Below are 71,312 nucleotides of genomic sequence, written 5' to 3'. Positions count from 1 at the left end.
GCAGAGAACAGATATCAAATTTGACCTGTACTCTATAACAAAGGAAATGGAGACACAGGTAACTTATCAGATTGTTAACATACCTTGTTAAGACTTCTTTGGTCCAAGTTACAAGAACATCATCTATGTGTGTGTGTTTTCAAGATTGGTTATGAATTTGACTTCAAAAGAGAGGCTAATGCAATGGAAAGAATTCGACATTTTCTACATGAGAACAACAAGAAGTCTCCTGTTATAGTTCCAAGGGTTCTGCGAGATACGGTGACTAAGTAAGTGTTCTTACTTTCACAAATCATATACGTTATTGGTTATCTTGATAAAGCCATTTTCAAGAATTCATGGGTTTCTAGCAGACTCGATATCATTCTAAGATTTTGTAAAAAAAAAAATGTTTGATTTGGATGATTAGCAAACGTTTAACATATGAACTACCGTGATTCTCTCAGGAAGGTTCTGGTGATGGAATACATTAATGGGATTCCGATCCTGAGCCTTGGAGATGAGATGGCTAGAAGAGGGATAAATCCTCATGGTAAGGTTGCAGAGGCAGCAAAGCAGTAAGCTCCTTCATCATCTTTAGAGACTATGGTGTCTTGATGATAGCTATTATGTTCTACAAACCTCATTTCCTTTTTTTCTTGCTATATTGGCTTGCATTTTGAAATATAATGACACTAGAATTTATATCTCCTCTTGCCAGGAATATACTTAACAGTTTATCCCGTGCATATGGCCAAATGATACTGAAAAGTGGTTTCTTTCATGCCGATCCACATCCTGGAAACATCTTGATTTGTAATGGTCCAGAGGCAAGTCATATCTGGCTTGTAGTTCCTTGATCTGCTTCGTGTGTCTATTGACAGAGCTTTCCTGTCTCTCTATTACATGAGTTGTAAATATTGTTTCCCGTGATCAGGTTGCACTGCTAGACTATGGGCAAGTGAAGGAACTCCCTGACAACTTGAGACTTGGTTATGCGAATTTGGTCATTGACATTGCTGATAACAATGCTTCACGAGTAGCACAGAGCTTTAGGTAACTCAAAACTCAATAAAACCTTCCCTGAGCTACTGGTAACTTTGTGATTCTTGATTGTTGGCTTTCTTCAAACATATCATCAGTTTCGATAAGAACTAGTGCACAAATGGTGAAACCATTTGATACCACTTAGGTATTGTAATTGGATACTTTTGGGACGTTAGAACTGTTTCGGAGCTAGGATGTGATAACCAAAATTTAATGTGAAAGATTGCGATCGACTAAGTCCTTGTCCCTGCAAAATTGTTAGGCTCAAACAGTCACAATCATCGAACTCATTAGTTATTGTGGATGTTCAGGGAACTTGGTTTGCATACGGTAGCCAAGTGTGAGAACGAGCAGCAAGAACTTCTACGTTTAGCACAAACACTTTTTGATACAAAGATGCCAGCTGGTCAGACAGTATTGCAACCTTTCGCAGATGACTCCTCGATTAAAAAGATAGCTGTTGAGGTTAGTACATCAACGTTGATGGTCACAAAGTAAAAAGTACCACACTAACTTGATAATGTGCTTTGGTGATAGGCATTTCCGGAGGAACTGTTCTCTGTTCTACGTACTGTAGTACTGTTAAGAGGACTCAGTGTTGGGATGGGAGTTAACTATTCTTGTGCAGAACAGTGGAGATCGATGGCTGAAGAAGCTTTACTTGCATCTGGAAGATTGACAAGAGGTATGTGATTGATTACTACAGTTGTTGCATGAAACATGTGCCTGCAGATGTATGATAACACTTGAGAGTTGTGCAGATGTAAAAGGAACATCTCGGAGACGGGCCTCTCTTCGAAGCCTGCGTGCAGGACGCTAGTAGCCGGGCTTGAGTTTTTCTTTTCTTCATCTTTCTTTTAGTTCTCTCTATAATTTGTTTATTTTAATTGACATTAAGGATGCATTACATAAGCGTCAGTAGAGGATATAAGATATGGTCTCTTCAACGTTTATAAACTCACAATACGTGCCTTAGAAGTTAGAACCTTTATTCGAGTCGCTATACGTCCAGCGCAGTCGGCCTATCGAATTATTTGTTGACCGGTCAAGGGAGAGAGGTGATTAAATATTTAGGTTAATTGGTTTTTATCTAATCACATTTTGGGCTGAACAAATATGCATATGCAATTGTGAATTCGGGGCAGGATCTATTTAAACCGATTAATCGGCTAGGCGGTTTAATTATTACGCGGCTGCGTTTTTTAATTCTACGCATTCTACTGCTATTCAACAATTTATTCTACTGAATTATATGTATACAATTCACCTCTTGCATAGTGATTATTTGTTAAATTAACCGGCTATGCAGACGAGTTTAAAAACAAATCTTAGAACATTGTGAATCTTACAAAAAGGAAAATAGATTTTTAGCTGACATTATTTTTCTGTCTATATAATAACAAGGTTGATTGATATGCAAAATGATGTGGATAAGTTCAGTGACTTCAGTCCTCAGTTATGTCAATGTAGTAATTGAGGGTTAATCAAATTCTAAGGATTCTGAGAAAGGAGAATTCAAATGAATGTTTAGTCTGAGTGCAATCAAGTAGTAACAAAGTAGCAAGATAAGATTTAAATGCAAATGTACAAGAAACTAACCAAGTATTCAATCAAGGATTTAATAAGAACGTATGGGCAAGAACATTGGCGATCATATCTAGAGTGCTTATACAATCAAAATCATTTATGTTCTATAAGTCTAGACTCAAGGAAATAAATTATTTTACTTTCAAGGAAAAAATCCAAACACTAATCAAGTATCAATTATTAACTTTCATTGGTTCAATTCAAGCAAAGAATGCATGATTAACAAGTATAATAACTTTCCAAGATATTCTAACATTATTCTCAATTGGTTAAGCAAGAAAAGAGAAATATCTAGATGCTCAATCATTTCATAAAATACTTTTCGGACATGAAATGTTTGAGATCTAAATTTAGGAGATCAAGCCTAAACTACCATTAAGATCACAAGATACACATATAATAAAAAGAATCTAAAATTGCACACTCTAGATCATTACTCAATCATCCTAATCTACCAAAACTATAGACTCAAAATGAGTATACTCACTAATCACCATGAAAAACTTATAAATAACCCATACAAAAGTGAAGACTAATCATGATTAGAAAGCAAGAATAACTCAATAGAAACAAGAATAAAAAATGAAAATAGATTAGATGTTGAATCTTCCTCAAAAGTGTTGTGTTTATAGAAAAAATAAGATAGAGAGTCTTTAGGCTCTGAACTCTGAAAGCAGATGATAATGGACAAAACAGTCTTGTGGCCTAGAAGCCTGGTCGAGAACTAGACTCACCATTGGTCAATAGATGGGCTTGCAGAGTTTGTGGTGTAGCAGTTTGGTGGTCAATGGTTAGATATGGACTTTAGGACTCAAGATAACATGACAACAATGCGAATTAAGATGAAACTATGAGATAACTATGGATGATCAATAGGTTAGAGATGAAGATGATTGATGGTGGATATGAAAATGGTTGGTGGTTGATGGGTAACTCTCAACTGGCTGTACGGATCTCTTTGAGGGAATCGATGGATGACGGTGAACAACTAACCAGTTGATTGATAGGCGCAACACAAATGATGAAGAACTCTGAAATAAGTACAAAAATCTAAGGCTCGAGAGCTTCTCACACAAGTGGTGTTGGAGCATCATTAGCGGTTAATTTCTTAAGTGAGTTATCTTACTGTTATTATATTAGTTTCTTAAATAAATTAATTATATGATCAAAATTTAAATAGAAGTATATCAACAAGATAAAGACATATGTACTTCTAGTCTCTCAAACTGTTAAGAGCGGTTCTTTATAAAGAGACAATTTTTCCAATATTGTTTTCTTTTCTCCCACTATCTATTATTATATTAATTTTATACATGAGAGATTTATGAAAACAAAAGTTGCACATGCTCTTTTTCTTTACTCAAACATCAACTTTCATTAACCAACCATGAAAACATGGTTACAACCACACAAGTTTAAACCCAACATACAAACGACGAGATTTAGTAAAAACTAGGAACACTAAATTAGATCCTACGGTACCTAATACAAACGTCGCTGTATTTTCACCACACCGAGACGACACCAACTAACGACTCGAGATGGCTGCCTCTTAGGCCCTATAATTTGACCAAAGTACGAAAATGGTAATTAACACAAGAGAAACATGAGATGTTACAATTTTCAATTTTTATCCGCCTATCAGTCTTTATTGGTAAGCTTTCAGCACGAAACTAACATGACCATAACCGATCGAGCTCCATCCCTCTGGAAATCACCATCCCGACCTGAAGCCATAAACCGAACAGGATTGTATGGACTGAAAAGCGGGTTTGACGTAGAGAACGAGCAAGGATCACCAAATCACGGCTTCAAAGGTTGCAGAGCTCGTACCGCCGGAAATGCCACAGCTGCCACCGACGCTGGGAAGTACGACTCCGCCGTGCCTCAGAGACAGTGGCCTCCACTCCGGTTGACATGTCCATCGTCAAAAGTCCATGCCGCACGTCGTCTCCGGGAACCACGAAAAAGCCCCTTTCCACCTCCTGTCGCAGCACTCCAGCAGTCTCACCGTTGCAGATGAAGGTAGGTCTGTGGTGGAGGAGACGTCGTGAATCTTCCACCGATGTTCTCGAAAAGGGAAAACCGGATCTGGTGAAATCTTCAAACCTAAACGCCGACTCGCATCTCCGTCGTTCCGCCTTGTATCTCGCTGCCGCCAGCACAATAGGGCTCCTAGAGAGATCTTCAACAATACAGAATGGCGAGCTTATCGACCAAGGGATAACGGGGAGGATGAGATCAAAAAACAGACAAGAAAGGGAGGGGGAAAGAATCAAGAGGAAACAACACACACAATTTCTGAATGGATAAAAATGATCTTATCTTCCTCCTTTTATTCTCGCCTCTGCTTCTCCTCTTTTTCTCCATAACAAACTTCTTAACAACTTGGGTAACTGCTCGTTAAACGCCTAACACGTGTCCTCTTCGACTACTAACACTCTCCACAGCTCCGATTACACGTGCCCATCCATTTCCTATAGCAAATCCTCCCCTCCAAGAGAACCTTGACCACAAGGTTCAAAAGTTGGAAACTCCTTCAGCAAATCATAGAGAAACTCCCACGTAGCCTCTCCTTTTCCTTGATTTACCCACTTCACCAAGCCCTTAATCGCAGCTCTGTTCTGCCTCTTCACCATCTTGCAAGCTAAAATCTTCTTCGGTGACTTAGTCAACACGTCAGTCATCACTGTTGGAAGATGCTGAGTAGTATGAACATTACCCACCAACACTTCTAACTAGGACACAAGAAACACCGGATGAATGAGAGAAGAAGCCGGTAACTCGAGTTTATAAGCAACATACCCACATCGATCAATGATCTTGTATGGACCAAAGAACTTAGTGCCAATTTGTTGTTGGATCTCATCACCATTGACTATTGTCGATACGGTTGAAGCTTCACATAGACATAATCTCCAATCTCAAAGCTCCTCTCTGTCCAATGTAAATCTTCATTTTGCCTCATCCTATGCTGAGCTCTTAACAAATGAAACTCCAGCAACAATATCAAATTCTCTCTATCCTGTAAAGAACGAGCGACAAATTCAACCTTTGACTTGCCAGGAAGATAAGGGAGATGAATAAGAGGTGATCATCCATATACAGCCTCAAATGAAGTGACTTGAGTTGCAGTATGAAATGTTGTGTTATACCAAAACTCAGCCAATGGAAGCCATTTACTCCATAGATGAGGTCTTTCACTAGTCATACAACGAAGGTAAGTCTCCAAGCATTTGTTGACAATCTCAGTCTGACCATCACTCTGAGGATGATAGGCTGTGGAGTAATTCAACGCGACGCCCTGTAAGGTAAAGAGTTCACGCCAAAAATCACTGAGAAAGATATTATGTCTGTCACTCACAATCAACTGAGGAAGAGCATAAAGCTTAAAGACTATATCAAGAAAGGCTTGAGCAACAGTAGTGTTAGTGTAAGGATGAGTTAGTGCCATAACATGAGCTGCTTTGCTCAGCCAGTATACTATCACAAGAATCACCGATTTTCCAAATGATTTAGGAAGATCGTCAATGAAATCCAAGGAAATATCAGACCAAATATCTGTTGGTATTGGCAAAGGTTGAATCAATCCTGGAGATGCTACTTTCTCATGCTTGCATTGTTGACAAGTAGAACAGCTCCTAATGAATTGTTGAATATCCTTGCCAATTCCTTTCCAATAAAACAAGCTCTTGACTCGCTGATGTGTAGCATCACGACCATAATGACCACCACTACTAGATTTGTGTAACCACTCCAATATCGTTCCTCTCAATTGTAAATCAGCTGGTATAACCAATTTACTGTTTCTTCTCAAAGTATCAAGTTTCCACGTAAATGCTTTTTGAAATCAGGTTTCTTCTTCAACTCTTCTATCAACACCTTAGTCTGTAGATCAGTCTCATAAAAACTCTGTATTTGCTTCATCAAATGACACTCCATCCCAAAAACTGCCATGCTCAACAATTAAGAACCGTCTACTCTTGATAAAGCATCAGTGGCCAAGTTATCCTTCCCTTGTGATGCGCCTCAGTACACGGATCAGTACATGGAACCAGCTCAGGATGGAGATCAGGATGATCAGATCATTTCAACTGAGGTTTGCTCATCCGATCGTACCGGACAGACTGACTGAATCGTGTACCAGATCGACCCACGTACGTCCGGAAAGGAGCTCAGGCTGGAACCACGACCAGACGACCGAAATGACCGTACCGCAAACGTTCTTCCCTGGCCAACTCGCCAAGCTAATACTGATGGTCGAGCCAGAATCAAATTCGAACGAGAGGAATCCGAATCAGACCGAAGCTTCTCTCTTTTGGCCTGTTTGGTCCGTACCGCATGCACGGACGAACGTACTGATGGACTGACCGGTGAATTCGATCAGTACATGAACTTTGATCATCTAAATTTCTCTAAGGCAAGGATTCTCAAGCTTTCAGATGACTTAGCCCGCATTTGGACACATTCCGTTCGTGAAGGACATCCTGCTGATCGTACCGCTCGACCCACGTGCGTCCTTCTCCTTACCGCCATGCACACATCAGGTTTGGATGAACCTGGACAGTAGCCGAAGGATCATCTTGACTGGTAGCCGAAAGATCATCTTGACTGGTATTCATCAGATTCTGCGCCTTTGACTCATTTACCATTCTTAGTTAAGATTTTCATTTTATACGTCCTATTTTCTACAAATTTCTTTATCAGTCTTTGACTACAAAACACTATAAATAGGTAGTTCCATCAGTTGTGTAAGACAATCGATTTTTCCTTCTTATTTTGAGTTCATCTCTTTTTCCTTTGCTTAGAACACTTTTCGTTTCTTGGTGAGGTTATCTCCGAGTAAGCAAATCGTTCTTTTGTTGGACTTGTGCGTCACATCAAGCAACAATCGAAATCTGGTAGTATCAAGAGACTTTCCGCACCTCTTGTATCACCCTTCAAACCATCAGTTCTCATTCAAATCGTCTGAGTTCACATCCTTTACCAATCCGGACGAGTGATTCAATTTAGGGTGTATTAAAGTGGTATCAAAGCCATTTTTCCGGTATTGTCTATCCATCTTCTCATCTTTCATATTTTCTTTAAACACTTCTTCTTCTACCTTTCTCCTCTCCCAGAAGGATTTTTTTGATAGCCTTGGAGTGGTTAATATGGATTCCAAAACAAAAAAATCTCTTAATCTGTCTTGTCCTTTCCCTTGTTTACTTGGATTGCCCATTGGGATTACTTGATTTATTCTCGTAGAACCTTGAGAGGAGACTCTATGAGTGATCACTAAAATCTGAGAGAAACACGTGTGTGGGTGAGATCAAACACTTCAGAATGTGAGGTTTTTTTTTATCTAATCTTTTGTGTTTAAACCTTTTCAGAAAAACATGAGTAGTGAAGAAGAAAGAAACTGACCCGGAAATTATATTGCTGGTTTATCTAACTTGCAAATGCGTGCTTTGAATGATTCCATGGCTAACCTTATGAATGCAGGTCTAGACCATATCCATCAGAGGCTTGATGAGCTCCAGGCCAGCCAACAGACGCGTTCTCGAACCAGAACAAGGAGAGATCGCCCAAGGAAGTACAACCGATCCGATGATGAGATCCATGAGGAGAAATTCCAAGAGGACGATGACAGATCCATCAACCGACCTAGGAGAGGTCATAGAAACCGAGATCAAGGTGATGTCAATCCATTTGCTAGAAATGAAAGAGTTGATGATAGCTTAAGAGGATTGAAATTGAAAATTCCAAGCTTTGTTGGTAAAAATAATCCTGATGCTTTCCTTAAATGGGAAATAAAACTTGAGCTTGTTTTTGATTGTCAACATTTTTCTGATCTTTAGAAAGTTAGATTGGCTGCTACTGAGTTTTCTGGAATGCTATTATTTGGTATGATCAAGTTGTGACTCACAGGAAGAGAGCAGGTGAAAGGCTGATAGCTACATGGAACGAGCTTACCATGTTGATGAGTAAACAGTTTGTTCCTACCCACCATCACCGAGACCTCCACCAGAAACTCATACGTTTACTTCAAGGCACCAAATCTGTGGAGGGCTACTACCAAAAGATGGAGATCTTGATGATCAAGGCAGAGGTTGATGAGCCTCTGGACGCCGCTATGGCGAGATTCCTTTCAGGTCTCAACCGAGACATCCAAGATCGCTGATACCACTTAAATTACCCTAAGGAGTGAATTACTCTCTCAAATAAGAGGTTCAGTTGCAGTACTTAGGGATCGAATCCACAAGGAGCTAGGGAACCTATTTAATATAGTAAGGTTATTAATTCTAGGTGTTTGTTGTTTTATGGGTTTAAAAGTAAATAGCAATCCTAATTGAGCAAGTCTATTACTCGACTAACAAGATGATTGGGGGTGTAACTTATTGGAAGATATTAGATGCAGGGTTTCTATTCAGGTGTTGGAGATTATAATCCTATAGATGCCTAACAATTGCATGCCTGATATATTAGAGCTCAACTCCTTAATCACACTGATCAGCGATGGTAATGTTTCACTGGTTAACTAACTAGATCTTGGATCTCAACTGTCGTCTTTTGATTACAAGAAAGTGTCGATCGATGATCCTATAGGGATATCGATCAATACACCTTTCGCAAATATCGATCGATTGTCAGAAGACAATATCGATCGATGCTTCTAGCTAAGCCCTAGGCATGGGTTGATAATGCTCACTAGTCTCCTAGATCAGCGGTTAGCTCTCTCTAGCAGTTCTAGCTTGACAAATTAGATTCAGGACATGATGATCAAGGATGCTTGACACATGCTAATTCCTAGGTTCATGTTCTAGTAAGCAAGGATAAAACAAGCAATAAGAACAATCAATCAATGAATATCACAACTTAGCAAATCTATAGTTGGGGCTAATCTCTCTAACCTATTAAACCCTGAATCTAACAAGTAAACTACTCAGACATAGCTAAGAAATTCATAACACAAAATATAGATAAAAACGGCATAGAATAGAATAGATGAATCAGTGGAGTTCCAATCACAAATCTCTCTATGATCTTCTCTCCTCTGAAAGTAAGAATACAATGGTGGCTGAAACTCTCTAAAAAAAACTCTCCTTTCCTCCTAACACTTACGCAAGTATATAACTATTAGGTTAAAAACTCGTCAGGGATAATCTTGTAATTTGGTGAAGCCTTGGGTTTAAAGTCGGCTGGAACCAAGTCGCGCGTTCCGCGTCTCGACATCGATCGATGGTACAGGATGTATATCGATCGATTTCTTCTTCTTCGTATCGACCTCTAATGGTCAGCTCGGATGAAATCTCTTCTAAGCTCCTAAATGCTCCATAATCATCATTTTACTCCAAGATACTTCTGAACCTGAAAACATACCTAATAGGATAGAATATATAGTATATAGATAGTGAAACACTTATATACCATTGATGAAAATGGATCAAATCCATGGTATATCAACTCTTCCAGACTCACCCTTTTGCTTGTCCTCAAGCAAATGGCTTTAGACTACCATCCAATGATAGTTCTCTCCTTGAAGCTGAAACATTTGAGGACCAATACCTTTTTGAACAGAGCGGTCAACTTTTCCACCAAGAGATGTAAATGAAAAAACCATGTTGATAACTCTAATATTTTCACGAAAATATCTACTCATTTCATCATCCTCTGTCAATAATCTTTTCAATATGACCGGGGATTCTTTTAACAGTGGTAGCTGAACCTGACCGTGCCCACAACACATTGAAAATTTAGGTTTACGGGCATATATTTTCCTGTTTATGCACTCACCATACCACATGATAGCCCCACAATGATCACATTTATGTGTTGCATCACCTTCGTCGATGTATCCTATCAAAAATTTTTTCCCAATTTATTGTTAAATTACAGAAAATAACACATGAAATATGTAGATATAAATATGTATATATACATTTAGCCTACGGGTTTTCCCCTTCGAAGAAGTTACAGCGGTTGAGGGTCCAACCGTCTCTGGTACTTTAGACTTTTTGTCAAAATTCACTCTTGATCAGACTGAGAATTCTCTACACTGTCTGATTCAGTGAAAACAATCCTTCTGTCTTTGTAGATTTTCCCAACCTTGTAAATTTCAGATCCACACAAAACATGTTCCTTCTCCACAGAAATTCCAAATGTGAAAGTCTTTCCAGCAACAGCAAGGATAGCGTCAGGCAAATCTGTAGGATCCTCAAGCTTCATCGCAAAAGATCAATGAACTATATTAGTAATAAGTGAAGTCAAAATACAAAAAGTTGAAAATACACGTTTTTTAATTAATACCTCATCAAATGATCCATTTAACAGAGCTGAAGCCGATTCAACAATGAGACCCTTGGCAACCAGGTCAAGTAGCATCAATTTTGTTTCTCCTGTGTCATCCTTAACCATCAAATGGATCTTAAACCTACGAACGAAACCATGAGGCGCGAGTTAATAATTGAAAGTCTCATGGCAGCCGCTTTGAAATATTAAGAATTTTTTAAAATATACATACGGTTTGAAATAAAGAATGTATTAGAAATTCTCACCTTGGTGACACACATGAAACATTCTCTTTGCACACCTCACACCACCAGATATGGGTAGTGACCTCCTGTCCATTAAGAGTCTTAACTAAAGTTCCCACCTTTACAACCTTTTTGTTGCATATGCAACAACCAAAGTAGTACCATCCCCAATCTGAGTCAATAGCATAGACATTGCAGTCGACCAAACACTTCTCCACCTTGTCAATAATATGGGGCGGGTCAGTATAATTGAATCACTTTATGATATAAACAACCACAATAATAAAGGCATTGTTAACCTAAGTTGATTCAAGAAGTTCACAGATGGTTCTTTTGGGAAAGAGTGACCATTTGGCACACTTGTCTTGGATACCTTTCACCTCTTCCAAATCAAGTCTTTCATCACGAGACTCCCAAATGGCGAGGGGCTTATCCTCATCAACAAACCTAACAAATGCATATAACCACGACATATAAGATAGTAGGCAAACAATACAGTTATAGGAAGTAATTATAATATGAATAGAGATAGAAACATTTGTTTGAAAGCATCAGCCTCTGTTATGTTAGGATTAATCAAGAGCTGTGATGCCTCAAATGCATTTGTGATTTGGAGTCACCTGCAGATTTTATAAAAGTAAATATATTATTACACTTTACATGAGGGATAAATTTGTTTATATAAGTTCATTAATAGATTGAAGTAAGTTTACTGTTCTCGTTTTGTGTTCTGATTGCTTGGCGTGTGGTATTAGCAGATATCCGGGACCTCTGGGAAACTAGGATTCTCCTACTTTCCTAATTTAAACGGAAATCGACAGTGCAAATTTTGGTTCCCACAATAAGCAAATCAGGAAACCCAAAAAATTTACAGATAGCCATAGCATCTAATACATATTCTTCATGTATCTTGCTCCTCCTGTGAATGATGCTGGTAGCACAAATCGACTTCCTTGCTCTTGCATATCGGTTTTGCCTGCGTTTTCAGCTTGTTTGATAGAGTCATAGCTATCCGATCTGAGGCTTTTTTGGTTCATTTTTAGATAAAACAACCGGTTGGCCTCAATAGTAGTATAACCATCAACCAAGAATTGCTGAAGCAATCTTCTCGAATGCTGATTGTCTGCCTCTTTAGCTTTGCTGTTGCGTCCGTTGCCCACTTTTTAATCCCAAGTCTGAACCCATCTTCACCATATGTAAAGATAAGAGGATATTGAAGAGCCAGATAAGCAGGGTGAATTTCACTAATCCTCTTAAGCCATCCGGTTTGTTTCTCTTCCAACACAATATCTCTTTTATCCATGTCTAAATTGAAATCTCCAGGAATTAGTGCAGCTACTTCAGATGCAGTCGGAGTATCATATGTCCTTCCATCTTTCTCTCGACTACTAATGATACGCATATAAAATGTCTGATCAGGATTAGTGTTAAACTGATCACGTGCTGATCTAAATTGATGGACATATGGGTTGCACTCGTCTAGCATAGCCATTAACGCATGTATAACTTTTTTTTAAGTTCCTCTTTTCTTGCCTTCTTAGTTGATTTCTTGTATTTCCTGGAAAAAAATACAAACATGAGGTCGTTCAGATTAGTTCTCCACGTTCATAATTTAAAATCATAACTCAAACTGGTTTAAATATTTAACAAAAAATTACCCGACAATACCAGCTCGGTTGACAATCTCATTTTCTGTGTCGACAATATAAAGTTAACCAAACATAGGTTCACCGTCTGGTGGCTTTAGACTACCCATCAAATGATAGTTCTCTCCTTGAAGCTGAAACATTTGAGGACCAATACCTTTTTGAACAGAGCGGTCAACTTTTCCACCAAGAAATGTAAATGAAAAAACCATATTGATAACTCTAATATTTTCACGAAAATATCTACTCATTTCATCATCCTCTGTCAATAATCTTTTCAATATGACCGGGGATTCTTTTAACAGTGGTAGCTGAACCTGACCGTGCCCACAACACATTGAAAATTTAGGTTTACGACTTTACGGGTATATCTTTTCCTGTTTATGCACTCACCATACCACATGATAGCCCCACAATGATCACATTTATGTGTTGCATCACCTTCGTCGATGTATCATATCAAAACTTTTTTCCCAATTTATTGTTAAATTACAGAAAATAACACATGAAATATGTAGATATAAATATGTATATATATATATTTAGCTTACGGGTTTTCCCCTTCGAAGAAGTTACAGCGGTTGAGGGTCCAACCGTCTCTGGTACTTTAGACCTTTTGTCAAAATTCACTCTTGATTCAGACTTAGAGTCACTTTTTTCACTACTGCAATCATAATGTTGCTTTCCATACACATCGGATGTACCTTTTAGTTATAAAATTTCTTGTTAAGTTCTTCATTTTTCTCTATAGTTTTAACATTGAAGAACCTTAAACTATCGAAGGCTTCACCACTATAAATTACCCTCGTAATCATGATATATAGACTCATCATTTTCTTCACTCGAGTATCCATCACCATGAAGCCCAACTACTCCTGTTTCTGTTGATAAAGCGCAGATAGATCTGTTAGATATGATGTATATCCTGAACGAAAAAGGCTATTAACATAATCACTGAATTCTATTTTTATAACAAACAGAACATACCATGATTTGTTTTTGCTATTTTTCCAGATGCAACAGCTTTTCCTTTTCCTTTTTTCGGAAAACAGACAGATTTAATAAAATATGCAGACATAATGTTAAAATCATGTTAACTTCCAAAAAAAGGTACAAAAGATCGCAAAACTCTGTCATAATAATCACCTTTTTGTGTTAATCTGGACATAGATGAATCAAAGGTAGGAGTTAGAACAGATTGGTGTGCCTGTGTCCTTACAGAAGGCCAAACATTGCTCGTATCAGATAGAGGTATCGATCTTTTAGGAAGAGAACTTGCAGGTGTCTTAACGTTAGAACGGGCTGGAAATGATATAAAAACTACAATTTTTGAACAGAAAAGTAGAAAAGAGCAACTCTTTGATGACAGAGACACTAATTGAAAAACACGAGACTTACAGGTAAAAGAATCATTCTTTCTTAGCCTCTTAGCAGGTGCACACGGGTTTACAAACACTTGGTCATCCGTTCGAGGAGGCATATTGGTTGAATGAATTCTTGTATTCGGTGTAGTTCTATCCAAGTTAGGAGTCAGATGAGATTGTTGTGTCTGCGTCCTTGCAGTAGGAATTACATTGGTAATATCAGATAACATTATTGGTTCTTCTTCATTGTCATTGGTTGGTCTCTTCCTCTTATAATTAGGACCTTTTGCTATTGAGTGTGAAGGAAATGAAATGGGTGGTATCTGAATGTTAGCTTGGGCTTTGAAATGACAAAAAATAGAAAAAATATAATTAAAGATTATTAATTATTTTAATTAACTGATTATATAGTTTAATTGACTAACTTATGTATGATATTACTATTAAAGGGAAAAATACTATGGAACGATAACAAGGTTCATATATTTCTTGAAATATATGAAAATGAAATGGAAAAAATAAATTGGCGTACCGGTCCTTTGAAAAAAGAGGGTAAAACGAGAATTAGAAACGAATTTCAAGAAGCAACAGGTCAAAATCCAGGATGGCTTCCATTGAAAAATAAATTTTGTTCTATAAAAAATTGTATGGCATTTATTGCCGATTGGACCGTATGACTGGGGTTTCATTTCTTTGCAGCTACAATGGCTCTACATAATTTTATCAGGCTATCAAATTTAGGAGATGTTGATTTTGATTCGGACTATCCAACTGGTAATGTACCAACTGAAGACTGATTCAGATGAAGACGAAGAACATAATAACACTCATGTGCACTATATGGAAGGCATTCGATATCAAATTTCTGCATCTTTATGGGATACAAGATAATTTTTATTTTATATTTAATTTATTTTTTTTAAAATATTTTTTAAAAAAAATTATGTATGCTTTGATGATAGTGTTTTATTTTTTTATTTTTCAATAATATATATTTTACTATTCATAATATTTGAAATTTCTTTTCTTTTAAAAGCAAAAACCTGAAAGTAAAAACCAAAATCAAAAACCACCAATCAAGTTTTTCAAAAAACCAAAATCTACTGCAAAAACTAAAAACCAAAAACTAAAATCCAAAACCCAAAATCTAGAATCTAACAAAACAATCATCACCTAAATCTCCCGATCTTTGCAAACCTAATTAGACATATGGGATTTCCTTCTTCGTCTTTACTGCAACCCTCGTAGAGGATCTTAGCAAATTTACCCCACAGGCAGCAGGGAACACGAGAATCACTACTAAAAATATAGATAAGTTTCACCACCATTACATTAACTTTATATCACCATAAAAAAAGGTAGTTCAAGAATACAAACTTGATGTTGGGGAGGGTAAACTCCACTTTCATTCTTGGTTTGCCTGAGCACTGAATGGTTTCAAGATCTCCCAAGTCCACAACTTGACCAATCACATCTGAAAATACAATAAATGAGTAGTTTAACATATGCCATGCTATTACATTAGATAAGAACATTTTATCAAAAATTACCAATGAGAAAACATGTTTTGAGTGATCCACCCAACCACAGACTGGAAGTCCACCAAGCTTAGGAACATGTCTTCATTCACAAGAGGAGACCTTGTCATTGTGGTATTCTGAACGATACTCATTTTGTAGGGATGATCGGTTACTCGGTACATTCCAGTTGAAGGACTGAGAGTGAAGTTCTGAATGTGCCTCCATGCTCCAACAGGAAGAACGCGTCCTTTACTCTCCGTGTAAGTTTTCTTGAAAGAGGCATGTATCTTACATCCCTAGTACATGATGAAGAAAATAGTAAGAGAATCTCCTAAAATATATCGTATACGCTACACACTAAGAACAAAGTACTTTTGATAAGAAAACTCACATTTTCATCGGATAGCACCATCTCAAGTGTGTCTCCGTGTACTGCATTGAACTGCTTCCAAGTGTGCAGCACCTTCACATGTACTTGCAACCACTCTTGAAGCGTTTCACATCTTTCAAAGGAGTCACTTGCATTGAAGACATTATAGTTTTTTTTTGCTAATGTAGCTGTGAGTAGTTGTGAGAAAACTTAGGCACGCTTAGGGTGTTTTTAAATAGCAGTAGGTTAATCGATGTAAACTTATATGCCGGTTAACTAAATATCTAGCATATTCCTTTATGGTTTTGGAAACCCCTAGAGTAGTGTTCAAGTAAAAATATTTAGTTGTTGATATTGTTAGTGTATATATTGGTATCTTAGCAATATTTACATTTCTGTTGGTAAATATATCTATATAATATCAATACATTAAATGGAACGAAATATCTAAAGTAGTCATGAAAATATGCTTCATGGCCAAGCTAAAAGATTTTGCTTTTAACCCGAATTTAAAAGGATGTATTGAACAGATAATATCTAAATTTTCCCTACAGGATTGAAACATTTATTGTTTTTTTTTTTTTTTTTTTTTTTTTTTTTGACGTCGAAAGGCTATTCTATTACTCAAACTTGAGGTGGTCTGGGTAACCAAACCGGAATAGAACAACCAATAAAACATAACTCCCTATGGAAGGATCTAGCAGTCTTAGCCAAAAAATCAGCCGTCTGGTTGCGTGCCCGTGGGACGTGAGCGATTTTAAAATCCGGAAAGCATATCTGTAGCGTCTTTATCCTCTCCAATTCCGTCGCAAAGCTTGGCCACGCCTGAGGTTCCTTCACCATTGCTATCAGTTCCTTACAATCTGTCCCGAATCTCTGGCAGCTCGAATGTTGCAGCATATTCTCCATCGCCCATCGCAGTGCCTCTACTTCCGAGTGCAAAGCTGATTCCCGCCGAGTGAAATTCCTTGTCCCCATAAGCTGCACATTCCCAGACCCATCCATCCACACCCATCCGCATCCACTAAAGTTAGCAGAAGATGTCCAAGATCCATCTAGCAAGCAGATATTTCCCAAGCTTATGGCTTGGGGCTCCTCATCTGTATTAGCTTGTGTTACAGGTTGTACCACTTCCTTAGCATCAAACCATGCTTGACATTCGCTCTCCGCATGTCGGACTAACTCCAAAGGATCTCGATCTATGTCGGATTGAAACATTTATTGTTATCATCGATATTTACATATCTATACATATTTACAGTTATGTTGAGAAAATATTTTCATAATATCTAAGATGTAAAGAGAAAACGTATATTTTTAGTTGATACATGTATTTGATGGTCTTTTTTTTTCTTTTTTGACAATGAAAGACTATTCGATTACTCAAACTTGAGGTGGTCTAGGTAACCAAACCGGAATAGAACAACCAACAAAATGAAGCTCTTTATGGAACGATTTTGCCGTCTTAGCTAAAAAATCAGAAGTCCGATTTTGCTCTAGTGGGATATGAGTAATCTTGAAATCCAGAAAGCATATCTGCAGAGTTTTTATCCTCTCCAATTCTGTTGCAAAACTTGGCCAATCTCGTAGCTCCTTAATCATGGCAATCAAATCTTTGCAGTCCATTCCAAAGCTCTGGCATGTCTAGTATTGCAGCCTGCTCTCCATCGCCCATCTTAGTGCTTCTAGTTCTGAATGCAGAGGAGATTCTCGTCGAATGAAGTTTCGTGTTCCCATAAGTTGAACCTCCCGCAAGCTGTCCATCCAAGCCCATCCACACCCGCTGAACTGTGATGTAGATGTCCAAGATCCATCAATCATACTGATATCTTGCATAATTCTATTGTTTTATCCATTCACCCATGTGCATTTTGATCATATAGATTAGGACTTAGCCATGTTTAGGTTGCATTTTGCATACATGAGTCTTTATCAGGTATTGGAGTACCACATGGAGTTCTTGGAGACATTTGGGTGCATTTGGAGCTCAAAAGAAGTGTTTAGAGTGGTCATTGGGCGAGCAAGGCATGGGAGCGACTAGTCCGGAGCGACACCACCAAGTCGCTCTGATCTCCCTATCAGAGCGACCTTACCAGAGCGACAGGGAGAAGTCGCTCGCGTTTTCATCACTCGGAGACGCGAGAACGAGCCCGGAGCGACCTCTCGCAGCGACACAGCGAGGTCGCTCCCGAAGCCTGGAGCGACCTTACCAGAGCGATAGGGAGAAGTCGCTCGCGTTTTCATCACTCGGAGACGCGAGAACGAGCCCGGAGCGACCTCTCGCAGCGACACAGCGAGGTCGCTCCCGAAGCCTGGAGCGACTTATCGGAGCGACGGGCTGAGGTCGCTGCGCGTTTTATTTTTGCTCGAACTTGTGATTTCTCAAGGGCCTTTTGGTCATTTCATTATGCACGTTTTTATTTTCTAAACCTATGTTTTAATACTCTAAGAGCCACCAAGAGGAGGATCATCTTTGTTCTTAGAAAAAACCACCAAAAACCTTTGGAAAGTCATCTCTTTGAATCAATTGATCAGTTTATTATTGAAATTCTGTGTTCTTATCTATTTTCTGTTTTTCTCTACATGATTAATCTGAAATCCAACATGGGTTTAAGAGGAATCATGGAGATTAGTGAGTAATCACCTTTTGAATTTATGGGTTAGGGAGATTAAGGGTGTTTAGGTTAGAACTAGGATGTTTTAGTGTAGATCATTCATATTTCCTTGCTAGTAGAGTGAACATAGTGCATCTTCTGAGTTGGCCACTCAGTAGTTGATCCTTAGGCATTTCCCACCCGAAAGGTGTTCGAGAAAATGCCCGAGACAACTCTTCTAAGCTTTTAGCATACTTTACCAAAGACATTTGTTGTTAGAGGTGCTAAGATAGCCATTGGACTTGCTAGTTATGATTGCTTTCATACTATTCAGCCAAAGACATTTGATGTTTTAATTGTGTTAGTAAATGAACATTCATCTAGACATAGAGTTTGTTTAGGATTGTGTCCAAGCTTAAGGTTATTTAGATTGATTGATCGTTTGCCATCCTTAGTTCGAAACTTGATCACCCGAGGTCTAATCCCTATATCCATGAGTTCTCTTTTCCAATAGTTAAGAAAGTATCATTTAGTTATTTCTTTTAATTAGTCATAGTTTAAAAACCCATCTAAATCATTGGTTGCACTTAGATTAAGTGATTACTTGCATTCTCGGTGCTTTGATATCTCTTAGAACTGGTTCGACAATCATTTATACTACAACATTTGTCTTAGGAGCCTTGAAAACTCCTAACATCAAATTGGCGCCGTTGCCAAATTCTGAGTAGATTTAACATTGAGATTTAGTCAATTGCTTGAGACTAAGTCATTTTTATTTTCTTTTATTACTGACTCTTCTTCACCTCCCTTTAATCTACAGGTGTATGAACTTGCAGAGCAGGGGTCCATCAAACCTAGTTCCAAGAGCAGCAGACATCAGAGCTTTAGAGAGAGAGTGTGCTAGAAAGAGAAGAGAAGAAGAACATCAGGCTCAATTACAGAGACTGAACACTGACATGGGAGACTTTCATCAGCATGATGCAGGCGTCAATGGCGCTAACAACAATGGTCCACCTAACCAACAGCGAGCAGCTCGACCCATTGGCACTTACGACCGACCAAACATTCATGGTCATAGATTGGGAATCCGAGCACCCGCTGTGGCAGCCAACAACTTTAAGATCAAGTCTGGACTCCTCAACGTGATCGAGAACAACAAGTATCATGGCTTGGCTCTAGAGGATCCATTTGATCACTTGGACAGGTTCGACAGCTACTGTGGGTTGTCAAAAACCAATGGTGTGTCCGAAGATGCCTTAAAGCTCAAGCTATTCCCTTTCTCTTTGGGGGATAAGGCACACCAGTGGGAGAAGTCTCTACCCAGCGACTCCATCACCACTTGGGATGACTGCAAGAAAGCATTCTTGGAGAAGTTCTTCTCTACTTCAAGAACTGCTAAGCTGAGAAACGAGATTTCCAGCTTTCAACAGAAGGGCTTGGAAGGTTTCAGTGAAGCCTGGGAGAGATTCAAGGGCTACCAAGCTCAATGCCCACACCATGGCTTCTCTAAGGAGAGCTTGCTGAGCACATTCTACCGTGGTGCTCTTCCTAAGTACAGGGCCAGACTGGATACAGCTAGTAATGGGTTCTTCTTGGGGAGAACTGAGGAGGATGCAGAGGAGCTGGTTGACAACATGGTTAAGAGTGATGCAGTCTACAGTGGAGACCACGACAGAGGCAGTAGAACTGATGATAAGCAGACGAGGAAGGAGTTGAAAGCTCTACAGGATAAGATAGACATCCTCATTGCTGATAAAGCTACCCAAGAGCAGCTGCACTTTGTTGGCAACCCAAGCCAAGAGACACCAGTTGTTGTCCATGAAGTTGAGGGTTTGGAAGGTCAGGAAGAGCTGTGTTTCATCAACAACAATGGTAGCTGGTACAAGAAAGAGCCCAACTTTCAGTACAACAACTACCAACAGAAATCCTATTCCAACAACCAACAGAGTGGTTACCAGCCTCGAAACAATCAGCAAGGCAGCTATCAACCTCAGCAAAACCCTCCTCCTGGTTTCAACAACAAGGGCAACCATTCTTCCCAACAACAATCTAATCCCTCTACCTCCACTCCTCAAATCAGCAGCACTGATGCTCTACTGAAACAAATCCTGGAGTCTCAAACAAGAAGTGAGAAGCATGTTGGCTAAGAGTTGAAGAATCTTCACTCAAAGATTGATGGGAGCTACAATGAACTCAACAACAAGTTCAGAGCTTTGGAGAACCAGTTTGCTGCCATGAAATCTGAGCAAAACCCCAAGGAAACCATGAAAGCTATCACTCTCAGGAGTGGTAAGGAGTTACCTCAGAGAACTCTCACCAAGGATGCTGAGAAACAAAGTGAGGGGGTTGCCATCACCATTGATGAGGAAGTGGTGATTGTTGATGAGAAGATCAATGACGAGATCTTGGAAAAGATAGTGGAAGCAAAAGGAAAAGGAAAGGTTGGAGAAGAGAAGAAAACAGTTAAGGATGGTGAAGTTGTCACTCCTGCAAGCGAAAACTCTTTTGTTCCTCCTGCCTATGAACCCAAGCTTCCATTCCCAGGTCGATTCAAGAGGCAGCTGCTAGAGAAGTACAAAGCTTTGTTTGACAAGCAAATGAGTGAAGTCCAGGTCACAATGCCCATTATTGATGCTTTCATGCTGATTCCTCAATACAGCAAGTTCTTGAAAGATGCTGTAGCTGCAAAGAAGAAAGAGATTGAGGGCATGGTGATTCTCACTCATGAGTGCAGTGCTATCATTCAGAGACTAGTCATTCCAAAGAAGCTAGAAGATCCAGGATGCTTCACATTACCTTGTGCTCTTGGACCTATGGTATTTGATAGATGTCTCTGCGATTTGGGAGCTAGTCTCAGCTTGATGCCCCTATCTGTTGCTAAGAAGCTCGGCTTCACTCAGTACAAGAAGTGTAGACTTTCTCTGGTATTGGCTGATCGTTCAGTGAAGTACCCTGTGGGTATCTTAGAGGACCTCCCAGTGATGGTTGGAAATTATGAGATCCCTACAGACTTTGTGGTGCTTGAAATGGGTGAAGAAGCTCAAGACCCTTTAATCCTTGGAAGGCCTTTCTTAGCCACAGCAGGAGCTATTGTTAATGTGAAAGAAGGCAAGATTGATCTCCATCTGGGTAAAGGGCACGTTCTCCATTTCGACATCAAGGAAGTAATGAGGAGGCCAACAGTTCAAGGGCAAGTGTTCTACATTGAAGAGATGGACGCCCTTGCTGATGAACTCCTTGAAGAGTTGTCACTAGAGGACCCTCTACAGCATGCTTTGACTGTAGAGAAAGAGGCTGAGGTAATTGAGAACCTGGAGAGTGCTGCCTATGGGCTGATGCTGGATTCACACCAGGGGTTTTTCAGTAAGGATCAGTACGAGGAGCTTCCACAGATGGTTCACCAAGAAGTCTCAGTCACTCAACAAGAGGACACCCAGCAAGATGACTGGAGTGAGCTTAAGGCACCTAAAGTGGAGCTTAAACCTCTCCCCCATGGTGTAAGGTATGCATTCCTTGGTCCTAATGAAACTTATCCTGTCATTGTGAGTAGTGAACTTACTGAAACTGAGCTATCTGAACTTTTGAAAACGCTTAAAAGATTTAGAAAGGCAATAGGTTACTCACTGGATGACATCAAGGGAATATCACCCTCTTTGTGCATGCACAGGATACATCTTGAGGATGAATCAATGACTTCTATCGAGCATCAAAGAAGGTTAAATCCTAACCTGAAGGATGTTGTAAAGAAAGAGATTCTTAAACTCCTAGATGCTGGTGTTATTTACCCTATCTCAGATTCTAAATGGGTATCACCTGTGCATGTTGTACCAAAGAAAGGTGGTATCACTGTGATTAAAAATGACAAGGATGAATTGATACCAACAAGAACCATCACAGGTCATAGAATGTGCATTGATTACCGAAAACTAAACTCTGCATCTAGAAAGGATCATTTCCCATTACCATTTATTGATCAGATGCTTGAGAGACTTGCAAATCACCCATTCTATTGCTTTCTTGATGGGTACTCAGGATTTTTCCAAATCCCCATACATCCCAATGATCAAGAAAAAACGACATTCACATGTCCCTATGGTACCTTTGCATATCGAAGGATGCCATTTGGTCTATGTAATGCTCCAGCCACCTTTCAAAGGTGCATGATGTCAATTTTCTCTGATCTGATTGAGGATGTTGTGGAGGTATTTATGGATGATTTCTCTGTCGACGGATCTTTGTTTTCTGCTTGTTTGTCAAATTTGTGCAGGGTCCTACAGAGATGTGAAGACACCAACCTTGTGCTGAATTGGGAGAAGTGTCACTTCATGGTCAAGGAAGGGATTGTGCTGGGACACAAGATTTCAGAGAAGGGGATTGAGGTGGATAAAGCCAAAATCGATGTTATGGTTGGTCTGCCTCCACCAAAGACAGTGAAAGACATCCGGAGTTTTCTTGGTCATGCTGGATTCTACAGGAGGTTCATCAAGGATTTCTCCATGATCACTAGACCTTTGACCAGGCTGCTGTGCAAGGAAGCTACTTTCAGTTTTGATGTGAAATGTCTACAAGCTTTCAAGAAGCTGAAAGGTGAACTCGTTAGTGCCCCAATTGTCCAGCCACCTGATTGGAATCTCCCTTTTGAGATCATGTGTGACGCCAGTGACTATGCTGTGGGAGCTGTTCTGGGGCAGAAGAAAGATGGAAAAACCCATGTGATCTACTATGCCAGCCAAACCCTCAATGATGCTCATATGAGGTATGCCACAACAGAGAAAGAGATGCTGGCAATTGTTTTTGCCTTTGAGAAGTTCAGGAGCTACTTGGTTGGGTCTAAAGTCATTGTCTACACAGATCATGCTGCCTTGAGACACCTTTTGGCCAAGAAGGATGCAAAACCTAGGCTTTTGAGGTGGATCCTTTTGCTCCAAGAGTTTGATATGGAGATCAAAGACAAACCCGGAGTTGAGAATGGAGTAGCTGATCATTTGTCCAGGTTGAGGGTAGAGTCTGGTATCCTTATTGACGAAGGACTTCCTGAGGAGCAGATCATGGCTATCGAAGCAGTGATAGCAGTTTGTGAGACTGGTAGGAAACTGGAAGAAGTCAAAGCAACAGAGGAGAAAGAACCTTGATATGCTGATTTGGTGAACTACCTAGCCACAGGAAGAGAACCTCTGAATCTTGTGGGCTATGCCAAGAAGAAGTTCTACAAGGATGTGAAAAGATACTACTGGGATGAGCCCTACCTCTACATTCTCTGCAAGGATCAGCTTTATAGGAGAGTGGTTGCAAATGAGGAGATTGATGGGATCCTTGCACAGTGTCATAGATCATCCTATGGAGGCCATTTTGCCACCTTCAAGACAGTTGCAAAAGTATTACAAGCTGGATTCTGGTGGCCACATATGTTCAAGGATACACAAGACTTTGTTTCGAAGTGTGATTCTTGCCAAAGAAGAGGAAACATCACCAAGAGGAATGAGATGCCTTAAAATCCAATCCTTGAAGTTAAAGTGTTTGATGTGTGGGGTATTGACTTCATGGGACCATTTCCATCATCTTTTGGCAACAAATACATCCTTGTGGCTGTTGATTATGTCTCCAAATGGGTGGAAGCCATTGCAAGCCCCACCAATGACGCTAGAGTTGTAACCAAGATGTTCAAGAGCATCATCTTTCCAAGGTTTGGAGTTCCAAGAGTTGTAATCAGTGATGGAGGTTCCCACTTCATTAACAAACTGCTTGAGGGACTTCTCAAGAAGAACGGTGTGAAGCACAAGGTGGCAACTCCTTATCATCCCCAAACAAGTGGTCAAGTTGAGATTTCTAACAGGGAGATCAAATCTATTCTGGAGAAGATTGTGGGGATTACAAGGAAGGATTGGTCCAATAAGCTTGACGATGCACTTTGGGCTTATAGGACAGCGTACAAGACACCACTGGGCACCACACCTTTCAACCTAGTGTATGGGAAAGCTTGCCATTTGCCAGTGGAACTTGAGTACAAGGCACTATGGGCAATAAAGTTGCTGAACTTTGACATCAAGAGTGCCAAGGAGAAAAGGCTTTTTCAGCTACATGAGCTTGATGAGATAAGAATGGATGCTTTTGAGAACTCAAGAATCTACAAGGAGAAGACTAAAGCTTTCCATGACAAGAATATCCTGAAGAGAGAGTTCAAAGAAGGAGATCAAGTTCTTCTCTACAACTCTAGGCTGAAGTTGTTTCCAGGAAAGCTTAAGTCAAGATGGTCCGGTCCTTTCAAAGTCAAGGAGGTTAGGCCATATGGAGCAATAGTTTTGTGGAGCACTGATGGAAGAGACTTCACAGTCAATGGACAAAGGGTTAAGCTCTACATGGCTACTGCACCAGAGGAAGATGGGGTTTCAACTCCACTGTCTGATCCTACCCCGACCTAATCCAAAAAGTGGCAAAGTCAAGCTCAGGACTTAAAACAAGCTCACTTGGGAAGAAGTCACATGCGTATCCTTGTATATATTGCATTGGTATTTTCATTTTCTTCTTATTGCAATAAAAAAAAAAAAAAGAAGGTAGAGAGAAGTCGTGTGCAGGTTTGAGCGAAAATCGTGCATGGGAGCGAGGTCTCGGAGCGAGGTTGAAAGGTCGCTCCAGCTGGGAGCGACGTAGCCACATCGACCAATCGAGGTCGCTCGCGTTAGCGACGTTTTGTGCTTCAAAAACACCCTCGGAGCGACCTCTCGGAGCGAGTACATGAAGTCGCTCCAGCTGGGAGCGACGTTATGGGAGCGACACCTCGGAGTCGCTCGCGTTTTCGACGAAACGGAGCCCAAAAAAACTGATCTGGAGCGATGTCCTAGAGCGACACCTTGAAGTCGCTCCAGCTCAGAGCGAGGTTTCTAGAGCGACACTCCAAGGTCGCTCGCGGTTTCGTCGAATCACGACGCGAGAAAACGACTCGGGAGCGACCTCTCCGAGCGACACCCTCACGTCGCTCCCGAACCGGTCCAGGTAAGTTTCCTAACTCTAAACCCCGGTTTAATTCAAGTAAACCGACCCTAACCACCCTAGACCGAACCGGACGACCCTAAACCTACCCCAACCCCCGCGACTCCATCTCTATCACTCTCCCCTCCTCTCACAAACTCACAAACTCTCTCAAACTCACCCACACCAAAAATCCCAAAACCTTCTCAATTCTCACCTAAATCAACTAGTTCTTGTTTCTAAATCCAAGCTTTCGCCCCTGTAGTCTATTCCTCACCACCCATTCACCATTTTCTTTCATCCAGAGCAAGGTATTGAGTTTTTAAATTCAAATTCGTAGGTCCATGAACCCTAGAATTTGAAAGTCGAAATTTGGTCATTTTCTTGCTAGATTGTGGTGAAATAGACTAGGGAAAGCTTATCTATCAAGTTGGGTTGTTGAATTAATGGTGAAATTGAGTTTAATTTGCACTTTGGCAAAATTAGGGTTCATGGATTTGGGGGTTTTCGAATTTGATCTTAATTGGGTGTGTTTGTGGGTGAACTAGATGCGTTAAGATGTTACAAGAATGAGAATTGTTGCATTGTGTTGAACTTGAGTTGAAACTGACAATTCATTTGTTAAGTTCACTTTTGCAAATTTTCACTTGCAAAGTCTCGCTTTTCTTTACTTCCATCTACTTATCCCTTTTCAAGTTTGTAATTTTTCAGGTGAAAATGGTTAAGAAGACAAAGGGAAGGTTGGAAGCTGAGAAGCAAGAAGCTGAAAGTCAAGAGTTTGCACTAAGAGGAAAAGCTTTAGCCAGCGAGCCAACTGGCTCAGGGACGCAGAGGACTGTTCGACAGCAAACGTTGGCTGCAAGGAAATCGAAAGAACACGAGAAGAGGGCAGGGAAAAGTGTAGCAGTTCCCACCCATGAGGAAAGTGAAACTGAGAGTGGAGATGAGCCGGCACCTACGAAGAAAGCCAAGATGTCAAAAGGCAAAGGGGTTGCTGTTGTTGATCGAGACAGGGCGAAAACTCCATCTGTGGAGGAGCTATATGATCATTTGAAGAATGGGGTCACTTGGGCTCCAACCAGGTTTGCCGACCTCGATTTGCTGAAGGAGTTGGGTCTAGAGTCTGATATTGAGGCGATGCTGGGACATTTGAAGATGCCAAAACTCCTCACCATGGCTTATCCTTTCTACAAGGATGTCACTTGTCAGTTCCTCTCCTCTCTTGTGGTCACTTACCACGACACGGCGCATGTGAGGCAAGGATGGGGAAAAATCAGGTTCAAGGTCAATGGAAGGGAATACAACATGAACTTCAAGGACATTGGGAGGGTCATGGGGTTCCAAGACCTAGAAGACCACTCCCTTCCCAAGTGTGAGAACCTCCCCACAGAGCTTTGGAAGTTGATCACTGGAAACAGACACTCTACCGGGGCTGACAAGAACTCACACATCCGACACCCGTCTGTACGCTACCTCCACAGGATGCTAGTCCATGCTTTCTACCCACGGAAGCAAGCTGGTACGGTTACTGAGGAAGACATGCTACTGCTCTGTCCAGCTATCCGTCCCTACGCTCAACCTGGAGTGTTACCCCTTCCCAGCACTGACATCTATGCTACCTTTGGGATGGTCAGTTTCTTTGTGGGCCGTCTCCAGCACTACAGAGACTGGGCGTGGTACACCACTGATTCGCGCCCAAAGATGGGGATAGGCGGAATGATCACACCACTGCTCCAATTTCTGAATGTTCCCTTGGGAAAGGACGCAGCGGGGCCTAGGTTCATTGATGGCACCTACTTGAGGATTGCCACCTATTTCAGTGGGATGTATGGGAAGGACTACGTCTACCACTACTACTTGCAGGGCAAGCCAGTCGAGGTGGTTCTTCCAAACCGGAACCTGACGAGTTTAGAGATACCTGGAGCTATCAGCTTCAACATTCCCCAGGAGTACTTTCTCGGAGAACACGGGCCTCTCGATCCAATTCAAGCAGCTCCATCAAGGAGAAGGAGTGTCCCTACACAACCTGACTCGCCTGTTGCAGACACATCTGAGCATATCTATGGACCTCCGCGCTACTACTTCAAGCCCCATGACGGAGTCCTTCCCCCTGGAGCTCTCCGTGATGCTCATGACCACATTGGTCGTCTCCAGAGGTGGAACAAAGCTCAGGACAGAACGATAGAAAAGCTGAAGGATAAGTGTAAGGCGCTCAGCAAGACTGTAAAGAAGCAGGCAAAGACTTCAGCCAAGTTCATGAAGAAAGTAGCTGATGTCTTAACTAGGGGAGGAATGGCTGGATGTAGCTCAGCCGATTTCGCTTTCGCGAACACCTCAAACCCCCAGCCTCCACCCCCGCCTGATGCTCTTGGCTTCCCCCTCACTGCTTCGCAGCTTCAGCGTAAGTGGAGGAACCCACCCACTCAACCTTCCACTTCCGGCAACAAATCCCCATCCCTCGCTTCTTCTGACAGTGAGGACGAGATTGACGAGGTTGAGAGCCAGCCATGGTATGGAGGCTTCGGTTCAGCATCCGGTGGTTACTACACCACCTTCCCTCCTGACGACGACGATGCTGGGGCATCTGCCCCCACCTACTATCCATAGGAGGTACTTCTTTCTCTCCCTTGTATATACCATTTCATTTTTACATATTAGTTTTCTTCTCGGTATCTCTCTCTTTCCTTGACAACACAGAGACTGTGTAACTCAAGTTTGGGGGAGGTACCAAGCATTTGATCATGTTTGCTTTGATTGTGTTTCATGGAGTCATGCATTGCACACCTATTTGCATTAAAAAAAAAACACTACGTTGCACCTGAGTAGCCATGCACCTCTCGAAAAGACTTGTATGTTTCGAGCCTTGAAAACTCTTTTTGAAACTTGTTGATTGTTGAAACTCAGTCTTTGAAGCCAACTACAACCTTATTTGAACTGAATGAACTTAATGCTTCTTGCTTAGGGTCTATTGTGTACTGAGTCATGGCTATACACACTTGAGTTGTCACATCTTTTATGCCATTCTTTTTGACAAACTCTAGTGGTAGACCACTCCCAAAACCTTTCCTTCCTTTTAAGCTGTCATTGTTTGATGAGTGAGGCCTTCTTTGGAAAGTCTTACATGTGCATAATGTTGAGAGTATCGGGAACGACAATGCTTGATCTTTATTTTCGCTAGATTGGACACTCTATTGTCTAGCTATAGGTGGGAGGGTGAGTGTTGTGATCATGATTTGGGAGAAATAAAAAGGATAGACTCTTTGTGCTTAAGTGAATTGATTTATTGGGATAAGTAGAGAACCTCCAGCTCTAGTTTTGAAAAGTCTTGGCCCCCAACCTAAAAAAAAAAAAAAGAAATCGAAAAAGAAAAAAAAAAAAAAAAAAAAAGGGGCTAGCAAAGTTGTTAGGAGCTAAGAGACATTTTGAGGTTGTGAAAAATCCCTTATAGATTTCAAGGAAAAAGAGCTGATGTTTTTAGAATCTTTTGGTGAGAGGTGTGAGTTGGGTTTGACATTGGAGAGTGAATGTGTAACTTATATGTTTGGGAAAAGGGTAGAACAATGGAGATTGAGCATTGTATGCATGAGTTGGTCCCTTTCTTAGATATATTATGTGCAATGTCAAGGCTACTTGTTTTGAGAGTAAACCACTTTTAAAAAAAGATCATGGATTTTGAACCTTTTGACTCACTAGACTAAAAGCCTTCCCTTTACTCAACCAAATGATTCGGACCAATTGACCATTTGCAAGAATTCACTTGATATCTTATGCTTAATGAATGTGAGAGTTGGTTGATTTGAATGTGTGGATGCTTGATGATGAGTGTAGGGACAAAAGGAGTTGAGATAGGCCTAGAGAAGCTAGAGTGTAATAAGAGACTGTGCTAATTGTGTTTGCTAGTTGTGTTTCTTTTGGCTATGAGCTCCCACCTTCAACCTCTCTCCCTATGAGTTCTAGAAAGTTCACTTGTGGACAAGTAAAGAACAAGTTTGGGGGAGTTGATATCTTGCATAATTCTATTGTTTTATCCATTCACCCATGTGCATTTTGATCATATAGATTAGGACTTAGCCATGTTTAGGTTACATTTTGCATACATGAGTCTTTATCAGGTATTGGAGTACCACATGGAGTTCTTGGAGACATTTGGGTGCATTTGGAGCTCAAAAGAAGTGTTTAGAGTGGTCATTGGGCGAGCAAGGCATGGGAGCGACCAGTCCAGAGCGACACCACCAAGTCGCTCTGATCTCCCTATCAGAGCGACCTTACCAGAGCGACAGGGAGAAGTCGCTCGCGTTTTCATCACTCGGAGACGCGAGAACGAGCCCGGAACGACCTCTCGCAGCGACCTCTCGCAGCGACACAGCGAGGTCGCTCCCGAAGCCTGGAGCGACCTTACCAGAGCGACAGGGAGAAGTCGCTCGCATTTTCATCACTCGGAGACGCGAGAACGAGCCCGGAGCGACCTCTCGCAGCGACACAGCGAGGTCGCTCCCGAAGCCTGGAGCGACTTATCGGAGCGACGGGCTGAGGTCGCTGCGCGTTTTATTTTTGCTCGAACTTGTGATTTCTCAAGGGCCTTTTGGTCATTTCATTATGCACGTTTTTATTTTCTAAACCTATGTTTTAATACTCTAAGAGCCACCAAGAGGAGGATCATCTTTGTTCTTAGAAAAAACCACCAAAAACCTTTGGAAAGTCATCTCTTTGAATCAATTGATCAGTTTATTATTGAAATTCTGTGTTCTTATCTATTTTCTGTTTTTCTCTACATGATTAATCTGAAATCCAACATGGGTTTAAGAGGAATCATGGAGATTAGTGAGTAATCACCTTTTGAATTCATGGGTTAGGGAGATTAAGGGTGTTTAGGTTAGAACTAGGATGTTTTAGTGTAGATCATTCATATTTCCTTGCTAGTAGAGTGAACATAGTGCATCTTTTGAGTTGGCCACTCAGTAGTTGATCCTTAGGCATTTCCCACCCGAAAGGTGTTCGAGGAAATGCCCGAGACAACTCTTCTAAGCTTTTAGCATACTTTACCAAAGACATTTGTTGTTAGAGGTGCTAAGATAGCCATTGGACTTGCTAGTTATGATTGCTTTCATACTATTCAACCAAAGACATTTGATGTTTGGATTGTGTTAGTAAATGAACATTCATCTAGACATAGAGTTTGTTTAGGATTGTGTCCAAGCTTAAGGTTATTTAGATTGATTGATCGTTTGCCATCCTTAGTTCGAAACTTGATCACCCGAGGTCTAATCCCTATATCCATGAGTTCTCTTTTCCAATAGTTAAGAAAGTATCATTTAGTTATTTCTTTTAATTAGTCATTGTTTAAAAACCCATCTAAATCATTGGTTGCACTTAGATTAAGTGATTACTTGCATTCTCGGTGCTTTGATATCTCTCAGAACTGGTTCGATAATCATTTATACTACAACATTTGTCTTAGGAGCCTTGAAAACTCCTAACATCACATACATATATTACCCAAGCTTAAGACTTGAGGTTGAACATTACTAAGTTCTTGTTGAGGTGATGGCACCATATCATTTGCATTGAACCAGGCTTGACACTCGCTCTCTGCGTATCGAACTAGCTCCAAAGGATCTCGATCAATTCCCCTAAAAAGTGTATCATTCCTGGGTTTTCAAATATACCAGATTATCCAGGGATAAGGGTCCCTATCAGAGTCTGGATGAACAATGTTGTCCTTTCTCCAGAAGAGATAGTCCATATTAGCATAGACACTTGATACTGGGAAGATAGTTGTACTTGTTAGCGTCGAGGATATGGTCCAAACTTGTAGGGCTGGTGGGCAATCAAAGATTGCATAAATGACAGATTCTTCTTGTTCCCCACATCTTGGACAGTAATTGTCGCATCTCATGTTTCGCCTTGTCAAGTTTTTCGTTACTGCCACATGGCATGTTATCAATTGCCATATGAGATGTCGAATTTTTTGTGGAGCTTTTATCTTCCAACCAAAAGCATGTAGCTTTGTTATACTGGGTTCTAGTATCTCTTTCTCTTCCTCAGGTTGCATCAAATTGCTAGCTACCCAATATCCTGATTTAACCGTGTAGATACCACTCTTCGTGTAGCTCCAACAGAATGTGTCGCAGCGATGAGCCGAGCTTATGGCCATACTCCTTATGAGATGTATGTCTTCAGGGTGCACATAATTTTGCAGTAGGCCAACATCCCATTCCTTTGTATCCTGGTTTATAAAATCGCTGACTATCATGTTCGGGTTAAGAACTGGTGCTAAGGGGCGAGCATGTCTGGCTGGTGTCGTAGGGATCCAAAGATCCTCCCAGACCTTAACTTCATATCCTGAATGTATCTTTTTTCTAATACCCAAAAGCAATATTTCTCTAGCTGCTGAGATACTGATCCACACATACGAGGGACTATTTACATAAAGAGAAAGCAAAGGCGAGTTCATCCTATAGTATCTTCCCTTCAATACTCTAGCCACCAGTGAATCCGGATATCGGACTAACCTCCATAGTTGTTTTGCTAATAGAGCTAGGTTGAACTCATGGATCATACGAAAGCCAATCTCACCCTCCTCTCGTGGTAATATATCTTTTCCCGTTTTGTCCAATGAATTCCTCTCTTCGATGGATTCGAACTCCACAAAAATTGTGCAATGGCACTTTCTAGGTTTTCGCATATTTCCAAAAGAAACAAAAATGTGGACATAACATAAGTCGGAAAAACTAACAAAATAGATTTGATCAGCACTTCCTTTCCTCCGTTCGAAAGCCATCTCGCCGTCCATCCATCCATACTTGATGGTCAAGCTATACGATATAGTTAATTACATACATATGCCTATTCCACACTACTAAGCATATCTCGATTACATTGTTTTTTTTCATAAAAATTAGGAAATCATTTTATAACGATTTGTCAAACGAATAACAAATAATGGAATATACTTAGGAATCCACAAAATCCACATTTATTTTACAATATAAAATCGTGATTATTGGAATTGTAAAACAGATTGGAGTGTAAAACAGATTCTATAAAATGAAGAATATACCATTGAATATTATTGTAAGACAGATTGTATCTAATTCACAATATACCATTGAATATTTCATTTTTAAAATATCCCGGATTTGTAACACCACATTTTTTCGCTATTAACAAAATAAAACACTATATAGTAAATGAAATAAAATGAGTTTAGGGATTTGATCAAAAAAAAATGAGTTTAGGGGTTATGTATTGTATTTCAGGGTTTAGGATATAATAAACAAACCGTAAAGTATAAGTAGCCATATGTATATGGTTCAGTTAATGTATTTTGGGGTTTAGTTTCAACTTTTGCGGATTGACACTGACTCGCTTATATTTTTTTTTTTGTGCAACTACTCACTTATATTATAGTTCACTTAATATATAGTATATAATATTTAGTATAGAAGTAATAATAATATAAAGTTTGATGGGTTAACGTACTTTAGAAGGTATATTTAGACAGATTGTACTTTTGTGGACTTCTGACTGGTGGGGGCCGATTGGGCTTTTATGAATTATTCAGATACTCTTAAAAATACATAAGACCCAACTGATCGGTAGTTAAAAATCGTGGTGTTTAATACATGTATTGCCCTTAATGAAGCTGGTCATTTCCTTTGTAAAGCAGTGGCATATTCATTAAATAAAAGGGTAAGTTATGGGTTAAAAATAGATAGGATTCTGCTTTAATAGTATAGATTATTATATGCAATCTTTAAAGAAATATTCTAATAAAAGTATATTGGTCAAAACTTCAATATATACATTCTAACACAATGATCCAATTATTTGATTTGAGTTAATATGGTATTCACTTACTTTTCAAAAAATAACATGGGACTCACTTTTTTTTGTTATTTCGACGGAAAGTGCACAAAAAAAGAAAAAAAAAGTTATCCCAACAGAAAATAAAAATAATGCCGAAAAACAAAAGCAAACAGAAAGTCATAGAGTAAAATGATGAGGGGGTAAAGTTCTCTTTCTTTTCAGCCTCCTTGGAATTTTCAATATTGGCCAGTTGTAAATATGCCAAAATCAGGTCCACCAAGTTCCCTAAAATTGTAAACTATTGCGCCGGAGAAGAATGTGGATTTGGAGTTTATGTAACTCTTAAAAAATAGTAAACATTAGAATACTAATTTCCCTTTGGAAGAAAAAGAATACTAATATCTTATGTGCACCACTAATTAAGACTAGTACCTAATGACTAGAACAAAAGCAAACTTATGGATTTGGTCCAAGGATGAACACTAGGATAAATTCAACTGATTCAGACGTTGTCTTCGAAAACGATGGGAATGCGGCTACATTCGTTGATCTTTCTTTAGATTAAGGATAAAACTTTGTAAGAAAATGAATCAACAAGAAAAAGATACAAGTAGATTTTATTCACTAGATATGTTTAGAAAAGGGTGACAACCCGCCCCGTGGGAACTATCTGCCCCGTGGGCCTCAGATTCACAGCACGGCAGCGCATCGACCCTAACCCCTCACTGTGGGAGGAACTGCCTTCACATCCACCGGTAAGTTATTGATACGCTTGACTTTACTCGAATCCAAACCTCACCCTTTAACAACTCTCGAGACCAGCGTGTTACCAATCAACAACTTACATCATAAAATCCGTAAAAAAGTTTGAAAGTCGACTTTCATATAAATAGCAAAATAAATCCAGAAATCTCATAGTCGAAATAACTGAAATAATCGTCGAATTAATAAATATAAGTCTGAGAAATAAAATAAAGGAAAACGCCTAAAAACACCAGCTGTCTGATCAATCTCCTACTCGTCAGTCTCACCTGCAAGGGGGCAAATGAGGGGTGAGTAACGGGGAAGTTACCCAGTGAAGTATGAATACTAAACCCGAAGTTCATGGATCCGGACGGAGCACTCCGAATAAATATAATTTAATTCTAACACGTTACCAAAACGGTACCTAAAGTACCCAGAGATAAACCAATAGTCCTAGCAAGGTGCACACTCGCTGCCCACTAACATGCCAAAAACACCACCAAAAATGTGCTCGGTTCATACACACACCGAACAAGTGCTCGGTAACACACACCCGTAGATGATTTATCAACCTCATGGGTTACGCATCAACCGGTCGACTATAGCTGAACGTAACCTCCATACAATCCGGCATACAGAAATCCGTCTCTGTATCTATCTCAAACAATCACATAACTCCTAATAAAACTTATCCATTGATTGTCAACAATGATCTTGATGAGAATGAATCGTCTGAGCTTTTAACTGAACTGAAAAAGTATAGAAAGACAATTGGGTATTCTTTAGATGACATTAAAGGAATATATCCTTCCTTGTGCATGCATCGGATACATCTTGAGGATGAATCAATGACTTCTGTCGAGCATCAAAGACGGTTGAACCCCAACCTGAAAGATGTAGTCAAGAAAGAGATTCTTAAGCTCTTAGATGCTGGGGTGATCTATCCTATCTCTGATAGTTCTTGGGTGTCTCCTGTCCATGTTGTGCCCAAAAAAAGGAGGTATCACTGTTGTTAAAAATGACAAAGATGAACTGATTCCTACTAGAACAATCACAGGACATAGGATGTGCATTGACTATAGAAAGTTGAACTCTGCATCTAGGAAAGACCATTTTCCTTTACCATTTATAGATCAAATGCTTAAGCTCCTTGCAAATCATCCATTATATTGCTTCCTTGATGGATACTCAGGATTTTTCCAAATCCCCATACATCCTAATGACCAAGAGAAAACAACATTCACTTGCCCATATGGTACCTTCGCATATCGAAGGATGCCATTCGGGCTGTGCAATGCACCAGCAACATTTCAACGAGCAATGATGTCGATTTTCTCTGGCCTGATTGAGGATGTAGTGGAGGTCTTTATGGACGATTTTTCTGTGTATGGTTCTTCGTTTGCCTCGTGTTTGTCCAATCTATGCAGGATTTTACAGAGATGCGAAGATGTCAACCTCGTGCTCAACTGGGAGAAGTGCCATTTTATGGTGAATGAAGAAATTTTTTTGGGACACAAGATTTCCGAGAAGGACATAGAGGTTCATCAAGCTAAGATCAATGCCATGGTTGGGTTACAGCCGCCTACTTCAGTGAAAGGGATAAGGAGTTTTCTCGGTCATGCCAGTTTCTACAGAAGATTCGTCAAAGACTCTTTAAAGATAGCCCGTCCATTGACTAAGTTGATGTGCAAAGAAATTGCCTTTGTCTTTGATGAAGAATGCTTGAGGGCATTTGAAAGGCTGAAGAATGAACTGATCAGTGCTCCTCCCATTGTACAACCACCTGACTGGGATCTACCTTTTGAGATCATGTGCGATGCGAGCGACTATGCAGTAGGAGCAGTGTTAGGGCATAAGAAGGATAAAAAGACTCAAGTAATCTACTACGCAAGTAGGATGCTGGATGATACTCAGATGAAGTATGCCACCACTGAAAAAGAGCTCCTAGCGATAGTCTTCGCTTTTGAGAAGTGTAGAAGATATCTGGTTGGCTCTAAAGTGATCGTCTACACTGACTAGGCAGCACTAAGACATCTCTTGGCCAAGAAATATGCCAAACCAAGACTTCTAAGGTGGATTTTATTGCTACAAGAATTTGATATGGAGATTAAGGACAAACCAGGGGTTGAAAATGGAGTGGCTGACCATTTATCTCGATTAAGAATCGAGGATGAGCTCCCTATTGATGAGGGACTCCTTGAGGAACAGATCATGGCAATAATAGCGATGGTTGATGTCTGTGGGACTGGTAGGAAACTTGAGGAGGTAAAGGCTACTGATGAGAGAGAGCCTTGGTACGCAGACTTGGTAAACTATTTGGCTTGCGGGAAGGAACCGCTGAAGCTTGTTGGGTATGCAAGAACGAAATTCTTCAAAGATGTGAAGAGGTTTTTCTGGGATGAGCCCTACCTGTACACTTTATGTAAGGATCAACTCTACAGAAGAGTTGTAGCCGAGGAAGAGGTTGAAGGGATCCTTACTCTTTGTCACAGTTCGTCCTATGGTGGTCATTTTACCACATTCAAAACAGTGGCAAAGGTTCTTCAGGCGGGTTTATGGTGGCCTCACATGTTCAAAGACACTCAGTAGTTTGTCTCCCGATGTGACACATGTCAGAGAAGAGGCAATATCACCAAGAGGAACAAGATGCCTCAGAACCCAATTTTGGAAGTTGAGACATTTGATGTCTGGGGTATTGATTTTATGGGGCAATTTCCTTCATCTTACAAAAACAAGTACATCCTGGTGGTTGTTGGCTATGTTTCCAAATGGGTAGAAGACATTGCAAGCCCAACCAATGATGCTAAGGTCGTCATTAAGCTATTCAAAAGCATCATCTTCACGATTTGGAGTTCCAAGGGTGATCATCGGTGATGGAGGCTCTCACTTCATCAACAAAGTCTTTGAGAGCTTACTGAAGAAGAACGGGGTCAATCATAAGGTAGCAACAGCTTACCACCCCCAGACCAGCAGACAAGTTGAGATCTCTAACAGAGAGATCAAAGCCATCCTTGAGAAGATAGTGGGGAGGAAAAAGAAAGACTGGTCTCTAAAACTCAACGATGCACTATGGGCATACAAAAGTGCCTTCAAGACACCTTTAGGAACAACTCCCTTTAACTTTGTCTATGGAAAGTCATGTCATCTCCCAGTTGAGCTTGAATACAAGGCCTTATGGGCAATTAAGCTCCTGAACTTTGATATCAAAACTGCTAAGGAGAAGAGACTGATCCAGCTGAATGAGCTAGATGAAACCAGGCTTGATGCTTTTTAGAGCTCTCAGATCTACAAAGAAAAGACTAAAGCCTTCCATGACAAGAAGATCCTAAAGAAGGAGTTCAGTGCTGGTGATCAGGTGTTGCTATTCAACTCTCGGTTTAAGGTTTTTCTCGAGAAGCTCAAATCAAGATGGTTTGGACCCTTTCAAATCAATGAAGTAAGGCCCTACGGAGCTGTTGTGTTGTGGAACAAGACCGGTGGCGATTTCACATTGAATGTGCATAGACTAAAGCCCTACATGGCAACAACAACAGAGAGTGAGGGAACCTCAGTTCTTCTCTCTGATCCAACCCCAGCCTAGAACGAGAAAAGGAAGTCAAGCTTAGAGACTTAAAACAAGCGCACTTGGGAGGCAATCTCATGTTATCTTTTGTATATATATATCTATCTATGTTTTACTAATATTTTTGTGATTAGGGTTTATTGAATAGATGGAAGAGGTCAACCAACAAGTTTGGGGGATTTCTACATCTAATCCAGAGGGTCAATCGCCACAAGTCAAAAAGAAGATCCCTCCCTATCCTCCATCCCATGCATCCAACAAAAGCTTCAGGTATGTGTTTCCCCACCTCTGTGCAGATTTAGTTTTCCTTATATTTTTCCTTTGAGTCTTTTCTTCATCTTTACTATCACACAAGGGACTGTGTGAAGTAAGTTTGGAGGAGAGAACTGTTATCTCACATTCTGTTTTCTTTTGTGTAAGTCTCATGCATTGCATTGTTAATATTTATTGCATAGAAAAATCCATAAAATTTTACAAATTCTAAAAAACAAAAACAAGCATCTAGATTCATTTTGCTGCATTTTCATTGTTAGGATCGAGTCTAGAAGCATATAGGTTGCATTCATCTGCATTAAATGCCATGCAAAGAACTCATGCTAAGAACTCAGTATGACACCCGTTTTAATCATAGCTAGTAGCGTGACCATCTCTTAAGACTTGCAAGTTTCGAGCCTTGAAAACTCCACGTGAACTCATTGCTTTGTTTGAAACTGCTTGTCCTTGATTCCAACTCCAATCTACTTGAGTCTAATGAACTTAATTCCTCTTTCTTATGGGCTCTTAATAATTGATCATGGATACCTTATACACACTTGGATTGTCTTTTCTCCACTTCCACCAACCTCTGTCAATCCAAGTGGTCATCTTCATCTTTGAGATGGTTTCCACTCCTTAAACACTACCCTTTGTTTCAAACCACCATTTAACTGCTTGAGTAAGGCCTGTTTTGATAGCTTTGACATGTGCAAAAACTTGAAAGTACTGGGAACGACATCTGTTGATTCTCATTTTGGCTAGCTATTAGGATCTCATTTGAAGCTAGCACTTAGGTTGGGTAGTGGGTTTAAGTGATGGCTAAGGTCTGAGCTGATTGGTATTTGGGTCGAGAGAAGAAAAAGAGTAAACCACCAGAGTTCAAAAGAGAAAAGGTCACTAGAGATCAAAAGAAAGGAAAACAAGCTCTAAAAAAAGAGTTTGGCGTTCATATTGAGCTAAGTGTAGAAAAAGATCAAAGGATCCCTAGTTGATTATTAAAGAAAAGTGAGTTCATCTGGTGAGTGAAAAAGAATGAAGGGTTATTAAAGTTTGGGGGTGAGAGAAAGAAAGAATGACATGAGAAAAAGGGTAGAATATGAATCACATCTCTGTGATTTGGATAGAACAATGAGGATTAACTGCTGTATGCATAAATTGTTCCCTTTCTTAGATAGATTTTGTGTAATGTCATTGCTCCTTTTCTTTGATTCACCACTCATAGCCATATCTTCACTTTACTAAATGATCAGGATCAAGTTCCCATTTGTGAGACTTCATCTTGAGACTTGTTTTAATGAATGTGAGGGTTGGTTGATTGGCTTGTTGTGGATTCTAGGTGATGACTGTAAAGAAATAAAATTTAGAGTTGAGACAGGTCTAGAGAAGCTACAGTTAATGAGGAACCATGTTCTTGCTATTTGCTACGATTTTGTATGGATATCATGCTGATGGCTTTGAAGAGTTTCTTTTGGTTAGGAGCTTGCATTTTCAACCTCTCTTCTTTACTCTTCTTGAAAGTTTACTTGTGGACAAGTAAAGAAGCAAGTTTAGGGGAGTTGATGTATAGTGTTTTTACATGTTTTTAGCTATTGAATTTGGTCATTTTAGTGTATATGAGTTGCATTTAGGTGTTGCATTTGTTCATATTGCACAAACAGGGGCTGGAATGCACAATCTGAAGTTATGTGGCAATTTCAAAGACTAATCTGCACCAAACAGAAGTTTCGGGGTCAAAATAGAAAAGGAGCAAAACACAGGGACCAAATGTGCAAAATGTTAGAAGTTGGTCATGTCTCTGTCGTGAGCTTTGGAGTTTTCGACGGGGGAGAAGATGAGTGCTCGATCAGACTCTTTCGATACAATCCGGATCGGTTAACCCGCGAGCACAAAGCCCTCGATGAACAAGACCAGGCTCTCGATCTGTCACTCTTGACACAGCCCTAGTTCGAACGCCGAGGGCACTATTCGAGCGGTGTATGAATTTGTAGCTTGCCCACTTCATCTTCCTCGACCCAAGCTTGAAGCTTTCAGTCCGTAAAGCTCACGGCGACCACTCCAGATGAAGCCAACTGCTCGATCCATCAGCCTCGACGCCCAGCCTGCAGTTCTCAACCCGCGAAGCTTTGATTGATCGAAGCACAAAGCCTGGTGATAAGCTGATGCTTTCGTAACAAGAATGAGAGAGAAAGAGAGTATAAGATAAGGAAGAGGATTAATTTGTTTAAATGATCATTTGATAAAGTTTCATAAGGGACACTCCCCCTTTAATAGAGCATTGTAAATGAAATAACATAGTTCCATGCTTTATTAATAACAACTACTAAACCTTCCCTCCCACAAAGAAGATTTAACCCCATAGTCATAAGATAACTCTTATTGATATTTTTAGTCCTTTCTCTCCTCTGAACGAACGCCATTGTAACAGCTAGCTTATCAATACCACCCCCCCCCCCCCCCCCCGAAGAAGACTCAGCTTGTCCTCAAGCTGGAACTCTGGGTACTGCTCTGCCAATGTCTTAACTGATTCCCAAGTGCTCTCGAACTCAGGCAAACCTTTCCATTTCACTAGAACCTCCGCTTGCTTGTTCAAACTCGACTGCCTGATCTCCAACAACTCTTCAGGCTCAGTGTTCCACTCGAAGGAAGAAGAAAGGATTAAAGGAAGCTCATGAACCTTATCCTGAGGCTCCACTCCAAGCTGTAGCTGGGAGACATGGAACACTGGGTGGATTTGACTCTGATCTGGTAGAGCCAACTTATAAGCGACCTTGCCCACTCGCTGAATCACAAAGTAAGGACCAAAGAACCGTGGTGCAAGCTTCTCTACCTTCCGCATTGCCACGGTATTTTTTCGGTATGGCCTGAGCTTTAAGTACACCCAATCTCCAACGTCAAACTGAACATCACGTCGCTGCTTATTTGCCGCTGCATGCATCGTAGCCTGCGTAGTAACTAGATTGTCACGTAGTTCTTACAACAAGGCATCCCGACTTTATATCAGCACTTCCACTTCTGCATTAACAGCTGGAATGTCTCCAAACCTCAATAGTCTCGGTGTGTCTCTCCCATCGTTGTCCTAGCATGCGCAGTAACCAGATTGTCACGTAGTTCTTATAACAAGGCATCCCGACTTTATATCAGCACTTCCACTTCTGCATTAGCAGCTGGAATGTCTCCAAACCTCAATAGTCTCGGTGGGTCTCTCCCATATAAAGCACGAAATGGCGTTGTCTTGGACGAAGAATGGTGTGATGTATTGTACCAATACTCTGCCCAAGGCAACCGTTGACTCCAAGAAGACGGTTTGCGCCCTGCAAAACATCTCAGATATGCCTCCAAACAACGGTTGACTACTTCCGTTTGTCCGTCTGATTGCGGATGGTATGCTGTGTTTTTATGCAGCGCCGTGCCTTGACTTTGGAAGAGAGCAGTCCACAACTTGCTCAGAAAGACCTTAAATCTGTCAGATACCATAGTCTTAGGAAACCCATGTAATTTGATCACCTCCTTCACAAACACTTCAGCCACAGTCTTAGCAATGAAAGGGTGTTTCAACGGTATGAAATGTGCATACTTGGTTAACCTATCTACCACCACCAGTATCACTTCAAAGCCTTTAGAACTTGGTAGTCCTTCCACAAAGTCGAGGCTAATATCTGACCACACCTGTTCTGGAATCGGTAGGGGAGATAGTAACCATGCGAAAGACAAGGTAGAATACTTATTCCTCTGGCAAACGTTGCAAGATTTGATGAATGCCGTTATGTCACTTCTCATTCCCTTCCAATAGACCTCACGAGCCATCCGTTTAAACGTCTTGAGAACTCCTTCATGCCCCCCTATGGCGCTATCATGGAACTGATTCATCAGAGTCGGAATGAAAAGAGACTTAGCGGGAATCACCAAACGCCTATCTTTAAACAACACTTCATTATTCAAACAATACCCTTCAAACTCTTGATCTCCACTTTGAACTCCCTGAATTATGCTTTGCAAAGCCTCATCACTTGCAAAGCTAACTCATCCATATCAATAGATAGTGGTGCAGTTAACTGAAATTCCTTAAACTCAGCTGCATTCCCTGTCAACTCTACACGTCTTGAAAGAGCATCAGCCACTCGATTCTCCTTCCCTGGCCTACACTCAATCGTATAATTCAACCCCAGTAGCTTCGACGCCCACTTCTGTTGCTCGACCGTTACTGCCCGCTGCTCTAGCAAATGTCTCAAACTCTTTTGGTCAGTCCTAATGGTGAACTGATGGTCTGTCAAGTAATGCCTCCACTTTGTCACTGCGAAGACAATTGCTAACAGTTCCCGCTCATAGACTGATTTCACTCTGCTTTTGCTCGAAAACCCTTTGCATATATAAGAAATTGGTCTATCCTCCTGCGCTCAATAACAACCAGAGGAGCCACCACTCTCCTCCGGGAAACCAAAGTGAAACAACCACCGCCAGAAAATCCTTTGAATCCCAGCGCGACAACAAGACAAATGAGCAGAAAAAGACGGTCTACAACCCTTGTCGGCATTGCGGAGAAAGGTTTTCTCAAGCCATCGCTGCAAAGCGTTTCAAAGGTTCAAATGTCTGGAAGTGGAGGAGGAATCTGAGAGAGATGAAGACGCTAGGGGTGAGTCGGAAGAGGATGAAGAGCCACAAAAGCAACAAGAGCACTGTGGGAACTGAAATTTGCACTGTCGATTTCCGTCTAAATTAGGAAACTAGGAAAACCCTAATTTTCCAGAGGTCCCGGAAATCTGCTAATACCACACGCTAAGCAATCAGAACACGAGATAACAACGTCAAAGTATTAAAATCGTAAAAAGAGAGCAAAGAGAAGTCTTATTCTGAATTTGTGTATGAGCGTTTACAACAAGGTATAAGCCTGGGCTCGAGAGCTGTCGGTGAGATTCCTAGTTCTAGCAACCATAAGACGGCTAAACCTAGCAGCTCGAAATAACAAAAACGGAAAGTTGCCTAATTGCTCTAAGTGCTAAGTTTTCTCTGAAAAAGTCCCCCCCCCATGCCTCTCGCCTATGACTCCTTATATACTCGCTCCTTGGTCGGTTTACGCTTTTCCCCTTCTGCCCTTAAGCCGTCATAGCATAAAAATGGAGATATTCCATTTTTTCCGATCTTCTTAATTATCTTCAAAATTTTGTATTTATCCGCAGAAACTTGACATTTAACTTTCCTTGCGAACCAAGTATAAACCGTCATGCGGCTTACAGGCTGTTGGTTAAGAAATCGTAAGTTTGGCCTCGAGTCATGTCTTAGGTCCCTCTGGGCCGTCTTTTGACTCGAAGCGTTTATTACGGCTTCTTTCGATAAAGAACAAACTTTCCGCGGTTTTTCCCGTAAAGTTTGATCGATGACTTCGAATGACGGAAAACATGAAATGGGTTTCGCTACGGTCTTCGAGAGATAACATCGAAGGGTAGACGAGAATGCATGGACTTACATCGTATCGACATTTCGGAAGAGCTCGGTTGATATGTAGCGACCGAACGAAATGCACGCTCGGTCGCTACATAGCGACCGAGCGGGACGGATGCTCGGTCGCTATGTAGCGATCAAGCTTGGCTTAAGCTCGGTCGCTACATAGCAACCGAGCGGGACGGACGCTCGGTCGCTATGTAGCGACAGAGCTTGGCTCGAGCTCGGTCGCTACGTAGCGACCGAGCGGGACGCGCGCTCGGTCGCTACTTAGCGACCGAGCTTGGCTCGAGCTCGGTCGCTACGTAGCGACCGAGCTTGGCTCGAGTTCGGTTGCTACTTATTGACAAGATAGTGTGCATGTTTGGTAGTTGCGTAGTGACTAAGCTTGGTTTGTCCGTGTTCTGATCGTCATATTCAAACCTATCCGTAGCTGGCTTGGATACGTTTCCGTTACCTCGGGAAAGTTTGTGTCTTATCCAAAAAGAATTTGAACAAAGTTTTATCTCGAGAACATATGTCGCGACATTTTTTTGACTGAGCATGATTCATTGCGGAAGGACACTCATATTTATATTTTGCGGAGATTTGGATATTAACTTCATCGTAACCGTTTTCGATCCCAATAGTCCGTTAGAATCGTGGATTTCTAGTGAGATTCTAGCGTATGGTATGACGAGTTCGGACGAGGTTGGTACATTTAGGCGAAGTTTGTGTCCGAAAGTCCGCAAGTAAATAGTAATTTCTCATGCCTATAAGAAGGGAGGTAACTTCTTCATAATCTTTTCACTTTCTCATTCTCATAAAGAGTTCTTTTGAAAAAATTTCTCTTATCTCTCTATCCTTTTCTTCTTGATTCTATTTATAAACTCGAAATGTCGAGTAAGAAAAAGACTTCGAAGAAAGGATCCTCTTCCGCAAACGTTCATGAAGAGCTCCTTGTGCCGAAGATAGAATTTGTGCCTCATTCGGTAGACCCGACCTAGAACGAGGCATGGTGGGTTGCGTGTTATGGTTCGATCACACCTCCCAAAGAGAAGTCGTTCCCGGTTATGACCCATCGTTCGGTCGAAGAAGGTGCACCAAGTAGGAGCACTAGCGAATTTCTTGGGATCATGCGGTCGTTCTACCAAATTCCGGATACGGTAGAATTCAGGGTTCCTCGTCAAGAAGAACGCGCTAGTAGTCCCCCGGAGGGTTACTTTACTTGTTACGAAGCATTCGTAGTGCGCTGCCGCTTGTGGTTCCCGATTTCCAAAATTATCGCCGGTGTGTTGGATCGTTTGGAGGTGACGATAAGCCAATTGAACCCCCTTAGCATCCAGCACCTCGTTGGAGTCCTGATTCTGGGCAACGAGCATGGTCTCTCCCTTCCCGTCGACCACTTTGAAGCGCTTTTCAGGTTACAGATCGTCAAGGATACGGACAAGTATAGACTGGTCCCTCGGAACTTCATGTCAGTGGTTAAGGGGTTTATTTCCAACTTCAACTCATGGAAGAAGTTTTTCTTCTTTGTTCGTATAGACACTGCATCTGTCGAAGAGAATTGTATTCCATTGTCCCGGAGGTTGCCAAACGATCGTCCCTTCCTCAATCCGCTTGCTCCGTTCCCTGAGGATATTATCGCGGTGAGGGATCATCTCAGGAACTGTCCGTTTCTCTGGACTTCCTTTACGCCGAAGAGAGTTTGAAAGGCGTTGAGGTTTGTGCATCCCGGTCCTGCTTCGGGCGTGGAAACATGAATCGACTCCGAGCCTGATGACCAAGGTCCCGACGCTGCTCCCACGGTTGCGACGGGTTTGAACTCTTCGAAGGGGAAAGATATTGACCTTGGTAACATAGAGTTTTCGGTGGATGATTCATTGCTTCCAGGATGGGATCCAGACCTTGCTTACGGCGATGGAAGCGGTACGAGCGAGATCCCTATTCCAGACTTTGATGATTTTTTTGTCGGTCTACCCTCGGTTTTTGATGCTCCCCCGCCTACGAACGAATCGGGGAGGCCAAAAGTCGTCGCAGAAGGATCTCGTATCATCAACGGGGTTAGTTTTCGAGAAATTTGGCGATTGTCTTATGTACCCCTTTTCCCGCTTAAAACTTGTTAATTGGTTCTGCAGGGTCTGAATTTGCTTGGATCGGCCCTTGAGGCGAGCCATAGGGAGGCCATGGTCTATCGCTTTACAGCAGAGAAAGCGAAGATGGATCTTGCTCGCATGCAAGGCGAGATGTTGGAGCGCGATGCATAACTCGCTCGTGACCATGCGAGGGCTGTTCGTAAGGCGGAACAGAAGAGTAAGAGGGAGATCGTAGAGTTGATGAAGACGCAGGCGGCCGACTATGCTTCTCAATTCCATATCAAATACGGGAACCTCAAGGATGCTTTCACGGGCGATTACCGTGAGTGTCGCAGTTCAGTCGGGAGCCTTTGGAAGACGCAGGCAGACGACTATGTTTTCGAGAAGGAGATGGGGTTAATGAAGGGCGGCATGAACGATCATGCTCACGCTGAGGCGCTCATTTCTCCGATCGACGGGAGGATCAAGGGATTCTGGGATCCCATCCCGGTTTCTCCCGATACCGTAGAGACCACGACCGAGTTTCCCGGTGATTGCGAGGAGGTGGATCGTCCCGCGGGGGACGGCTGTTTGTTTATCCTGTGTTTGTGGACGAGTGTGGCCTTTATTTGTCTTTTTTTCTGCCGAGTGTGGCTTCTATTTCGAGACATTGCATGGGCCTGTTTCGGCCGTTTTATCGTTTACCGGGACTGGCCGTTGGTGGCTTTGAATCCCTGCCGCTTATGCGGTTTTTATATATGATAGGCGTTTATTTCGAATTGTTTTGTTTTGAGTAGTTTTGAAGTAAACATGAGTAGTTGTCTCATATTTAATTCCATTGAGACGTTCTATATGTCGGTTCATTCGCGAATTTTCGTAAAAATTATTTATTCTTACAACTTTCAAGAACGTTGTGATGTGAACGGAGAGACATGATTTAGGATCTTGTATCGTTTAGATGTCATGTCTTGAGATGTCTGAGACTAATGCGATGGGTTTAGGGCAAGATCTAGGTTTACTCTCGGTTTAAGGTTTGTGCGGTGACTAGCCGGCTATCGATTTTCCCGTTGCGATTTCTACCTGATTCGTACCGATTTCAAGTCCGCGATAGGTTCTCGGCTTATATGACTTGTACGAGCATCTTTCCAGAGATAATTTTTAAGCCAACTGGAAGTGTTAGACCAAAATTTCGTATTTTTTTTGTAGCGCGCTTTCGTCCTTGTGTTGGATGTTCGACGATCAAAAGAGTGATCGAGTTGCGTTTGTTTAAGACGGTTGGCGTGTTCGTCGGGGCCAATAGACGAACGGGGTGTCGGTTCTTTGTGGTCGCGGTTGGCCAATTTGTTCGCATCGTCTCGAATTTTAACTTGGTGACGTCTCGCAGTTGTTTCAAAGACTATACGTATATTTTTGGTGCTGAAGGATGATTGCTCTGTGATTTTGGGCCGGATAAGGCCGTTGAAAAGAGTCTAAAATTTGTAGACTTTTTAAGCATGTCCTAAGACTTTTTGCGTAAACATAAGTGTTTTAAAAAAAAAGGAATGTGTATTGTAGTAAAGTTTTAAAAAACTCGATTACAATGGTGCATCTTTTAAAACGAGGGAGTAAACGAGTATATGTGCCCACTCCCCCCCCCCTTTTTAGAGAGGGGGATAGCTGAACTCGTCTTTCGACGAGCTGCCTACGTACCCTTTTCGAGGATCAAGCCATGTCGTAGTTCTTTTTTATGCCACGAGCGTTTTTACTCGGCGGTTGTCGTCGTGCTGACCGCCTTGATCGTGATGACCGTGGCTGGGTGAGTGCTCTTTTCCAGATGTTCCGGTCGAGTTGTAGTGTCGGCTTCGGAATCGTGTTGAGTTTCGACGTCCGAAGCGTTTGCGCCAGCAGACGATGTTAGATCGTCTTTCCTTGGGGAGTATCTGGCCGAAGGTTGATCTATCTTCGTGCGCTTACGATTTGCCGTTGCAGAAGTCGTGATTTGTCTTAAATTGTGCTCCACGAGGAAACATAGCCGTGACTGTTTCTGACATCCCCAGATAGCTGCGACTCCGTTCGGGGTTGGGAATTTGACGCCGAGGTGGTACGTTGACGGAACGGCTTGGATGGCGTTGAGCCATGGGGTTCCCATGATCACGTTGTAGATAGCAGGATGATCGACCACCGCGAACTCGACGATTTTTTTGATTTCCTTGGCTATGACTGGCAGCTGGATCGATGTGAGAGTCATCAATACTTCGCCCGAATAACCCGTGAGTGGTTTCGGCGTTGGATTTACTTCTCCGAGCTCGATGCTCATCCCGTGTCAATGAGTACTCTCCCAACTTCCAGATCTCGTATGACGAGATCAATGACGAACAGATCGCAGTGAGGTTGATCGATCCCTCCGGCTTCTTCCTTCGTAAAGGTGATAGAGCTGTTTTGACCGTCTCGGGGAGGAAACCATGTAGGCCAGTTCGCACTCGACTCTGCCTTCCGCTGGTAAGCTTTGATGGCCGAAACCATATCGTTGCAGTATTGCGATCCTCCGATAATCATGTTGACTCTGCGACGATTGTTATCGTTTCTTTTGTCATCCGGCCTTCTGCCGCGTTTATCCCCGGATTGGTTTATGTGAGGGTATTTCTCTGCAGGCGGATTTCTGTCTGTCTTCGGAAGGCGATCAGTCTCGAGGATGAGATCTTTGACACTGGTCACTTCCGAGAGCTCTCCAGCTAATAGCTTCGCGGCCAGTCTTGCTCCCAAGACTTTGCAGTTAGTCGTGGAGTGTCCTCGGGACTGGTGGAACTCGCCGAAGGGGTTTTCGTCATATCCTTGATTGCGAGTCCACATATTACCTGTGGTTCGGCCTTGGTCCGAACTAATCGCGTAATTGTGCGCTACTTGGAGATCTTCCCCCTTGTGATGGACGTACTTGTCGTTACGAGAGTTCTTCTTCTTCGTTTTTGGATCCACGTCTTTCGAGGATGGTCTCGTGGATTTATGTTTTTGCGACAAGAATTTTGTTTCCTCTTCGATTATAATGTAATTTGTTGCCTTGTGGAGGGCGTCCTGGATCGTCCGCGGTTTGTCGAGGGTTATCCATTTCCTGAATTTTGACATTTACCAGAGCGTCTCTCTGAGCGCGTCAATGGCCACCTTGTCGCTTATCCCGCTGACCCTGGAGGGGTTCGTCCTCCCTCTGGGATAGGTTCCCTCTGGGATAGGCGCCAGAGATCGACATCGGAAGTTTCTCTATGTATGAACATAGAGTATTGTTTGAGAAACTCTGATGCGAGGTGTTGGAAACTCCCGATAGAGTTTCGCTTCAGACGTGCGAACCATTCGAGGGCTGCTCCCTCCAGATTTTCGACGAATAGGTGGCAAAAGCCGGCGTCTTTTTTGCTGTCCTTCAGTCTTACTCTTCCCATCGTGATGTGGAAAGCCTGAAGGTGCGCCTTCGGATCGGTAGTACCATCATACTTTGGCACTTTGATTTTCCCCAGGTCAGATACCCTCATATCAGCGAGTGGTGAAGGGGGTCTTCCGAGCCCCTTCCAGCAGCCTGTCGATCTCGGGGGCAGTGCTAGTAGCGTGATGGATCTGGGATTTCACGGCTCTTACTTCTGCTGCAGTTTTGGTGATGTAGTCGCGAACATCGCGGATATCCGACGTCTCGTCAGCAGATTTCCGAGCCTGTCGGCGTTTACTGCGAGTTAGCTCAGTTTGCTTTTCAGCCAGCTCTTCTTGCTCGTTCCAATAGAGGATTTCCTCTTCCTCCGTCATTGGTTTGTCGAACGGAGAGATTTCCCGAGCGGATCGACTTTTGGTCCTTCTTGGATGTCTGTCGACATCCTCCTTGGTATCATTGGAAACGTCGCTGGGATCCAAGTCGACGTGCTCAACTTCATTATCCTCCGAATCCTTTGTGGGAGGCGGAGGACTCTCACGGTTCCCCTTTTCGATGGGAGATTTATCGCTAGGGTATTAAACCGAAGGTCGTTCCCACGCAGTTCCAGGCCTATCGAGTGGGGTTACGAAGTCAAGTCTTTTCCCACGGACTTTAGTGGTTCCGCGGGGACGGATTACTCGAGTCCTTGCCGTTAAAGTTTCAACCTGATTGGTCAAGGTGCTCACGAGCTTATCCTGTTCTTCCGACCTTTTCTCGTAGGTGGCGAACATCTTTTTAAACTCCTCGAGCGCCGCGGCTGGTGCATTGGCCGCGGATACGTCCGCTGCTGGAGTGTGGAGATCAGTGCCTCTTCCTCCGTTAAGAGGAGTTTGCACATTTTCCGCGTCGTCAGTTGACATGTCTGGTTGAGCGTGATGTGGTTGCGAGTTAGATTGATCCGTACCCCCCCCCCCTCCTTCTAGAGCCAAACTGTGGGAAACAAAACTTGCACTGTCGATTTACGTCTAAATTAGGAAACTAGGAAAACTCTAATTTTCCAGAGGTCCCGGATATCTGCTAATACCACACGCTAAGCAATCAGAACACGAGATAACAACGACAAAGTAGAAAAATCGTAAAAAGAGAGCAAAGAGAAGTCTTATTCTGAATTTGCGTATGAGCGTTTACAACAAGGTATAAGCCTGGGCTCGAGAGCTGTCGGCAAGATTTCTAGTTCTAGCAACCCTAAGACGGCTAAACCTAATTGAGTCACAGCTCGAAATAACAAAAACGGAAAGTTGCCTGATTACTCTAAGTGCTAAGTTTTCTCTGAAAAAATCCCCCCCATGCCTCTCGCCTAGGACTCCTTATATACTCGCTCCTAGGTCAGTTTACGCTTTTTCTCTTCTGCCCTTAAGCCGTCATAGCATAAAAATGGAGATATTCCATTTTTCCCGATCTTCGTAATTATCTTCAAAATTTCGTATTTATCCGCGGAAACTTGACATTTATCTTTCCTTGCGAACCAAGCGGAAACCATCATGCGGCTTACGGGCTGTTGGTTATAAAATCGTAAGTTGGGCATCGAGTCATGTCTTAGGTCCTTTTGGCCCATCTTTTGACTCGAAGCGTTTATTACGGCTTCTTTTGATAAAGAACGAACTTACCGCGATTTTTCCTGCAAAGTTTGATCGATGACTTCGAATGGCGGAAAACATGAAATGGGTTCGCTACGGTCTTCGGGAGATAGCATCGAAAGGTAGACGAGAATGCATGGACTTGCGTCGTATCGACGTTTCGGAAGAGCTCGGTTGCTACGTAGCGACTGAACGGATCGACCGAGCGGGATGGATGCTTGGTCGCCATGTAGTGACTGAACGGAACGCATGCTCGGTCGCTACGTAGCGACCGAGCGGGACGGACGCTCGGTCGCTATGTAGTGACCAAGCTTGGCTCGAGCTCGGTCGCTACGTAGCGACGCTACGCATTGACCGGATAGTGTGCATGTTCGGTAGTTGCGTAGTGACTGAGCTTGGTTTGTCCGTGTTCTGATCGTCATATTCGAACCTATCGGTAGCTGGCTTGGATACGTTTCCGTTACCTCGGGACAGCTAGTGTCTGATCCAAATAGAATTTGAACAAAGTTTTATCTCGAGAACATATGTCGCGACATTCTATTGACTGAGCACGATTCGTTGCGGAAGGACACTCATACTTATATTTGCGGAGATTTGGATATTAACTTCGTCGTAACCGTTTTCGACCTCAACAAGCTCCAAGTTCTTTCTCTCAAGTCTATGGTGGGAATCACAACGAAACGGACTTTGAGAGTCAGAGGGTCTCTTAGGGGAGCTGAAGTGGTGGTGCTAATAGACTCTGGGGCGTCGTGCAACTTCATAGCTAAACGTCTAGTAGAGGAGTTGGGTCTAACAGTATCACCCACGCAAGACTTTGGGGTGGCAATTGGAGATGGTCGTGTGTTGTCCAGCAGTGGAAATGCGGGAACGTATATTTAAATATCCAAGGAGTGGCTATTTACGAAGAGTTATTGGTGTTTGATTTGGGAGCGACTGATATGGTGTTGGGATACACTTGGTTGGCGAAGCTTAAAGAGAAGAGAATAAATTGGCGAAGCTTGATAAGTGTCATCTACCAATGTCCTGAGTTCATCTCCTAGCTTTTCCTGAGTTCCACAAATACCATTCACCATTTCATTGATCTCCTCCTTGGTCTAGATCTCTGGTGCCAGTGTTATTGGTGTCAGTGTTGTTGGTGTGTGAGAAGTGGCCTGTTCTGGAAGACATATGCTGCCCTCTCCAAATAGGGATGCTCTCTCCAGAACTTTCCTGATGTCATCCTTGGTAACAGGAATCATATCACCAGTTGCGCTCCTTGCAAGTCCATACTCTTCTCTAGAGACTGCATATTCGTCCTTTTGTTCCCATCTAAACTTTCTGGCTCCAAAGTTGTCATAAGCGCGACGTCCACATTCGTAACGTCTATCGATCGATGGCAGAGGTGCCTTATCGAGCGACGTTGGTGTTAACCTGTCGAGCGATGTATAAGCAACCTCATTGATCGATGCTTGGGCAGCAGGTTTGCACGATTGGTGTGAACCAATTCCTGTTGTTGTGGCCTTTGGAAATTCGTCTGGAACAGTTGGATTGTTGTCTGGGATGTTGCGTTGCTGCGTAAACAAGTTGTCTGCTCCATTGGCCAGCTGAATGATATCTGATATGTCCTCTCTGGTACTTGTAGAATCCTTCCATCCATAGCTCTTGTGTGGCCATCTTGGTCCCTGAAAATACCAAATTCATCAGGTAATAGAAAGTCGTAATCAATACCATATTCTTAGTAGGTAAAGAAAGTTGAGGTTTAGAATGAGAATCGATCGATGTTGATACTGATGTATCGATCGATGGTAGACGTTTCTCTGCTGAATTAGGGTTTTTGGATTGAATACTCTTCCTTGATGTTCCTTCTGATTGATTTGTTGGAGCATTCATATTTTCTGCTTATGTTTTGTGAGAAGTATTCTGGGGTGTAGAACTCCTTATATAGGTTTTGTTAAACCTATTTGAGATAGGAATTGGAATATTCCCTCCTTGTTTTTTTGAGGCCGCGGCTTTAATATCGCTCGATGTACCCGGTGGGGTATCGATCGATGCAGATGATTGTTTTTTCTGGATGAGGGTGGGAATCGATCGATGCTGAGTAGACTCCGTCGATCGATGGTGTAGGCGTGTTGTTGAAGGAATGTGTTAAATATCTTTCATCCTGCAAAGCAATCTCTGTAGCTCTTTCCTTCCAGTAATCTTCATCATACTCCTCAATAGGATCCTCATTTGATGAAAGAATCACAGTTTCCACTGCAAAGCTTTCATGGAATCCACTGTCTGCCCAACTGCCTATTGAATAGTCATCACGTCTGTTCTTGTTGGGTTGTTCAAAGGCAAAGTCTTGATAATACTGATCTGGGGATGTGGAGTAGTCTACCGGTTGCCTCTCGTCGAGCGACGTGAGATAGCTTTCATCGGTCATTGGTGACTCATATGAATCGATCGATGTGACAGTGTGAGTGTTGATCGATTCCGAGTACTCGGTTTCATACTCTGCTCCAGAATGGCATGGTGCAATGTAGCCAAGCTCATTCCCAATTTCCACGACGTTGACATGTTGTCTCACAACTCGAACTAGGTCATAGTGTATGTCTGGATCAATCAGTGTCAGAAACAATATGTTGGTGTTCATGTCACATACAACTCCTACTGTAGCTAGGAAAGCTCTTCCAAGCAGAAGCTAAGAGTTCCGGTTAAGCTTTATGTCCAGGACATGAAAATCTACTGGGACAAGGGCATTACCAATCTGTACCTCAAGGTCTCTTATGATGCCTCCTGAGCTCCTTTCTGAAAGGTCCACGAAGGTGAAAGATTCTGATGAAGGCTCTATTTTCAGACCCAACTGGTCTTCCATAACCTTTGGTAGGATACTGACTGATGCTCATGTGTCACAAAGTGCATGGGGAAATTCAATACCTTTTACCATACATGGTATTGCAAACTTCCCATGACCACTCTTTTTCTTCAATGTGATCCTTAGTTTCATCATTTCCCTGACATGATGAAACATTCTCCTAATGTCCTCCTCAGTTTCCTTAGTATCCCTGAAGAACATCCCCAACCGGTGTGTGAAATAAACTTCATCAAATTGTTTCTCCACTAGGATTTTGAGGACTCTCTTAGTGAAACCATCCATCTCCTTCTCATTAGCTTCCCTCTTAAGGTTCTTAGGAGTTTTCTCCTTCCTTTTCCTTAACACTCTTCCCTCAGTTGCCTCATCAACTTTTATAGGCTCTGGTGTAGTGTCTGAAGAGTTGGGTGTTGGTTCTGGTGGGTTTGCTAAGGGTTTAGATGGTGGTCAGAGTGCGTTGATTCGGTTACTGTCGATTGATGGTAATCGCACTCGGTGGGTGAGAGGTTCCTGTCGATCGATGGGGGTGAGGTAGGTCGATCGATGACCGTCTCTCTTTGTTGATCGATGGTTGGCTCCTGCGGTCGATCGATTTTGACGTAGAAAGGGGAGGGTGGGTGAGTGTGTTTATCTGCGAATTCCTCATGAGTCATGATTCGAACTGCACTACACTCCGCAGTCGTTTCAGCAGATGACGTCGATCGATGTCCAGAGTAATCTGTCGATCGATCTTCGTCATGGTCTGTCGATCGATGTGCATCCATTGACGTCGGTCGACACCATTGGGATCCACTGAAGCTCATGGAGCTTTCAACTTCGAAGTCTCCTTCTCCAAGCTTCTCATGCTTCACCTTTTGCCAGAAATATCATCTAATATGGCATTCACGTGGTGCTTTGCTTTCTCAACTCCTGCCTCTCTAGCCAAGGCTTCCTGCCTCTTTACAGTGTATGCAGTCTGAACCACTTTCATTTCAAGCTTCCTCACCTGAGTCCCTAAGGTCTCAATCTTTGTGTTCAGACTGTTGTAGGCGGAATCTATCTTTCCATTGAAATCCACAGTGAGTTGTTGCTGTCCTTCCAGAACTCTGTCAAGCATCGACTCAATCTTGCTCTCCTGAGTCTGTGGTGGTGGATTCTGGTAGTATGAGGTTCCATAGCTTCTGCTGTTGTTGCTGAAAGGTTTCTGGAACTGTGAACTCTGGTTACTCCTTTGACCATTACCATATAAGTTTTTGTTTCCTCCCTGCTTTCCAGACCTCTGAAATCCAGTTCCTCCAATGTAGTTCACATTTTCTTCTCCTTCCATGTCTACAGCTACTTCTCCTTCAGCTGAGCAGACCTGCTTTCTAAGAAGCTCATGAACCACATCTAACTTTGCTCTAACTTCGTCCATCTGCTCCTTTTCTAGGGATGCAACATACTTCTTCCTCACAAAGTCAGTGTTCTTGGTGTTGCTGCTGTTTGCCAGATTTTCTATTAGTCTCACAGCTTCCAAAGGATTCTTAGTGTTGAAGTTTCCCTCGCTAGCTGTATCAAGAGCCATCTGATACCTCAAGGTGATACCTCTGAAGAAAGTGCTCAGCAGTTGCACTTCATTAAATCCGTGGTGTGGACAGTCACGCTGGAAGAACTTGAATCTGATCCATGCATCTTTAAAAGACTCTCCAGTCTCCTGCGCGAATGTAGCAATTTTGCTCCTTAAGTCTTTAGCGCGTGCCTCATCAAAGAAGTTTCACAAGAAAGCATTCCTGATGTCGGCCCATGATGTTAGAGATCCTGCAGGTAGCTGCTTAAGCCAGTGCATCGCTTCTCCAGTCAGAATATACTTGAAGAGCTTGCACAGTAGGTAGTCCTCAGGGACTCCATCCATACGGATAGCAGCGATTAGATCCTTGAACCTTTTCAGATGGTCCATAGGATGCTCGTGTGGTAACCTAGAGTAGGGTAGCCGCGACACAAGTGTGTAGTACTGAGGCTTCAGCTCAAAATTCTCCTTCTGAATCTCTAGAAGGCGGATGGCTGATCGGTTGGTCTAGTACTCGTCTGGACGATTGTAGTCGGCCAGTGCCCTTGGTTGAGCAGCCTCTTCTACAGGTTGAGCGGCTCCTGTAGCATTAGCATCAGGGATTACAGCCCCCTGAGCGTCTAGTTTCTGACCTTTTGCATTACGCAGATGACCATCCTGGTCATACAGGTTTCCATTCTCATCCTGTCTGAGAATAACAATCGCAACCATGTTTCGCGGCTGAGGATCGATCGATGAACGCGGTGTTGTATCGGTCGATGTCGAACAAGGTATATCGGTCGACGGTGAAAGTCGGGTATCGGTCGACGGTTGGGTGCGTGTATCGGTCGACGTGAAAGCTGCTGCGTCGAGCGATGTAGAACGTTGATCTTTGCGGATCGTGCGTTCCAGGTGAGCAGGATCTTCTGAGAATAACATGTGTTTTTCCTTGTTGCTTCTGGTACTGTTGGGTATGCACTTGAAAAGACAAGAAAACAAAAATTTTGTGTCATAATGGGGGTAAAGTAAAAGAAAAGAATTAATAATACTAAATCTAAAGGCGATCAAAGCTCCCCGGCAACGGCGCCAAATTTTATACCACTCAAATTATCCTAAGAAGTGAATTACTCTCTCAAATAAGAGGTTCAATTGTAGTACTTAGGGATCGGATCCACAAGAAGCTAGGGAACCTATTAAATCTAGATGATTATTAATTCTAAGGTTTTGTTATTTATTGGTTTAAAAGTAAATAGCAATCCTAAATGAACAAGTCTATGGCTCGACTAACAAGATGATTTGGGGGTGTAACTTATTGGAAAGATATTAGATGCAGGTTTCTATTCAGGTGTTGGAGATTATAATCCTATAGATACCTATCAATTGCTTGCATGATATATTAGAGCTCAACCCCTTAACATAGTGATCAGCAATGGCAGTGTTTCACTGGTTAGCTAACTAGATCTTGGATCTCAACTGTCGTTTATTGACCACAAGAAAGTGTCGATCGATGGTCCTATAGGGACATCGATCGATACACCTTTCGCAAGATCGATCGATTGTCAGAAGACAGTATTAATCAATGCTTCTAGTTAAGCCCTAGACGCAAGTTGATAATGAACACTAGCTTCCTGGTTCAGCGGTAGCCTTTTTCCTATCGTCTAGTTTGACATATTAGATTCAGGACTGGATGGTCAAGGTTGTTTGACTCATGCAGATTCCTAGATTCAATATTCTAGGTAGCTAATCTAGAACAAACATTAAGATCAACCTATCAATACATACCACAACTTAGCAATCTATAGTTGGGGCTAATCCCTCTAACCTATTTGAACCCTGAATCTAACAGGTGAACTACTCAGACATAGCTAAGCATTTTATGACACAAAATGTAAATGAAAACTGCTTAGAATAAAATAGATGAATCAAATGGAGTTTCAATCACAAATCTCTCTATGATGGCTGAAAGCTCTCCTGCCTCTAAAAATAAAAAAACACAAAAGGTGGCTGAAAGCTCTCCTGCCTCTAAACACTTAGGCAAGTATATAATCTATTAGGTTAAAAACTTGTCAGGGGTATTCTTGTAATTTGGTGAAGTCTTGGGTTTAAAGTCGGCTGCAACTAGGTCGCGCGTGTCCGCGTCTCGGCATCGATCGATGGTACAGGATGTACATCGATCGATCATAATCTTCAATCGCCGAGGCGTCTCTTCTGTATCGATCGACGACACTGGATGTGCATCGATCGATTGTCTCTCCTTCGTCTCGACCTCTCATGGTCAGCTTGGATGAAATTTCATTTAAGCTCCTAAATGCTCCATAATCATCACTTTACTCCAAGATACTTCTGAACCTGAAAACATACCTAGTAGGATAGAATATATAGTATATAGATAGTAAAATACTTATATACCATGGGTGAAAACGGGTCAAAGTCATGGTATATCAACCTTCTTCATGCTGAAGTATCTCTCATGGCGATGGAGAGTGGGAAGGAGACTGTTCTGACAAAAGGGACTTACCCTGCAATCCAGAAGCTACTGCGAGAGTTCAGAACTGTGTTTCACATGCCTAGCGGGTTGCCTCCTAAACGATCAAGGGAACATGCCATCACCTTGCAAGAAGGAACCTCACCTATTAACATCAGACCGTACCGCGATTCCCACATCCAGAAGAACGAGATTGAGAAGCTAGTGCGAGAGATGCTGCAGGCGGGGATAAACAACCTAGCATCAGCCCCTTCTCAAGTCTAGTCCTTCTGGTAAAGAAGAAAGATGGAGGTTTTCGTTTCTGTGTGGATTACAATTCCAGTCATTGAGGAGTTGTTGGACGAGTTAGCTAGAGCTGCGGTCTTTTCTAAGTTGGATCTCAAGTCAGGGTATCATCAGATACGGGTAAAGGCTGGAGATGTGGAAAAACAGCTTTCAAGACGCATGAAGGTCACTATGAGTTCCTGGTGATGCCCTTCGGACTCACCAATGCTCCCGCAACATTCCAGTCCGTGATGAATGAGATCTTTAAGCCCTATCTCCGGAAGTTTGTGCTGGTATTCTTCGACGACATCTTGGTCTATAGCCGAGATGCGAAGGAACATCAGAAGCATTTGAAGATTGTGTTGCAAGTCTTGAAGGATCACAGTTTCTATGCTAATGAAAAGAAGTGTGCTTTTGCACAAACCAGAGTTGAGTATTTGGGTCACGTGATAACCAAGGAGGGAGTATCTGCAGATCCCGAGAAGATAGAAGCTATGAGGAACTGGCTACAACCCAAGAATGTAACTTCCTTGAGAGGGTTTCTGGGGTTGACAGGGTATTACAGGAGGTTTGTGGAGAGTTATGGAAAGATAGCGAGGCCGTTGACTGATCTTTTGAAGAAGGAAGGGTTTTGTTGGTCAGAAGCAGCTGACAAGGATTTCGCGAAACTGAAAAAAACCATGTGTGAGTTGCCAGTGCTGAGGTTACAGGATTTCTCTAAGCCTTTTGTGGTGGAGACTGACGCGTCTGGGCTAGGCATTGGAGTGGTGCTGTCGGGAACTGTTAGCAATTGTCTTCGCAGCGACAAAGTGGAGGCATTACTTGACAGGCCATCAGTTCACCATTAGAACTGACCAAAAGAGTTTGAGACATCTGCTAGAGCAGCGGGCAGTAATGGTGGAGCAACAGAAGTTGGCGTCAAAGCTACTGGGGTTGAATTATACGATTTATAGGCCAGAGAAGGAGAATCGAGTGGTTGATGCTCTTTTCATGCTTTATTAATAACAACTACTAAACCCTCCCTCTCACAAGAAAGCTTTAACCCCGTACTCATAAGATAACTCTTAGCCACTCTTCTTGATCTTTTTAGTCCTTTCTCTCCGCTGCACGAACGCCATTGGAACAGCTAGCTTATCAATACCCCCCCCCCCCCCCGAAGAAGACTCAGCTTGTCCTCAAGCTGGAACTATGGGTACTTCTCTGCCAATGTCTTAACTGATTCACAAGTGCTCTCGAACTCAGGCAAACCTTTCCATTTCACTAGAACCTCCGGTTGCTTGTTCAAACTAATGATAAGCTGATGCTTATCTACATAACAAGAAGGAGAGAGAAAGAGAGGATAAGATAAGGAAGAGGATTAATTTGTTTAAATGATTACTTGATAAAGTTTCATAAGGGACACTCCCCCTTTAATAGAGCATTGTAAATGAAACGACATAGTTCCATGCTTTATTAATAACAACTACTAAACCTTCCCTCTCACAAGGAAGCTTTATCCTCATACTCATAAGATAACTCTTAGCCACTCTTCTTGATATTCTTAGTCCTTTATCTCCTCTGCACGAACGCCATTGGAACAGCTAGCTTATCACCTGGCCTCTCAATTGTTCTCGGCGACCAATCTTCAGCCTTTCAACTCGAGCCTACTGAACCGATCACTTTGAGAATCCGTGTTGCTCGACGTGAGCTCTCGGATTGACGACATGGCTTGAACGGAGAAGATGAATGCATGACACGACGAGGTGAGGCGGAACAGATGTAGAGTTCATGTGGTGAGACAGCGGCATCGAAGTAGTTACAGCAATGGCAGAGCCCGAGCTCTGAGACGAGACACAACAATGGTGCTCGAGAGTCGCGAAGGAGATGAGGAAGAAGATGAAACGCAAACGCGCGTTTCTAAACGCGATTTTATCAGATCGCAGCGTTTCATTAAAACTGCGATTGACCCACTTCTGAAAGACCTATATAAATGTTTTAAGGTAAAAACCCTAGTTATCTAAGTTTGTATCTTAATTCTGATCTTGTTTTCTCTCTTAAGGCAATCACCATTAGAGTGAAAACACACAATCTTTATCATCTTTTATAGTATTTGTCTTTTGAATCAATATTAAGTGTTCTGATGTTAGGAGTTTTCAAGGCTCCTAAGACAAATGTTGTAGTATAAAAGATTGTCGAACCAGTTCTGAGGGATATCAAAGCACTGAGAATGCAAGTACTCACTTAATCTAAGTGCAACCAATGATTTAGATGAGTTTTAAACTACTACTAATACTAGAAAGCAATAACAGAATGAAACTTTCTTGACTAAGGGAAAAGAGAACTCATGGGCATAGGGATTAGACCTTGGGTGATCAAGTATCGAACTAAAGATGGCAAATGATCAATCAAACTATCAACCTTAAGCCTAGACACAATTCTAAGCAAGCTCTATGTATAGATGAATGCTCATTTGCTAACATATCTCAAACATCAAATGTCTTTGGTTGAATAATATGAAAGCAATCATTACTAACAAGTCTATTAGCTATCTTAGTATCTTTAACAACAAATGTCTTTGGCAAAGTAAACTAAAAGCTTAGGAGAGTTGTCTCGGGCATTTCATCAAACATCTTTTGGGTGGGAAATTCCTATTGATCAACTTTTGAGTGGCCAACTCAGAAGATGCATTATGAATACTCTACTAGCAAGGAACAAGAATGATCTACACTAAAACAACCTAGAACTAACCTAATCACCCTTAATCTCCCTAACCCATGAATTCAAAAGGTGATTACTCACTAATCTCCATGATTCCTCTTAAACCCATATTGGATTTCAGATTAACCATGTAGAGAAATAGATAAGAAATCAACAAGAACACAAGATGAAAGCAATGAAATCTGAATCAAAAGAGGTTTTTTTTTTTACTAGTTCTTCTCTAGAAAAGAGATTATCTTGCCTCTCATGGCTTACCAAGTACTTAACTTAGGTTTAGAAAGTGTAAAACATCAAAAAAAAATGACCAAAAGGCCCCTGAAATAACATAAAAATCGTCCAAGCAAAACACGCGGAGCGACCTAGCATAGTCGCTCCAGGAGGTCGCTCCCGACGCGTTTTTTTGTGTCTCGACGCGTCAAAACGCGAGTGACTTGAGCTGGTCGCTCTGGCTGGTCGCTCTGGATGGGAGTGACTTGAGGTAGTCGCTCTGGACTGGTCGCTCTGGCTGGGAGCGACCTCGGTAGGTCGCTCTGAGAGGTCACTCTGCGATGCTCGACCAGGATGGATATGCCTCTAGTAAATTGATCATACCTCCTTCATTACATATCGAAATGACTTGAAACCACTTCCATTAGAAAGCTAACTCAATTTGCTGTGTCTCCACAAAATCTTAGCAACAGAAGATTTCTCTAAAGGCTCCATCCATGCGCATATTTCACCCCCTTTTGGATCACAATGCTCCCAAACATCTCAAATCACTCCATGGCACACTCCAGCACCTAATAAGGACAATGAATGCAAAATGCAACCTAGACATGGCTAAATCCTAATCTATATGATGAAAATGCTCATAGATGAATGGATAAAACAATGTAAATATGCAAGATATCAACTCCCTCAAACTTGTTCTTTTACTTGTCCACAAGTGAACTTTCTAGAACTCATAGGGAGAGAGGTTGAAGGTGGGAGCACATAGCCAAAAGAAACACAACTAGCACACTCTCTTATTACACTCTAGCTTCTCTAGGCCTATCTTAACTCTTTTTGTTCTTACACTCATCATCAAGCATCCACACATTCAAATCAACCAACTCTCACATTCATTAAGCACAAAACATCAGGTGAATTCTTGCAAATGGTCAGTTGGTCCAAGTCATTTGGTTGGGTAAGGGAAGGCTTTTATTCAAGTGATTCAAGAGGTTCAAAACATATGATCTTTAAGGTGGTTTACTCTCGAAACAAGTAGCCCTGACATTGCACATAATATATCTAAGAAAAGGATCAACTCATGCATACAATGCTCAATCTCCATTGTTCTACCCTTTTCCCAAACATACAATTACACAATCATTCTCAAATGTCAAACCCAACTCACATCTCTCACCAAAAGATCCTAAGAACTTTAACTTCTTCTCTTTGAAATCTACAAGGGATTTTTTCAGAACCTCAAAATATTTCTTAGCTCCTAACAACTTTGCTAGCCCCTTTTTCTTTTTTTTCTTTTTCTTTTCTCTATTTTTTTTCGTTTTTTTTTTTAGGTTGGGGGCCAAGACTTTCAAAACTTGAGCTAGAGGCTTCTCTACTTATCCCAATAAAACAATTCACTTAAGCACAAAGAGTCTATTCTTTTTCTTTTTCATTTCTCCCAAATCATAATCACAACACTCACCCCCCACCTATAGCTAGACAATAGAGTGCCCAATCTAGCAAGAATTAAGATCAAGCATTGTCGTTCCCGATACTCTCAACATTATGCACATGTAAGACTTTCCGAAAAAGGCCTCACTCATCAAACAATGAAAGCTTAAAAGGAGGGAAAGGTTTTGGGAGTGGTCTACCACTAGAGTTTGTCAAAAAAGATTGGCATAAAAGATGTGACAAATCAAGTGTGTATAGCCATGACTTAGTACACAAGGGACCATGAGCAAGAAGCATTAAGTTCGTTCAGTTCAAATAAGGTTGTAGTTGGCTTCAAAGACTGAGTTTCAGCAATCAACAAGTTTCAGGAAGAGTTTTCAAGGCTCGAAACATACAAGTCTTTTTGAGAGGTGCAAAAGCTACTCAGGTGCAACGTAGTGTTCTTTACAAGGCATTTAAAATCATTGCTCCCAATGCAAGTGAATGCAACCTATATGCTCTAGACTCTCCTAGAAATGCAAATGATGCAAATTAAATGATTGTTTTTTTTTTATATGCAAATAGGTATGCAATGCATGACTCAATGAAACAACATCAAAGCAAACATGATCAAATACTTGGTACCTCCCCCAAACTTGAGTTACACAGTCTCTGTGTTGTCAAGTAGAGAGAGATACCGAAAAGAAGACTAATATGCAAAAATGAAATGGTATATACAAGGGAGTGTGGTGGTTTACCTTCTATGGGGAATGAGTAGAGGGAGATGCTCCCTCCTCGTCGTCCTCAGGTGGTAACTCTTCAAGATGCTCATCAGCAGGAGTGGCCATCTCTTCAATGTAGAAGGCTTGCCCGAACACAATTGGTTTCCTCATTTTCTCCTTGATGTCAAAGTGGAGGATGTTCTCTTTACCCAAATGGAGATCAATCGTCCCTTCCTTCACATTAACAATAGCTCCTGCTGTAGCTAAGAATGGCCTTCCTAGAATCAATGGGTCTTGAGCCTCCTCACCCATCTCAAGCACCACAAAATCTGTAGGTATCTCATACCTTCCAATCTTCACAGGGAGGTCCTCTAAGATGCCCACAGGATACTTCACTGAACGATCAGCTAACACCAGAGAGAGTCTACACTTCTTGTACTGAGTGAATCCAAGCTTCTTTGCAACAGACAAAGGCATCAAGCTGACACTAGCTCCCAAATCGCAGAGACTTTTCTCAAATACCATAGGTCCAAGAGCACAAGGTAGTGTGAAGCTTCCTGGATCCTCTAACTTCTCTGGAACATCAAGCCTCTGGATGATGGCACTGCACTCATGGGTAAGAATCATCATGCCTTCCATCTCCTTCTTCTTTGCAGCTACAGCATCTTTCAAGAACTTGCTGTATTGAGGAATCAACATAAAAGCATCGATGATGGGCATTGCAACCTGAGCTTCACTCATTTGCTTCTCAAACAGAGCCTTGTACTTCTCTAGCAGCTGCTTCTTGAATCTACCAGGGAATGGAAGTTTGGGTTCATAGGGAGGAGGAACAAAAGAACTTTCACTTGCTGGAGTAACAACTTCACCATCCTTTAATGTCTTCTTCTCTTCCCCAACCTTTCCTTTACCTTTGGCTTCCACTATCTTCTCCAAGATCTCGTCATTGATCTTCTCATCAACAATCACCACTTCATCATCTATGTTGATGGCAACGCCCTCACTTAGTTTCTCAGCATCCTTGGTGAGGGTTCTAGGAGGTAACTGCTTACGACTCCTAAGGGTGATAGCTTTGGTCTCCTTGGGGTTTTGGTCAGATTTTCCAGGTAGAGATCCTTGCTGGCGATTCTGGTGAGTGTTCATGGAAGCAAACTGATTCTCTAAATTCTTGACTGTAGAAGCAAGGTGTGAGAATTTGTTGTTGAGCTCATTGTAGCTCCCATCAATCTTGGAATGAAGGTTCTTCAACTCATAACCAACATGCTTCTCACTTCTAGTCTGTGACTCCAAGATTTGTTTCAGTAAGGTATCAGTGCTGCTCTCTTGAGGAGCAGAGGAACCAGACGAGGGGTTTTGCTGAGGCTGATAGTTGTCTTGCTGGTTGTTTCTAGGCGGATAACCACTCTGTTGGTTGTTGGGATAGGATTTCTGTTGGTAGTTGTTGTACTGAAAGTTGGGCTCCTTTTTGTACCAGCTACCATTGTTGTTAATGAAACACAACTCCTCTTGACCTTCCAAACCCTCAACCTCATTGACAGCAAGTGGATCTTCCTGTTTGGAGTTACCAACAAACTTCAGCTGCTCTTGGGTGGCTTTTTCAGCAATGAGTAGGTCAATCTTGTCTTCCAAAGCTTTGATCTCTTTCCTCGTCTGCTTATCATCTGTTCTACTGCCTCTGTCGTGGTCTCCACTGTAGACTGCATCACTCTTTACCATGTTGTCAACCAGCTCTTCTGCATCCTCCTCAGTTCTCCCCAAGAAGAACCCATTGCTAGCTGTATCCAGTCTGGCTCTGTACTTAGGAAGAGCACCACGGTAGAATGTGCTCAGCAAGCTCTCCTTAGAGAAGCCATGGTGTGGGCATTGAGCTTGGTAGCCCTTGAATCTCTCCCAGGATTCACTGAAACCTTCCAAGTTTTTCTGTTGAAAGCTGGAAATCTCATTTCTCAGCTTAGCAGTTCTTGAAGTAGAGAAGAACTTCTCCAAGAATGCTTTCTTGCAGTCATCCCAAGTGGTGATGGAGTCGCTGGGTAGAGACTTCTCCCACTGACGTGCCTTATCCCCCAAAGAGAAAGGGAATAGCTTGAGTTTTAAGGCATCTTCGGACACACCATTGGTTTTTGACAACCCACAGTAGCTGTCGAACCTGTCCAAGTGATCAAATGGATCCTCTAGAGCCAAGCCATGATACTTGTTGTTTTCAATCACATTGAGGAGTCCTGATTTGATCTCAAAGTTGTTGGCTGCTACAGCTGGTGCTCGGATTCCCAATCTATGACCATGAATGTTGGGGCGGTCATAAGTGCCAATGGGTCGAGCTGCTCGCTGTTGGTTTTGTGGAACGTTGTTAGCTCCATTGACGCCCGCATCATTTTGAGGTATGTCTTCCATATCAGTGTCCAATCTCTGCAAGTGAGCATGTTGTTCTTCGTCTCTTCTCTTTCTAGCACACTCTCTCTCTAAAGCTCTGATGTCTGCAGCTCTTGGAACTAGGTTTGATGGACCCCTGCTCCTCAAGTTCATACACCTGTAGATTAAAGGGAGGTGAAGAAAGAGAATAAGTAACAAAAGAAAATAAAAATGACTTAGTCTCAAGCAAGTGACTAAATCTCAATGTTAAAATATACTCAGAATTTGGCAACGGCGCCAATTTGATGTTAGGAGTTTTCAAGGCTCCTAAGACAAATGTTGTAGTATAAAATATTGTCGAACCAGTTATGAGGGATATCAAAGCACTGAGAATGCAAGTACTCACTTAATCTAAGTGCAACCAATGATTTAGATGGGTTTTAAACTACTACTAATACTAGAAAGCAATAACAGAATGAAACTTTCTTGACTAAGACAAAAGAGAACTCATGGGCATAGGGATTAGACCTTGGGTGATCAAGTATCGAACTAAAGATGGCAAATGATCAATCAAACTATCAACCTTAAGCCTAGACACAATTCTAAGCAAGCTCTATGTCTAGATGAATGCTCATTTGCTAACATATCTCAAACATCAAATGTCTTTGGTTGAATAATATGAAAGCAATCATTACTAACAAGTCTATTAGCTATCTTAGCATCTTTAACAACAAATGTCTTTGGCAAAGTAAACTAAAAGCTTAGGAAAGTTGTCTCGGGCATTTCATCAAACACCTTTTGGGTGGGAAATGCCTATTGATCAACTTTTGAGTGGCCAACTCAGAAGATGCATTATGAATACTCTACTAGCAAAGAACAAGAATGATCTACACTAAAACAACCTAGAACTAACCTAATCACCCTTAATCTCCCTAACCCATGAACTCAAAAGGTGATTACTCACTAATTTCCATGATTCCTCTTAAACCCATATTGGATTTCAGATTAACCATGTAGAGAAATAGATAAGAAATCAACAAGAACACAAGATGAAAGCAATGAAATCTGAATCAAAAGAGGTTTTTTTTTTACTAGTTCTTCTCTAGAAAAGAGATTATCTTGCCTCTCATGGCTTACCAAGTACTTAACTTAGGTTTAGAAAGTGTAAAAAATCAAAACAAATGACCAAAAGGCCCCTGAAATAACATAAAAATCGTCCAAGCAAAACACGCGGAGCGACCTAGCATAGTCGCTCCCGACGCGTTTTTTTGTGTCTCGACGCGTCAAAACGCGAGTGACTTGAGCTGGTCGCTCTGGCTGGTCGCTCTGGCTGGGAGTGACTTGAGGTAGTCGCTCTGGACTGGTCGCTCTGGCTGGGAGCGACCTCGGTAGGTCGCTCTGAGAGGTCACTCTGCGATGCTCGACCAGGATGGATATGCCTCTAGTAAATTGATCATAACTCCTTCATTACATCTCCAAATGACTTGAAACCACTTCCATTAGAAACCTAACTCAATTTGCTGTGTCTCCACAAAATCTTAGAAACAGAAGATTTCTCTAAAGGCTCCATCCATGCTCATCTTTCACCCCCCCTTTTGGATCACAATGCTCCCAAACATCTCAAATCACTCCATGGCACAATCCAGCACCTAATAAGGACAATGAATGCAAAATGCAACCTAGACATGGCTAAATCCTAATCTATATGATGAAAATGCTCATGGATGAATGGATAAAACAATGTAAATATGCAAGATATCATGTTCATCTATCTCTCTAAACATGATTTGTCTTGAACTTAACATGGGTTTAAGATCTATCATGACAATTAGTGAGTAGACTCATCTGAATCTATGGGTTAGGCAGATCTGAGGTGATTAGTGAAGAGTTATGGTGTTTGTTACTAGATCTATTTGTTTCTATGCTTGCTAAGGGTTCTTAATGCTAGATCTAGATTCTAAGCTATTTCACACCCGGAAAGTGTTTGTTGAAATGCTTGAACGAAATTAGTGAAGCTTTTGCATGATTGGCCAACGGAAGTTGATGTTAAGACTGCTAGATGGTTATTAGACTTGTAATTCATGCATGCTAGATTGCGTTAGGCCAACGGCAGTTGATGTTTAATTCATGATAGCATAGGGGTTTCTGTCACGGAAGTGGATTAATCTATCTGAATGAGATCTAGACCTATAGAACTTGTAGATTGTTTGGATAACACCTTGACTTGGAAGCTAGTCATCTTGGATCGATTCCCTTATACCCATGGGCTCTCCCTTAATATTGATTGAAAACTTGCTCTGTTCTCTGTTACTTTAGTTCTTAATTTTAGTTTCATTACTGTTACTTGATTACCATTCCAACACATCTTTGATTGCACTTAGATTTGAGTAAATATCTTGCATTCTCATTGCTTAGAATCACCTTAGGACTGGATTGACACTTCAAATACTACATCGGTTTGAGGATTAAACTTATCTTAAATCAATTACCAGTCAAATTAACAACATAAGAGATTGAGAGGATTTTCGAAGAGGTAAAATTTTAAAATTTTATTTAAATGAATTTGACTATTTTAATATAATTAACTATATTATTATGTTTTCTTTTAAAGGTGGCTCCTAGAAAGAAGGTACAGACGGTGGAAATAGGTTATGTCAACGAATTTGCAAGGGCGACTTTGTCATACTCTTCGAGACGGGGCCAGGACACTTCTTGGATGCAGGCTCGAACGGATTCCCAACAGGATCGTTTGGACTCCCTGGGGGATCTGCTGGACTTGATGGCGTTGGAAAACCCGACTTTCCAGAGAGTGTTGGAGGCTAGACGAGCGGCTCTCAAGATGCAACAACGGAATCCCGAATCAACCGATCGAGAGTCTCAAGAACCGAGTGCTACTGCTAACTACGTTTAGAATGTGCTCCCGTACCTTTTTAATTTCTTTCGTTTTGTATTATAAATTTTATTATTTTTTGACATTTATCTAGTTTTTAAAATTTTGTTTCGTTTTTTATATTTTATTTTATAATTAAAATATTTTAAATTTCAAATATTTCATAATAAATTAAATAATAATTATATATTTATATATATGAAAATGTAATTCACTGTAAACTTTACATGGAACTCGTAACTCCTCATAAATTTTACGAGTTCTTTACATCGCAAGACATGTTAAATCCTCGTAAATATTACTTGGAGGTTACATCGAAACCTTTCGAGTACTTTACAACGAAATGTAACGACGCTATTACACGATATCATTCCTTCGGTGTTACGACGAATGTTCGTCCTTGTAAATGTTACGAGGCCGTTACGACAAAACTTCCGTTACGACAGATGTTTATTTTCTCTTTAATTCGTCGTAATCGGCGTAACAGCCCGATTATGATAACCAGGAATACGGTCCTCGTAAAATATATGTTTTTTTGTAGTGTGAATTATACTACTAATTAACCTAAATGTATTTTTTGGTAAAACTAAATGATTTTTCTTTGGGTATAAGAACAAAACCTAAGCGTTCTTTAACAGAATGCTATGGCACTGTGCCCGCTACGTCTAACTGCATAAAATAAGTGCAGGCCTGTTGCCACTTTATCGTTTTGTTAAAAAGAACAAAGGTAATCGTAAGTTAATATGAAAGGAGACAAATATGTATATTTCTCTTTTAATAAACAACAATATTACTGAAATTCGACCGATGGAATCTCACGAGCTGCGAGGACGAACAAAAGTTTTGGGGAGAAAAACCAAGCGCATGTGGAGTATTGTGGCTGAATGATTAGCTTCGCTTTTGTGCATCATATATTAGAATTTAGTTGTCAGGAAATCACCGTTAAACTACGCAAGCAAGCGTAGTCTGAGTACTACGACGAACTTGAAAATGTGTTAATAATCTCGGGTTCGAAATCTATCTAATTTAAATTTACCTTTTTGTGGCTAAGTGACACAGTTATCTAATTTCTATTACGAACAACCAGATCTGTCTGAAACTAGTGAACAGACTCCTAAAAAACTAGTCGGTTAGGCCTCTCAGATATTTCTGGCTTATCAAAAAAGAAAAATCACCATTATAATGGACAAAGTTGTTTCAAAATTTGTCTTCCATGTGTTAACTATTGACAAGTACACATATTCAAATCAATATTTATGAAAAAGTCATATACCAATTATATATTTTACGTACATCAATAAGACAATAATCGATTCCCCTATAGTCAACTAGTGCCTGATTTTATGCGTTGCTAGCTCATTTTGTATCACAACTAGTCATATATAAAATTCTATACAACTTTATCCAGCTATCTAATATCGAGATAATTTAAATATTATATTGATATATTTGATATTTTCATTACCATAATAGTTTGCAATTTACAATAAAGATATAACTTAGGCACAAACTGATAGTCAATTGATCTTCTGTCCATTGTGCTCCATCTTTCTTTCGCAAAGATATATGTTGTGTTAAATTCTAAAACCGGTAATCAAATTTAGAGATTAGAAAAACAATAGTTATAGAGATGACACCAGAGATTTTGTTTATTGAAATGCATAAACCAAAGGGGAAAAGATGATACCAATTTGAATTCTCGAGAATGAATAATATATAGTCAATAGTTTAAGATCGCGTAGTCGTTCTTTTCTCTCTTTTTGCTTCTCGCTTCTTTCTCCTTTTAAGAACCATTTCATTTTCTTTGCTTCAACTATTCCTTGTAATCTTCATTACAGCAACTCACTTGCACAGTCATCGACAAAGCAATTAGTAGTTATGTTCAACGCTGCGTCTAGGTCTTGCCTACTCATTTTAAGCCGTCCTGCTTGTATCAGAGTCCTTCTTCGCAAGCAGGTGGAGTGCTAATTGAGAATGGACCTAAAATCTCTTTTTTATTATTCGTTGGCCTTGTTTTTCTTTTTGGACTGGATCGATCCGGGGTCTGTATAGTTATTTATATGCTCAAATTATCTTAAGCAACTCTCAAAAATAAGATTGTCGTAGTAGTATTTGAGGATCATATTCAGAGAGATAATATTTTTCACAGTAGATTTTGGTTTCAAATTAAGCTAGGCAAATAATTTAAAAGCGGAAAGAAGACAGTAAATAAAAGAGAATCTGTAACGATGGAGAAAAACGTTAGATCTAGGGATTTATCAATGGTGCAAAGGATTTGTAAGATTCAATTCCAAAACTCAAATGCAATCAGTAAGTTATCCAACTCTCGTTGCGATAAACTACCAGATGTCTAACTATAATCTAATACCAACTCTCATTGTGTATCTAATGAATCAAACAAGAATACACTAGATTCGATATTTTTCAACTAAAAATCCTAGACCGAACCTGCTGCGAATGGAAATCTAGTTCAACAAGACTAGATTCAGGTATTGATTACACTCTCGTGTGTCACGATGATCATACGATTCTACGTTCTAGTTAATGTATCTAGATCCTAGTATGATAAATAATCCTAGTGTAGAATTTTATGAAGAACCCTAGCGATCAATGATTATCAGTTTGACATGAAACTCATAAAATCTCTAAACCTAAAAAAGAAAACTACTTAGTCATGAAAGAAATAACACAAATCAGAGTCTGAATAAATATTATATAAATAAATAAAGAGTTCTAAAAAGATCTTTGAAGGAGTTTAATCTTCTCACCAAACCTAAAAGAAAACTTAGCCCAAAAAAAGGTTGGAAAAAGATAAATTCATGTTAAACACGTTTTTTGTTCATTTGTAAATAAAGGAAATTTCTTGGCTAAACTGAATTCTTGGAATTTGATAAAAACTTGTCGGATATGAATCAAGAAGTAATGTCGTTCGACACCAAAGTGGTGTCGGTTGATATTAGATTAAAACCTCGACAGTTTTCTCTCTCCCGTCAGTTATACCACTTTTCAGTAGACCGAACATAAATTTTGATCCAATCGTATGATTGACTTCAAACCGGTGGCATTTGAATGTAAACTCAATTCTATATATTGTATCAAAATATAAGCTTAGCCAGATCCTGGAAATTTCTCAATCCATTGTTAAACTTCTAACGCATTTGTGTAGTTATGCATTTTAAATAGTTCGAGAATCTCTAAAGTTGCCTAAAATATACATAAAGCTGAAATGATTCAAAATACATCACTTATACAATGATCAAAAAGTGGTAAAAACCTCGGTATATCTGTTATTTGGGTCCATATCAAACATGTTCTATTTCAATTTTCTGGATACGTAGTAGTGGAATTTATTTTTACACTTTGCAAGAAAACTTTGAAGACCGCCTTTATTTGTCAATTTTCTCCAGAAAAAAATGAATTAATTTGATTCTTGGACCGAAGCCAATTCATAACTTCGTTTAGGCAACAACTTTTTCGATGCCTATGTATCAATTTTCTAAT

General features: G+C 41.3%; 6 protein-coding genes and 3 non-coding genes across 10 annotated transcripts in view; 7 read left to right on the top strand and 2 right to left on the bottom strand.

Annotated features, from left to right (window-relative positions):
- The window catches only part of LOC103848789 (uncharacterized protein slr0889), a 3,328-nt gene extending 1,311 nt beyond the window's left edge, over positions 1-2,017 (top strand). For both annotated transcript variants that reach the window (XM_009125612.3, XM_009125613.3), the window contains exons 5-12: positions 1-58; positions 145-269; positions 447-557; positions 701-809; positions 917-1,035; positions 1,338-1,491; positions 1,564-1,711; positions 1,788-2,017. The exon at positions 1-58 is cut by the window's left edge and continues 71 nt beyond it. In XM_009125612.3, the coding sequence (XP_009123860.1) occupies positions 1-58; positions 145-269; positions 447-557; positions 701-809; positions 917-1,035; positions 1,338-1,491; positions 1,564-1,711; positions 1,788-1,846 (883 nt within the window). In that variant the 3' untranslated portion in view covers positions 1,847-2,017. The remainder of the gene's footprint in view (positions 59-144; positions 270-446; positions 558-700; positions 810-916; positions 1,036-1,337; positions 1,492-1,563; positions 1,712-1,787) is intronic.
- An 18,003-nt stretch (positions 2,018-20,020) lies between these two features.
- On the bottom strand, positions 20,021-20,127 carry LOC117129388. The gene has a single exon (XR_004453037.1). It is a non-coding gene; the product is annotated as a small nucleolar RNA R71 (small nucleolar RNA).
- Positions 20,128-20,842: 715 nt separating this feature from the next.
- On the top strand, positions 20,843-23,796 carry LOC117128993. Its single transcript, XM_033282210.1, has one exon. The coding sequence runs from the start codon at positions 20,858-20,860 to the stop codon at positions 23,753-23,755; it is 2,898 nt and encodes a 965-aa protein (XP_033138101.1). The 5' UTR covers positions 20,843-20,857; the 3' UTR covers positions 23,756-23,796.
- Positions 23,797-24,163: 367 nt separating this feature from the next.
- On the top strand, positions 24,164-25,042 carry LOC117129304. The gene is made up of 2 exons (XM_033282871.1): positions 24,164-24,306; positions 24,457-25,042. The coding sequence occupies exons 1-2, from the start codon at positions 24,164-24,166 to the stop codon at positions 25,040-25,042; spliced, it is 729 nt and encodes a 242-aa protein (XP_033138762.1).
- Positions 25,043-36,939: 11,897 nt separating this feature from the next.
- LOC103843894 lies at positions 36,940-37,722 on the top strand. Its single transcript, XM_033282870.1, has 2 exons — positions 36,940-37,320; positions 37,417-37,722. The coding sequence occupies exons 1-2, from the start codon at positions 36,940-36,942 to the stop codon at positions 37,720-37,722; spliced, it is 687 nt and encodes a 228-aa protein (XP_033138761.1).
- A 2,235-nt stretch (positions 37,723-39,957) lies between these two features.
- On the bottom strand, positions 39,958-40,894 carry LOC103843895. The gene is made up of 2 exons (XM_009120666.1): positions 40,429-40,894; positions 39,958-40,121 (listed from the first exon to the last, which is right to left on the bottom strand). Exons 1-2 carry the CDS (start codon positions 40,892-40,894, stop codon positions 39,958-39,960), a joined length of 630 nt encoding a protein of 209 aa, XP_009118914.1.
- Positions 40,895-54,884: 13,990 nt separating this feature from the next.
- LOC117129436 lies at positions 54,885-54,992 on the top strand. Its single transcript, XR_004453085.1, has one exon. It is a non-coding gene; the product is annotated as a small nucleolar RNA R71 (small nucleolar RNA).
- A 9,426-nt stretch (positions 54,993-64,418) lies between these two features.
- Positions 64,419-64,525, top strand: LOC117129390. Its single transcript, XR_004453039.1, has one exon. It is a non-coding gene; the product is annotated as a small nucleolar RNA R71 (small nucleolar RNA).
- Positions 64,526-65,831: 1,306 nt separating this feature from the next.
- The window catches only part of LOC103843866 (adenine/guanine permease AZG2), a 7,990-nt gene continuing 2,509 nt past the window's right edge, over positions 65,832-71,312 (top strand). The window contains exon 1 of the mRNA XM_009120644.2: positions 65,832-71,312. This exon is cut by the window's right edge and continues 2,509 nt beyond it. The gene's annotated coding sequence lies outside the window, so the exon portion shown is untranslated.

The sequence above is a fragment of the Brassica rapa genome, chromosome A10 (assembly GCF_000309985.2).
Source record: "Brassica rapa cultivar Chiifu-401-42 chromosome A10, CAAS_Brap_v3.01, whole genome shotgun sequence".
Lineage (NCBI taxonomy): Eukaryota > Viridiplantae > Streptophyta > Magnoliopsida > Brassicales > Brassicaceae > Brassica > Brassica rapa.
The sequence above is the reverse complement of the archived record's forward strand: the minus strand, read 5'-3'. Positions and strand labels throughout refer to the sequence as shown.

Excerpts from the sequence above, each read along its gene's own strand:
- LOC103843895 (XM_009120666.1), bottom strand. The coding sequence starts at position 40,894 with ATGCATGCAGCGGCAAATAAGCAGCGACGTGATGTTCAGTTTGACGTT. Across the intron at positions 40,122-40,428 it reads CCAGCTTGAGGACAAGCTGA|CATCAGCTTATCACCAGGCT; the intron begins GTCTTCTTCGGG and ends TTGTTACGAAAG.
- LOC103843894 (XM_033282870.1), top strand. The coding sequence starts at position 36,940 with ATGATGCTAAGGTCGTCATTAAGCTATTCAAAAGCATCATCTTCACGA. Across the intron at positions 37,321-37,416 it reads TTGAATACAAGGCCTTATGG|AGCTCTCAGATCTACAAAGA; the intron begins GCAATTAAGCTC and ends GATGCTTTTTAG.
- LOC117129304 (XM_033282871.1), top strand. The coding sequence starts at position 24,164 with ATGGGACCATTTCCATCATCTTTTGGCAACAAATACATCCTTGTGGCT. Across the intron at positions 24,307-24,456 it reads AAGAGCATCATCTTTCCAAG|GGAGATCAAATCTATTCTGG; the intron begins GTTTGGAGTTCC and ends GATTTCTAACAG.
- LOC117128993 (XM_033282210.1), top strand. The coding sequence starts at position 20,858 with ATGAAATCTGAGCAAAACCCCAAGGAAACCATGAAAGCTATCACTCTC.